A 60,948-nucleotide genomic window follows, 5' to 3' on the forward strand; every position below is an offset into this window, starting at 1 on the left:
TGGGAGCGAAGAGACAAGGCTAAACTTCTGGACTGACCCCTGGATACGTCCCTTGATGGCTGATCAGTTAGGCTTATCGGCGGGGGCTCGGCGTCGTAAGTATGAATGTGTTTCGGGTTTCCTCCAGGGAAATGTTTGGGGAAATTTGCAGCAGTTACCTTACCCGTTGCAGGAGCGAGTAATGTCAATCAGTCGCGGCCTAGATAAAAAAGATGTATGTGTCTGGGAGCCGGACCCAAAAGGCGTGTTCTCGGTTCAGACGGCCTACAAACTTCTATCTAATAGCATGGACAGGGCTAATTGGAACATGAAGATTTGGGGTGCACATATCCCGCCGTCCCGCTCTTTCACTTGCTGGCAGGTAATTCACGGGAAAATTGCAACGCATGATGCACTTAAAGCCCGGGGCTTACAACTTGCCTCGCGTTGTGCACTTTACGCTGGAGACAGCGAAACACTGAGCCACCTTTTCATAAGCTGTCCAATTTCCAGGTCGCTGTGGACTAGCATTGGAGAAAGGTTCAACGTGCCAATGGCATTTACTACTGACTTCTATTCCTTTTTTGCAGGCCTTTGTGAGATTCGTTTTGGCGCACAAGTGGCTTACTTGTGGTACTCGGTAATTGTCGGATGCACTTGGCTCATCTGGAAAGCCAGAAATAAATCCATCTTTGATTCACAGCTCCCTTCAATCCAAACACTGCAGCACTCAATCAATACTCTCGTCAAGGAATCGAATGGCATAGGGCGAGGCTACTATAATAACAGGCATGACCGTGACATTCTCCGTAATCTTCATTTGACGCCCCGTCCACCGCCGGAGCCTAATATAAGAATCGTCAAATGGATCAGACCACCTGCGGGGTGGATAAAAGCCAATACGGATGGCTCGGCTATAAGCGGGACTGGTGCAGCAGGAGCTGGCGGCATCTTCAGAAATCACCGCGGGTTCGCACATGGGAGCTTTGCCTTTGCAATTCCTACTGCGAATGCTTTTTTGGCGGAGATTAGAGCAGTAATTTTTGCCGTGGACATCGCTTGGGAAAAGGGATGGACCAACCTTTGGATCGAATCCGACTCACTTGTCGTGGTAACGCTGCTAAAGACCCGCTCTGATTTGGTCCCATGGTCAGTTCGCCAGCAATGGCTCAACTGTCTTCGACAAACCTCACAAATGGAACTCATCGTCACCCACATCTTTCGCGAAGGAAACAGGGCTGCGGACGCCCTTGCACGCTTCGGTGTCGGCGCCACCGACATCAATTGGTGGAGCACGGCTCCAGACTTCTGTCGGCCAATGGTTTTTGATGATTTATGTAACATCTGTCACTTGCGTTTGTCTTAACTTTTTTCTCCCTTCTTCCCACTATTGTACTTTTTTCATTTTTTATCTAATATATTCGGGTTTTGCTGAGCCTGCGGCTGGGGTACCAACATAGTTGGGATGTCAGTCTCAGACCTAGTATCGTCCCAGCTTTCATCAAAAAATAATAATAGAATTGGAAATTAATATTTAACATTATAAAATTTACAACATAAAAATTTAAACTAAATTAAATTAAACAAAATAAAATTTGCAACATACAAATTTAACAAAAATAAAAATTATAATCAAATTAATAAAATAAAAATAAAAATAATAAAAATATAAACAAAATTAAATTTAATTAAAAAAAATAAGTTCTGAAAAGGGGACGGACGTGAGGCTATCACACCCTCACATGGGTGAGGGAGTGAGGCTATCACGTCCGCACCTATGGTGCGACGTGATATTCATACGTCGCACCATAGGTGCGGACGTGATAGCCTCACGCCCCACCCCCCGATTTCGGATTCCCTAAATTCTCAAACATATTCAAAAATCAACCAAAAATCAATAAAAACTGAACCGAACCAAAATAACCAACAGAACCGATGAATTTCAGTTTTTTCGGTTCGGTTTTCGGTCTATTAGGTTCGGTTTCGGTTTTAAATATTAAAAAATATCGGTAATATTGGTAGGTTCAGCTTTTATGATAAAATAACCGAATTAGATTAATTAGGTTTATAATTTAGGTAGAGACTTTATATGACTGAGACTTTGCATTTTCCTCCGACCATCCAAAAAACGTAACTATTTATAAACTTTTTTTGTCAATGTTAAATCTAATACATTAATATTGTTCTGCTAAGAAAAATACATTAACACTGTTCAAACCTTGCACTAATACTGATCAAAACAATAATATTAGTGCAAATTATGGTTGTAATGCGAATTATGATCGTAGATGATTGGAATTCAACTATTTATATCTTTAAAATTCGAATCACACAAGATCACAAGTCACGGAAATAATTATATAGAACACATTAACTTATGTTGTCATGATTTGTCATTTTTTTTATAATTACATTTTAATAAAGTTTAATTTTTAATTTTCAAACTTTGCATAAATTTTATGTTGTATGCTACTCAACTTGCGTAATTATTTTTAAAATTTTAGATTAAACTAAATTAATTAAAATTTATAAAATTATATATATTAATTTATTTTTTATTTTAACTAGTTAGTATGTGTTAAAACGAAAACCGAACCGAACCGAAATAATCAATTCGGTTCGGTTCGGTTTACTAATATTATTCGGTTAGGTTCAGTTCGTATTTTAGGTGTTATTCGGTTTTCAAACCAAACCGACCGATAAACACCCATATTTCGTACCATTAGTGCTTTTCCTTTGCCGTCCCTCCCCCGATCCATGTTTTTGTTTATAAATTAGTCTAGATTTAATCGAAGAGACTTTTGGGTGTTTGAAAGGTTTTGAGATTTTTCAAATTTGTATAAAAGGTATTTCGATCTATTCACAAAATAAAGTTTATTTTGTAAAAAACAAAGTAAGCATAGAATACACCGCTAATTTAATAAGAGCTGCCTATGAATATGGAGGCGGCCAAGTTGACTTGTGCTTGACTTTTTGAAAACTTATGACGTCGTGAAAAGCAGCATAACATCTGCCCGAAACCGCCATTGTTCTAATTGAAAATCCGTGTGTTTTCGGGTTGAGGTTTTGTGTGTATGTGTATAATCAAGCTCCTAAACAGGGTTGATTAGAGCTACAAAACCCTTCTGTCAACTCTCATCACTCACTTTTCTCTTTGTCCTCAATTCTACTAAACAATATGCCCCACGGTGAAGTCACACGCGAAGCTGATATTCCTCTCGGAGACGCCACCAACGCCTCTACTGCGTTTGGAGTTCTTGATGATGGAGAGAAATCAGTCTTTAGGCCTCAGCAACCTGAGAAAGATCCGAGAAAAATAGCTAGAAAGTACGGCATTCTGCTCTTTTAATGTTTTTAGTTTTTGGGTTTTCACTCTATTTGTTTTTTTCAGAGATTTTTTTTTTTAATGAAGTGATGAGAAAGGCTTTTCTCCTTTTCAATTACTAGAAGAATGTATCTTTCTGGGGCAGCTATATTTTAATTTTCTGAACAAAGATCAAAGGAGTGCTCTGTTTAGTTGGTTCTGAACATGAATGGTTTATAATGTAGCTATTCCTCTTGTTTGTGTTTTAGGTATCAGTTGGAGCTATGCAAGAAAGCTTTGGAGGAGAATATAATTGTGTACTTGGGTACTGGTTGTGGCAAGACCCACATTGCTGTGTTGCTTATGTACGAGTTGGGTCACCTAATAAGGAGCCCACAGAAGAGTATATGTGTTTTTCTTGCGCCTACCACTGCGCTCGTTCATCAGGTGGACTTCTTTTGACTTGTCATCTTATATCCAATTTGCTATTTGATTTGAATCGAATATCACATTATTTCATTAGATTTTATATACTTTTCATGCATTGAAGACATTACGCTGTGGCCCTTAGCTTTGATGGTTGAGAGTAGTGGTAGTGGTCTTATGCATAGCATGATGATAGATGAAATAATAAGAGATAAACAAATCTAGCAGTCCAGAGTTAATTTTTTATTTTCTTTTCATGCCTATCAATTATAGTGCCGATCTGTTTTTTGTTTGAAGTGTTTCATAGCCATAAGTTGGTTGGTGTATTGAGGGAATGAATTGCTTATTTGGGTGGGGGTTGGGGGAAGGAAATTGTTTCCAAGTTTATGAAATGAATCCAAACTAGACTTTTGTATAGTTTCTAGACTTACATTTTACCATCTCAAGAATTCAAGTCTGGGTGAACTACAAAATCTCCAAAGTTCTACTGTGGACAGGGAACAAACCTGACCAGTAAAAACAGGGCATGCATACCACTTTTTGGATTGAATGGTGTTGAGAAATATTAGGTGTACATTGGTACCTTGTTAGTGGTAGGCTCTAATGGAGCCGGATCATTGTTGAATTTCCCCCTAGTTGAAGGGTTTAAATAGAAAGTTGTTGGTCATTGATGGTACATATTGGATTCAAGTATATTATCACTTCGAGTACACAGGTAACTTCCATGTTGTAAATTCTTGCAAAGTAGCTTAGAAGATGGTTCAACAATGATGAAAGTCTGTTTCACAGAGTGGAAGAGAAAATATATAAGAATTGGAGGACAAGAATTTGGTTTTAAAACATTCTGAATATACTAAGAAGTCAAGGGAGCATGGTTGCAAGTCAATCCTTGCACACCAGATAATGGATAATGTCATTGTGTTTGCTTCTTTTGGTTCTAAATAATGTTTTCATTTGCGTTGTCAAGAGTTCGAAACATTTTATACGTGATGATACTATTTCCTACAATAGTGTGTTTGTGACAATTTATTTGTCTGTTCTATCTGAACCTTCCTTCTGTTGCTGTGTGAAGTATGATTAGCTAAATGTTGCTGAAAATGCTTATCCTAATAATTGAATTGTCTGGTAAAGCTTGGATATTTTTTTTTTTTATTTGAATTCTTTTATTATTGTTGTCAACTTCAAAGCTTCATTTTGTGTCTTGACTTGGATTATGTTAAGGCTAAACATCAACAATAGCCTCTCAAGATTTGCATGCTCTGAGTCAGGTAGGCTTATTTTGCAGCAAGCCCAGGTTATTGAAGAATCTATCAATTTCAAGGTTGGGATCTGTTGTGGGAACTCCAAGCACTTGAAGAGCCATGATGACTGGGAAAGGGAGATCAAACAATATGAGGTGATCAAGCTATTCCACAGATAAAGAATTTCTTCCTTTTTTCAAGATGTAATCTTGTTTTTTCATGTTAGAGTCTGTGAGATTATATTAGTACATTCTGTGGTCAACTTTCCAGATTTCAATAACTTTTATTGCTTTCATTCACCTCTACTTTTGTCAAATCTTCCCCAACCTCACTCTTTTGCACCCAATGTCCTGCCTAATCAAAGGACAATATCAATTTTAGAAAAATTGAGCATGCTTGCTATATGGCCATCAGGTTACTGTCATTTTCTGTTGTTTTTGGTGCTTTAAAGAAAATGGATCTAAACTTAACTGTTTTTTTCCCACATTCTTGGTATCTTAACTATTAGAGGAATTGTGTTTGTGAGATTATGTGTGTTGGTCAATGTATATGATTTTTTCTTGTTACTGGGGTAAGATAATGACAAAGAAGAAAAGAGGTACTTGGGACTGGTAGGATCATGGAGAAAATATTGAACTTCTTGCATATGAGCAAATTGATTCGAAGACAGTGTAGTAGGTCACTAAGGAATCATTTAAAGTTTCATGAGGGTACTTTGCTGGATTGAAACTTAAAGTAACTACACGGTGGAAATGTCTACTCTAACTTGCTCTTAAATATTTGATATACAACAAATGTAATATGATATTTAAGGATATTTGACATAGTTTAATATGCAGGAATTTTTGTTGCTTACCTTTGAATTTTTGGATGTGTAGTTGCAAAAATTGGATATTTATCCCAGCTTCCTACATAAAACAGGACCAGAGTTTTATTATTCAGATATAATAATTTGTCAAATGAAATACTGGAAACTTCTTCTAACTGCTAATGCAAAGTTTTGTTGGAAAATAATTGTCATTTATATTTTATCATTCTCTCCTGTAACCTCTTGTTGTATTCGAATTAAACACATCCCAAATTTTCTTTTCGATGCTACCCTTACTAGCACTGGCAGAACTACCAGGTCAATGGCTGAATATCACTTTACTTCCACCACCAGTCCTGCCATTGTTATAAGCACCATTAAAAAAGGGCGGCCCGGTCGCATTACGCGTCCCCGCTGAGCGAGGGTCCGGGGAGGGGTCCCACCACAAGGGTGTATTGGGGGCAAGCCTTCCCTTGCCAATTTAATTGGCAAGAGGCCGCTCCTAAGACTCGAACCCGTGACCTCTGGTCACACGGCAACAACGTTTTACCGTTGCGCCAAGGCATAAATTAGAGTAGTAGAACGAAGGAGAAAATAATGGGAAAGAGGACATATGAAACTGGAAAAAAAAGCAAAAAGCAAAAAATCTACTTTCTGCTACTAAACAAGCCTATTGTCTAATGTTTGTAATTGTCTATGGACGTCTGAATGTTTTCTGCAGGTTCTTGTCATGACTCCTCAGAAACTACTCCTTTGCTTAAGTCACAGCTTCATCAAGATGGAGTTCATATCTCTTTTGATTTTTGATGAGTGTCATCATGCTCAATTCAAAAGCAATCATCCTTATGCACAAATCATGAAAGTAAGTTTATGTCTGTACTTACAGTCAAGGGCTTGTTGAAACCAAAACTAGTCAAAGCTTATCAGAACCGTGTGAAGGCAGTTCGGTTCAGATTCATTTCTAATGAATTAGAACCTATTGTTCATAGATTATTTATTAAGCAAAATAAAAAACTATAACTACGAAATTTTGTATTAGTATTAAGACTATTTAAAACGTAAATGGTTGAAAATAATTTTGTGTTGGTTGAATAATTATTTTAAATGAAGACTATTTTTAAAATAAATTTGTAATCCTAGACATATTTTTTCATATAAATTGATTTTTTAAATAAAAAATAAATCAATAAATTTAGAAACATAAAATTACATGTTCTATTGTTTTGAAGAAATAGAATAAATACTAATTTATTAGTTTAATTATGTTTATCATGGTCAATCAGTTAGACCATATTTCTCATATTAGTTGATCTCTAAGTAGATGGACTAGAATTACTTTTCATGAGTGGCTCAACTTTTGAATATATTGATTGAGAGGCGAGAGGGTTATAAAATAAAGTTAAAAGAACTTGGGTTTTGCTTCCTCTAAACCTATAGGCAACTTATTTTTTCTAAGACCTATTTAAAGTGAACAATTATTTATTGTTAAATTAAAACTATTCAAATAAAACATGTTTCCATTTTACTTTGTAATTTCAAAGTTCAATAACAAGTTCTTTTTTTTTTTTTTTTTTCAAACCAAATCTTATTAAAAATTAAATTTTTAATTAAAAATGGCAAACAGGTTCATTGAGCTGTACCTCAACCATTCTTTATGGTAGTTTGGTTCAAGTTCCATTTTTTTTTTTTTTTTTGAAATGGAGTCAATGATTCACAAATCGTGACTCTAGTTGTTAAAGGCGTGTCTCACTCAAGGCTCAAGGTCTTGAGCCTTGAGTGCAGAAAGTGAGGCGCTGTACAAAAGGTTCTTGCCTTGTGCGCCTGGCTTGTGCCTCATAGCCTGGATCAAGGCACGCCTTACAGTTTTCACTAGGTTTTTATTTTTTTATTTTTTACTGTTTATGTAAAATAAATGTTTGATTAGTCTCAACCAATAATTTAATTTAAATAAGATCAATCTTAACCTTTGATCTAAATAAGAATATCAAGAGTCATAACTAAATATAGAAAGAATAGAGAAGGATTAAGAGCTTTCATGTAAAGAAAGAAGAGCAGTCACGTAAAGAACTAAATGTATGATGATGATTATTATTTTTTCGTGTGTTCTTTTTGATCGACAATGAATGGTTACTAGTTTAGTAGCATTAGTTATAGTTAGGTACTTAGGTTAAAACGTTAAGTATATGTTAATGTCTCTATGAAGTATGACTTAACTTGATGTTTTTGACATTTATGATTTAGTATTATGTTTTTATGTGGTTTTGTTTTGTTTGTATGGTCCGAGATGTGTTTTTTTGGTTGATGCTTAACTAGTAAAAGAGTATATATTTATTTTATTTTATGCGCCCCTTGTTCCTAAGGCGCCTCGCATTGAGCCTAGGCTCCAGGACCCCTTAGCGCCTTAGCGCGCCTTGCGCCTTTAACAACTATGTCGTGACCAGACCTTTGTGCATGCACACAGAATAGCTTATGCATATAATATTTCCCACTCTTATTTTTATGCAAGTCTGATTGAATATCTTGATGAATGTAGGTCTTCTACAAATCAAATGATGGAAAATTACCCCGTATATTTGGCATGACTGCATCTCCAATTGTGGGGAAAGGTAAAAACCTCTATCTCTTTTACAACGTTAATTGATTTCTTTTACATATCAAGGTGTGTAGATTTTCATTCTTCTATTGTTGCATGTCTCTTTAGCTGGGAGCTAGGTGTGTCCAAGAAGTCATAAAACTGAAAGAAAAAATTAAGTTAATGGATCTGGTGGGTTTAGTTAGTCTATAAGTATACAGATAGATGTTTATTGTTCAACCTCATGCTAAAAAGAGAAATCCTAAATGTTCTCTAATGCTAAAAAGAGAAATCCTAAATGTTCTATTGCTACAAGAAAAATTAATAATGAGATCCCTCGTGTACAAATTCTTTGTTGAGCTTGTACTATTTATTTATAAAATGAAATTATTTGGAATGCATATGGTCTTCAATTAAATAAATTCTTTGAGTTTGAAGGAGAAATACAAATAACGATATAATAGAATTCAATGTATCATGTAACCTATATAATCCATCTAGCTGTTTCTTTATATATGAATTGTAACTGTCATCCCATAAGTAGAAGTGATATTTTCATACTGTAAATTATGTAAAATTTGTTAAAAATATTGTTCTGAGAATAATATTTTTAATGGTTGAAAACTGAAAAATAGCTAATATAACCATTACAATGAGGTAACGTTTTACTGCTGAAAACTTATTTTCTTATTGAACCTGTTATAAAGGCTGCTGGTGTTGGTCAAAATAATCCTTCTTATTGAACCAATTATAATGGTTTGGTTCAAAAGATTGACTATGGCTAGTGAATAAGGTAGCCATTAATCTCAGCAAAACCCAAATAATAATGACTAAACAATAACAAAAGTCAGAATTTTATTCCTTGTTTGCTTCATTTCCCTTATTTGGCAGAGTGTCAGCTCAAGTTTGGAAATGGTGAAGTTGCAAAAGACATGAATCCTTGAATTTCTTACATTCATGCGTTGGAAATAAATACTATTTCTTGATTTGTGCTAAGTGCTTTGTTTACTATAAGTAGCCATGTTAATTTTTGGAGTCTACCTTTTGTTCTTATTAAATGATACTCCGGAATAACTATGTCGGATTCTTGTTGTAACACCCTGGTCCAATACCATGTAGATATTGTCCGCTCTGGCCCAATTCCAACACATTGGGCCTCACGGCTTTAAAACGCGTCTGCATGTATTGGATTCACATCTTACTAATAAGCCCCAATCACTCCCTCTCCATTTCCGATGTGGGATTCAGTTCATTCCTGCCCCCATCGCCATCCCTTAGGGCCGCTCCTTGCTCAGGCCTTCTACCCTGGCGCCACCCACTCCGGACCGGCCACTCCGGACCGGGTCGTTACACTTGTACTCCACCTAGAAAAGCAGTTCTATGTTAGATGCAATACAATCATTTATGTTGAATTCCTTCCATAATATAGAGGATGATTCTGTTTGACCTTCAATTTTACTTTTGGGTTAGATTTAGCCTGATATAATTTTTTGGAAACTCACATTGAGAAGTTTTGCAATAAGGTGCTAGATATTAAAGAATTTTTATGGTCCAGTGTCTTGTTTGTAAATAACATAAATCTTCAGCTGTTCGACAAATTCTTTGGTTGTGGTTGAGGTCTCTCATGTTCACATTTATGCCGTCTTTCAGGTGCTTCCGATCAAGCTAATTTATCAAAAAGCATCAACAGTTTAGAAAATTTACTCGATGCTAAGGTAGGTTTTCTATGCTTGTTCTGATATTAACTGGTTTTATGAACTGTTCTTTTTTTTCTGTTTTTTCTGCAGACATTTTTCTTGGAATTCTACTCATTTTAATTTGAACTCTGGCCTCAAAGAATGCTATATACTACTTACAAATTCAATTTCCCTATTTAATGGAATTATGTCTGTAATGAGAATATTCCTTAAGTACTAGCTAGATTCTGTCCTTAGAAAGCAATGCATAATTTTATTTATTTATTGATTTATTTTTTATGGATATTTCATAGAGAAGCATGCTCAGAATTCTGATATTTTCTAATATCTGAGATATTGAATAAGTTTCTTTGTATGTCTCGAATTAACAAAACCCTGAGTTGTTTAACATCATGAAAATGACATTTGAGATTGAATTTCTTTAGATTGGATCCTATTTTGAATTCTCCAATAAATTTAGTGGAAAGCGAAATAAGCAAAGTAAAATCTGAGTTCCCTATGTCTACTAGTTCTCTACTGCAGTTTGGCTCAACATGTTACTGTACTGATGTTGTTCCAAAATACAACTATCTCACATATGTTTTGCCTCCAATTTTGTAGGTGTACTCTGTTGAAGATAATGCAGAGCTGGAATATTTTGTAGCATCTCCTGTAGTTAAAATATATACATATAGTCCTGCTACAAATGGCACATCCAGTTCTTATATGACTTGTTGTAATAAACTGACAGGGATAAAACACATGGTATGCTATTATATCCATAATTTCATTATATATATATTTCCATTTGATGACCTCATTCAACACTTAAAAGTTAAAAGTAATAAATTAAGCACTTATTAGTTTTTAGCTTGTTTATAATATAACCTAAAAGTTCCTATTATGTAAAAAAGCTTGTAATCTGATTAATCAATATATTTAATTTTAAATTTTAAACTGAACTTATCAACAATAATGTTTTACAGTTTATATGAAAACTATTTATGTTCTCTTCAAATAAATTTATATTACCATTTACATAAATTTTGCATAAAAATAATTTTTGTACTACAGACAACATTGATGCCCCTTAAATATAATACTGTATTTATATTACTGAATAATTCTGTCATTCAATTGTTTCTGGATTTATAATTTTTATTACTTAAATTCAGTACTTGTCCTTTTCAGTACTTAATTTTCAATTTTACTAAAAAGCACCTTAGTTTACTTGCTGTTTTGTTGTCATAAGGACAGTGCATATCAGAAGTTCACAAGAAGATAGATGATTGTCAAAGTCTTCGAAATACCAAAAAAGTACTGAATAGAATCCATGCCAATGTGATATTTTGTTTGGAAAATCTTGGCATTTGGGGAGGATTACAAGTAAGTTGCAGTTTTTAATCCAGCCTTGTATATGTTGTATCTAAGCCTTAGCTTCTTCTATATATAATATTCGTGCATTTGAGATCCACTTTATTTGTGGTTTCTGAAATGGTAATTATCAAGGTTAAGAATGGGTTTTGGTTAATTTACGTGTCAAGTACTTGCTTATGCCCAATAATTTGAACTTTCTGGAATACTGCTAATGACTTAATTTTTTGTAGTCAATCAGATTCAGCACACATTTAAATTTATGCAAGCACACCAATGCTTAATTATGTGTTAAAAGGGTATGTTATGAGTGTTTAAAATGTGATCTTTGTGAAGGAAGTTCTTTTATGCTTTGGAAGATTCTCTTGGTAGAGGTACACCAACTAGCTTGTTGGAAAGAGAGGTTTCTATAACTGAAGCTCATTGGTCAATTATATATACTGTAATTTTTGTAATTGGTATTTCTACAAAGTCTGTATTACATGCACATACATTTATATACACAACTAGCTTGTGGTATTACCCCTAATGACAAGAAGACATCTTTACCCTACAAGCAACCTAGACATCTTATCCTACAACAGCCTAAGTAGCCCTTGAGCAGCCCTGGGCATGCTCTACATTAATTGCAATGCCTTACATTAATTCAGGATAGTTGGCGATATAGATAGCTGCTTCATTGTCACACTATAACTTCATAACTTTCGTCTGAGCAAACCCAATCTCACCAAGAAGATTGCGTAGCCATACAAGTTCACACACAGTTTGTGCCATAGCTCTGCTTTTTACTCTTGTCCCCTTTAGGTATTTTAGAATATGACTTACACCATCCCATCCGAATGTGAAGTTCTAGTAGATGACATGAATTGGCTTACAACACTTACTACAGAGGAAATATCAGGATGAGTGATTGTGAGATAGGTTCAATTTTCCAACGATTCGTCTATATTTTTCTGGATTCGGAAGTAAATCCCCATCGCCAGTCTTCCACTTCCCATTTGGTATCATAGGTGCATCACAAGTCTTTGCTTCAATCAATTTGAACGAGATAAACTCCTTTATGGCTCAGAAAAACTTCAATCCCCAAGAAATATTTCAATTGTCCTATGTCCTTTATTTGAAAACAAGTACCGAGGAATTTTTTCAGTTTTGTAATGTAGTCTCATTATTTCCATTAATTACAATATCAACATACATTACTAGTAAATGCACCCAGAACTGATCATAGGCACTTCGACGAAGACCAAATTCGATGACGGCAACATGAATCACCCAAACCAGGCATGTGGAGATTGCTTCAATCCATACTAGGACCTACGTAACCTGCAAAATTTACGAGACTACCCTTGAGCCACAAACCCAGGTGGTTGCTCCATTAAATCACAATTCAGAAAGGAATTCTTGATATCGAGTTGGTAAAGCGGCCAATTGTAAGTGGTAGCCAAAGAAACAAACAATCGAATAGAAGAAAGTTTGGCAACAAGGGAAAATGTCTCTAAATAGTCGATGCATAAGTCTGAGCATAACCTTTTGCAACCAAGCGAGCTTTCAGCTGTGCAACAAAACCATCTGATTGAATTTGACAGTGAACACCCATTTGCAATTGATAACACGCTTCTGAGGCGGACGAGACACAAGATCCCAAGTATGATTCTGTTCAAGAGCATGCATTTCCTCTTGCATTGCTTTAAGCCATCGGTGAGAGAGGGAGGAAGGAACATCAACAGAATCTAAAGCTGTTACAAAAGACTTGGAGGAAGGTGATAACGCATCATAGCATACAAATGAAGAAACTGGGCAAGTGCATTGGCGGGTACCTTTTTGTAGGTGGATAGAAAGGTCAAGGTTAGGATTTGAAGATGGGGAAGGATTTGGAGACGAAACAGGAGGGGAAACACTGGTAATCGGAGCACAAACTTGATGGAGAACCGGTCGGAAGGAACATAAATGTCTTATGCACTTATAGTATAAACAAATAATCATCATCAAAAGGACTTGACGCATGAACAGAAGGAGTTGAGCCAAGACCATAGAAAAAGGAGTGTTTTCAAAAAAGGTATCATCAGCAGACACCAAATAACGACCCAAAGGAGAGTGTGAACGATATACCCTTTTTTAGTCCGAGTATAACCCACAAAGATACACTTGAGTGATTTGGGATCAAGTTTGGAGACTTGGGGTCACATGTCTTGAACAAAACAAGTACACCAAAAAACACGAGGTGCGAGAGGGAATAAAGAAGACGATGGAAAAACAAGGATGTATGAAATCTGGCCGTTAAGGACCGAGGAGGGCATACGGTTGATGAGAAAACATGTAGTGGAAACCGCATTTGTCCAAAAGGCTTTGGGAACTGCATATAAAACAACGTTGTTCGAGCAACTTCTAGTAAGTGACGATTCTTAGGTTCAGCAACACCGTTTTGCTGAGGAGTAATGATGCAAGAAGTCTGATGAATAATACCATGTAGGGAAAGATATGATTGGAAGGTGCTAGAAACATATCCTTTAGCATTGTCACCTAGCAAAATACAAATAGATTTGTTAATTGAGTGCGAATCTCAGCATGAAAGGCACAAAAGATAGTAAATAATTCTGAACGATATTTCATAGGATAAAGCCAAGTAATACAAGAATAGTTATCAACAAAGGTTACAAAAATAATGAAAACCAAGTTTGGACACAACAAGACACAGGCCCCATACATCAGTGCACCAAATAAAATGAAGACTCGACACGTTTTTTTATTCGCCGAGTATACGAAACGCTACGATGCTTAGCAAATTGACAAACTTCACACTCCAGAGTACAATCATGCGGAAGACTAGGACATAACTTTAGCAAAACGGGAAAAGAACGGATGACCAAATTGAGAGTGAAGTTGTAAAAGAGACGAGCTTGTCTAGGCAATGGATCTTGGCACCTGACGATATGTTGAATCAATAGCATAAATCCATTTACCAGGTTCCCTCTACCAATAATTTGCTTCGTCCTAAGACCCTGAAAATGACAATGGGTAGGATAGAAAATAACACAATAGTTAAAGAGTCTTTGGTAAGCTGGCCGATAAATAATAAGTTTAGAGGAAAATTTGGTAAGCATAAAACAGATGATAAAAGGAATAGTAGATGTTGGGTGAGTTGTCCCTTGTCCAATTACATAAAGAATACTTGTGTTGCCGGTCATATGGTCTGTAGTACGAGAGTCAATAACCTAACTACAAGAGGAGGTGGATAGACATGCATCATGATTACCTATATGGGCCATATCATACGACCTAAGCCCGCTAAAAAGAACTCAACAACTGCATCTGTTTCACATCAGACACAATGGGAACATACATACTGCACGATAAATCCTTAACACTAACATACGAAGATGAGACATATCCTTTTTGTTAGCATAAAGAAACTCCAGATATTCCCATAATTCCTTGATAGTCTCACAATGAGTTACAACATCATCAACAATGGGATCGAGAGTGTTTTGAATTTGATTAAACAATTTATAATCCTACATTAACCGTTTCTTATGAACATCAACATTTGCTTTAGGTGGGGGATTACCATTTAAATGGTCTTCTAAGCTAGCACTGTTGCCACTAAGTATACTTCTGACTCCCAATTAATTTTCTATCCGAGGCTAAAGTGAATTCTGTGACAATTTTCTTTTCACTTCCCTCTGCCATTGAACTGATTCAAGATGAAAAAGGTAATTTTTGTTGTCCTTTTTTTTAATGACAGATGTTCCCTCGGCAGGCTTTTTTTCTCAGACTTGGACTTCTGTACCACAGGAACCTACTGACCAACTGGTGGCACATGTACTACTTGAATCATCTTCGGTTTATGTGGGAAGTTTGGCACCTTCCCGTACATGGCCAATTGGTTGAGTTGTAGCCTTGTGCTTTGGAAGCGCATCCGCTGCCTCAAAGTTATTTTCTTTTCCTATTGGCATTCTATAGATAATTAACTATACTATTCTATTGGACTGTCCCCTAAGTGCAAGAGCTACTGGCCTCGGGATCAGTTCTTCTTAAACTGATAGGGAAAGCTCCTTGTCCCACTCCCTTTGTGGATCAAACCAGCGCTGGCCTACTCAACGTCCCCCTCTGGGGACTAGGCCTGGAACTTAGCCCAATGTCCAACTTCCAGCTCATTTTCTCCCTCCTGCCATTTGACCTGACCTCGTGCTACTAAAGTCAAGGGCTATTTCTATTCCTTGTTGGCCTGCCCTTTCTAATGTGTAAGTACTAGCTATATCTCTTTTATTTCCCTAAGCCTTTAGTTGCTTAGTCTTTGCTAAGCCTATACTTAAGTGATTGATTGAATGAAGTCTGATTTGTTCCCGAGGGATTCTAATAGACTTTCAGGACTCCTCCTTTTTAGCGAGTGTAGTATTTATGTTACAGGTCTGGGATTTCCGTTATCACTAGTCTTTTTGCCCCTAGCTTTCTTATGCATGATTCTCACCTTTCTTTTCCTTCTTTCTAAACCCTTTCTCTAAACCCTTTCTTTTCCATTATGCTATTACAAAAATAAGTTCAAGTAGCTACTTCATTGCACGTGACTCTCCGTTCCTTCTTCCGCAAGCCCAGTCAGTTACCCTTATTCTTCGTAAACTCTCACTTCTACTTCCATGTGTTTTCACCTCCAATCCAATCAATCAACTTGTCTACTTGCTTATCGGCATTCGTTGCCACTTGGCCAGAGCTTTTTACCTCTTTTTCTCCACTCCCATGGCCCTTCCGCGTGGCGACATGGGGGCGAAAAAAGGAAAGAGAGGGATGAGGTTTCTCTCGCTTTTGGCATAGCGGGCCCCCGATGGGAGGCCCACATATAAGAAAGAAGTCTTTCAATCATTCAGCCGATTTCTTATCCTTCATTTCAAGTAAGCTGAACTTCAAGTTAAGTATAAAGTAAAGCAAAGGGGCCCGCTTACCCACTCCCCTTTCCCCTCATTGCTAGGGGCCTCGTCCTCTTCCTTTTCCTCAATCAAGTAGGTTGAACTCTTTCTAAGGCAAAAGGTGAGAGCAGACAGATCTTCTATTTAACTTAACATAAAGCTAGGAATGCTTACTTGACTCTCGGGCTTTATTGCCCATTTGCAGTTGATGATTTCCAAGCATTGCGCTTAAGGTTTTTTTTCTCAATCCATCTTCACTCACGGAAAGCACACTTTTCACTTGTACCTGCCTTCGACTTAAAAGTGGAAAGTTCGATCCACGCACTCTTTCATTACACGAGGAAAACGCAAAGACAGACTGGCTCAATGCCTTTACTGCTCGAATCAAGGACTTTCCCATCGGGCCACCACTTGGGATGGGAATGGCTCAGCCCATATGCATCAATTGATGAAAGCAGTCCAGTCGCTTCCTGCCTGTCAACCACGCTTTCCCTCCCTAAAAAAAATGCTCCTTACCAAATGCCCTTCCTTGGGTTGGGGCAACGGAGAACTATGACTTTCAGACCCTGCTCGGGTCTGCCAGGGTCTGCCCAGGCATGGAAAGAGTTCGCTCCTGGACTCCACTCCCTCGAGAGCAGGATGCCGGCCGAGATGTCCTTCTACGGCCGATCTAGGGTTGACTGGACCTAGCATAGCAGTTCAATAAGCTAGATCATAGAGAGGTAAGCTCCGTTTTAACCAGCAAGATAACATAACAAGCGAGAGACCCCATTCAAAAGGTTTGGCGATTTCCCACCGTCATTTAAAGGGAAATGGCGCTAGTTTACAAAGCAATCTAATAGGGGAAACTTCAAGAAAAGAAGAAAAAGCAATTATTTACTGGAAGAATCTGTACTGTACTGTACAGTCTTTCGTTACTAACTTCGCTCAAGGTAAGGAACTGTAGCTCAAGGGAGGGGTTGGGGTGTAGGGGGGTTGGACCCGTCCTCGTCACAAAAGTGGATAAGCCCCAGAGGAAGAAAGTGCAGTTAGGGATTCCGAGTCGGATCCTACTAATGAGGAGGACGAACTTTCTCACCCGGTTAGGAAAAAATTAGCACCGTGATTGCACAAAAGTGTTAAGGAGATTGGCAGAATCTCTAAGGTCCTTACAAAACAAAGAAAAGAGCTCGCCGGAGGGAGTAATCTCCCTAGTCTGAACGAACCGTTCGACTATGACCTGGTGACTCAATTGGCCACTATTCTTTCCAGAATTTCGATTCTCGACCTCCTACGTCTTTCTCCTGAAACCAGAACAGAAAGGCAGTAGTCAAAGCTCTCTCGCAAGCCCAGAAGACACCTACGTAAATAGGGTTGAAGTAAAGGGAAAAAGCCTAAAGTGAGGAATGTATGGCAACCAGAGAGTTCCGGGCCGCCAACATAGTCTTTTCAAAGGACGACCTACCCCTGGGTGACATGAAAGATAACAGGCCGCTCTACCCTTCCAGGTACATTGGGGAGGCCAAGTGACCATGAGTGCAGATAGACCCGGGGTCCGCCATAAATAGAATGCCTCTTCGTTGTCTAGCTCACCAGGGAATCGCTACCAGTAAATTAAGTCACACTAAGATGACCATCCAAGGATACAATGCGGACTCCCTAAGGGCGATTGGTAAGATTCGCCTTAAGTGTCAGTTGGCAGACTTGAAGTCTGAAATCACGTGTTATGTGATTGATAACGAACGAGTGTGTTAAGCAAAGACTTAGTACACAGCTTACCCTAGGATGCATGATAGCTAGATATACTGACTATGCTCGTCGAAAGAGGGAAGATAAAGATCTTTTTTTTGAGAAGTGATCGATACAAAAATAAAAGCAGGTGGGGTCAAAGCGTAATCCGATCTTGTGTCTGCTATTCCCACGCCCTCCTGGCCTTTCATCATGAGGACTAGTCTTGCTTTTGTGCCCTAGTTTGACTCGCATTCGACTGGATAGCTACTGGCTTTTAACCCGGTACCCTTTATCCCCCCCCTTCCGCTCTGGCTTGCTTGAATGGGCAGACAGACCAAAACTTCTGACCCTGACGTGGGCTAAGGCTAATGGTTATGACACGACAAAAAAAGGCGAAAACAGAGCTTAAAATGGCCTAGAGAAGCTACCTTAATCCACTTGCTCGGCTCTTTCGGGTATGACGCTTAGGGAAAGCCTGGACCAAGGATTGATCTTGCCGCTCTATAGAGGAACTAGCATAACAGACATGACTTAGACAAGCAAGACAACTCTTAATCACTCGTCTTCCTTTTGACTACAAAGCTGCTGTCGCTCTTACATGGCTATCCTGACGTGACGGGAATCATCGGCTGATGAAGAAAAGGTTGGCTTACCTGTGCTCTTCCTCTTAAGAAAGCGTAATCTGACCTGACTAGAGTATGGGTGCGGGAGGAAGAAACCTACAGACGATCTTTCGTACCGGTTCCCCAAGGTGTGATTCTGGTTCCGGGCGCTGACAGTATTACAATCAAATCCCAAAACACAGTAACTCAAATCCCACAACCAGATACAGTAGAAAGAAAAGGCTAGAAGAGAGTCAGATTCAAAGGAGGACTTTCTTGACAAAGGTAGCACACAGGGTGGCTGGAAATGAAGTTCCGACGCTGTAAAGGTAAGGCCGAGCCGAGGAGGAGGCACCATGGGCCGGCACGTGAAGACGGAGGAGAAGCTCATTGGAGGCGTGTGAGGCCCACGCGCTGGTCAGATGGGGGCCGGATTCTGGGTAAATGCTGATCGGAGGAGGAGGAGAGGAATGGGAGGGTGGTGAGATAAGGTGACAGCCGAAACTATAAGAACTCAAGAGACCCAAGCTCTTGACAGATACTGAACTCTCTTGGGGAATACTACCCAGAAAACAAAACAAATTTTTTTTCTCAGAACCTTAAGCTCTGATACCATGTAATTTGTGTATTGGTACTTCTACGAAGTCTGTATTACATGCACATACATTTATATACACAACTAACTAGTGATATTACCTAATGACAAGGAGACATCTTTACCCTACAAGACATCTTATCCTACAGCAACCTAGACATACAGCAGCCTAAGTAGCCCTTGAGCAGCCTTGGGCACGCTCTACATTAATTACGATGCTTTACATTAATTACATATACAATATACCAAGTATGGTGCCTGTGCACTGAGCCTATGAGAAATTTGTTTGAAAGTAATTGAGTTTAACCTTCTCTTGTAAAATCATGTCTCTTCTCGGTAGCTATGGTGTCGAAAATCGCCCCTCTAACTTTAATTTGGTTAAACAAGAATAAGAAATTTTTGTTAAGAAGGACTAGGATAATAGCAAGCTGAGAAAATTCGATGATTTCATGTTTTGGCGACCAGGAATAAGTTGTTGACAAACACATTCAAATATTGTTGTCTATTTCATTTGTTTCATCTCTTTTATTCTGAGAATTTAATTAAATAATATCATAGCCCTTAAACAGTCTGTCATGGAAAATAACTACTTACAAGACTTAAAAGAAAGTTTATGGAGGACTGACCCCTTCACCAACAGTTCTGTAGAACTGATGGGAGAGAAAAAGTATTAGTGTTGCTGTGGAAAAAGAATACAAGTATATACAGCTTAGAGATATATTACCGAGTGTTATTAAAAGCACCAGAGGCGCTCGTCTAGGTGAGCTACTAGCACCTCAGACCTCCCTGAGAGAGGCGCAGTGAGGCGAGCGCCTCGGCCAGGCACAGGGTATGGAGAAAGTATGCTTCTACAATTTTCTGGAAATTCACGGAGCTATTTTTTGAAGGGGAGTAGAAAACATTAATACTTGGAAGAATATTGGAAATAGGATACGTAATTTAAATAAATGGTATCATAAGTATTGATTTGGTTTCCAGATATTAATTATAGTTTCTATAACATTAATTGGGTAAATAAAGTATTGTTGTTTCTTTCTTTAATTAAGATGGGAAAGACGAATATAGAAGGAAAATACACCAAAGACCAAAGACTTCTGCAATATTACTGCCAGAATAGAGGAGCATTACAAGAAACAGTAATATAAGGAATGGAGAAAACAGAACTATGTTTATAATAAATAAGAAAGATTGATTGGAAAAGAGTTCTTGGAAAAGATCAAATGCAACAAGTTTAAGCTCTTATTTCTTAGATTATTTTAGCTCCGTTTTAAAATAAAATAAAATAAAAGCATATATTATTGAAGGAAAAAATACAGCAGAAAGACAGAGGAATAGAACCCCGTACAAATCCACATATTGAATGAAATATCAATACTTCCCACCCACAAATTCAGAGCCATAAAAAGACAACTGCAATTCAAATTTCGTCATTGGAGTCCTTCCAGATAAACGAATTTGTATTGTTCCTATTGAAATCACGTAATCTACGTTGCATTGACCATGAGTTGTCTAGATAAACCACTTCTGTTCGTGTTGAACTCGAAAAGGAACAAATGGATTTTTTTTTTATGGATGACGAAAATCATATGGAAAAAAAAATCCGATGAGAGATATGGCTTCCAAACAAAGTGAAAATGGACAATAATACGAAAACACAACATAAAGTATGAGGGCAATATAATAGATGGGAGTAGGAAGGAGGAAGACAAACTTTCTTTCTTCCTCCTCAAAAATAAAGAGCGGCTACCACTTTTTTTAGAGAGAAGATAGAATGTTTCCAGAGAGAGGGGAAATAAAAAAGAGTTCATTCTAATGGATTAGCAGTCTGTTTGGACCTTGGTTTCCTAGTTAATCTAAGATTAGGTTATAAGAGTTGGACAAGGATTTGTCTCATTGAGATAGTCAGCCACTTGATGTATATATATGGGGGATTCCTTAATGTTAAGATTGTGTGTGTGAATATTTCCAATATATTATTCTTATACATTCATTTATGTTTTTCCTGTTCTTTTTATTTCTATTGCTTATATTTTGTTTTTCTTTGGGATTTTTCAGAATTAAAAATGATCATTATAACTTGTGCAGTTCAATCTTTATTTCCTAAAACATCAATGTTGTTATTATTTGTGTTTTAACTCTTTATTTTTCAAGTAGTGCCTCACTTCAGTAAGTTGAGCACCTAGGGCGATTTGATATCTCATCGCTTCAAGGGTGCCCCAAATAAAACATTTTCAGTTATTGTTAGTTCCAAGTAGAATGCTCACTTGAAACTATTAGAACATGGTATAATCTCCGGATGATCTATATATTGCATGGTGATTCTATGATGAAACCAAATAATACAAAGCTAAACCTAAAATTAACTTCAAACTACTTATATAATTGACTTTCTGAACATTGAATGGCTAGTTTTTGTTAATATATAATGTTTAAAAATAAGTGCTGAATATAAAAATATTTTTTTTTTTGGTAGAACTGAATATAAAAATATTAGTTGTTATTATTTAACATAAAATTTTAAGTTAAATGTTTTGACTCATTAAAATAAGTGATAGGTAGCTTGATTGAATAATTTAAACAAATAACCATTATCAACACTGATCTTTCCATTTCTGATTCTTAAGTAAACTAACACCAACCTGATGCCCTCTTATAGTCGTCAGTCAGGTGTTAATTGTGATTATAATATGTAAAAAACATATTTAATTTGAGAGTGGTGTTGAGTTTGGAACTAACTTACCCCCAAAAGACAATTTGGAGGGAGAGGATTACTTCACACTTGTGCACATTGCCTTTATAGCAAGCCAATATGAGATACTTAGCAACTCCTTCTCATGCCCATGAATGGACATCTGGAGAAGTTTGCAGGATTGGACATCTACTGATGATCTTACATTGAACTAGATCGCTCTGATAACTTGTTGAGTTTGAGCCTATCTCACCCTCAAAAGTCACCATGAAGGTGGAGGATTGCCTCACACTTATAAATGGCACATTGTCTTTATAGCTAGCCAATGTACAGGTGGGAAGTTTTGTTATTGACACAATGAAGTACCAAGTTCTTTATTTCTTAATTCTTAGTACTGTTGTCAGGAAATAATCCTTGGAAACAATATTAGAGATGGAGTTGTGGAGAAAATATAATCATTCCTATATGTTGATCCTATTTTTATGGTTCTAATCTCATTTTTGACAATTTTATTTGTCTGTTGGTCGAGATGACTGCTGCTGGTCTTTCTTTGCTTTATATCACTGTTTATTATTTTTTTGTGTGTGTGTGGAAACTTGACTAAGCACCGAAGTCTAAACTTTTTATTTTAGATATGAATTTGGGTGTTCATGCTTATTTAAACATGTTTGTATTTAAATTCGTGACGCTAAACAGTCTAAGAGAAAATTTTAATGCTGTTCCAAAACAAAAATATTAATGTATTGAGAGTTTATCCTCATATGAACGCACATATATGTTGATTGGAGCTTGGCACTGAAAGATCGATTGGGAAGAGAAGGCACATATATCTATTTGTTTTACTCAAGTTTTCAGTTTCTGTTATATATCTAGTTTTAAATGGCAAGTTGGTGGTTCGTTTCATTTAAAACTTTTCCTTTTCATGTTTTCTATTTGTGAAGGCTTGTCAAATTCTCTTGAATCGTGATCAGTCTGAATGGAGTGCGCTTGTAGAAGCAGAAGGAAATATTAGTGATGACTCTATATGTGACAAATATCTTTCTCGAGCTGCAAATGTCTTTGCTACTCTTTGCATGACAGGTATTTTAATGTTTGAATAGAATCTTTTGATTATTTCCTAGTCTATGATCATCATCTATTATGATTTTTTCTTGAAAACTTGCCGGTGGATTGGGTGCAGTTTGATGGCTGGTCTAGGTTTTCAACCTGATTGTTCTTAAACCATACAAAATTTCATGGATTTATTACATAAGATTTTCTCCTTATACAACATTTATTGGGAAAATGTATTCAATATATTAATTACAACAGAAACTAATTTGGGAGAAAATTATTCTTGTGTATTTTCTTATCAAGTATATGAGGTTTTATATGCAGCCTCGCCGCTTACCATTCCTATACAGGGTGGAAAATCCATAGAAAACGTATTTAATGCACAGAATACTCCCCCTCAAGGTGGAGTAGTGCTTATGCCTAGCTTGTTACAGACGTAATGTCCTTGATTCCTTGGTAAGGCTTTTGTAAACACATGAGGTTGATTGACTTTCAGTTTTAACGAGTTCAGTGGAGATCAATCACTGTTGTATTTTTTCCATGCAAAGTAGCAGTCTAATTCGATATGGTTGGTTCTTCAATGAAACTAAGGATTAGTGACAATATAAACAGATGCTTGGTTGTCATCAAAAGTTCATTGGTTGAGACTAACCAAATCCAATTTCAACAATTAAATGGTGTAGGCATGTAAGTTCATAAGTAGTTTGTGCCCTAGCTTTAGATTCAAATTTTGCACTTGATCTTGCTCTATTTTGATTTTTACTTTTCTAGCGTAAAAAAAAAAAATAGGAATCGAATGGTTGACGACGTTCTTCAACAAAATTTGGAGAAACAATAAGATGCCATCAGAATGGAGGAAAAGTACCTTAATCCCTTTGTATAAGAACAAAGGCGATGTCCAAGATTGTGCCAACTATCGGGGAATCAAATTAATGAGTCACACTATGAAACTTTGGGAGCGAGTGATTGAACAAAGGCTAAGGAGGACGGTGAAGATCTCGGAAAACCAGTTTGGCTTTATGCCGGGAAGATCAACTATGGAAGCCATCCATCTAATGAGACAATTAATGGAGCACTATCGAAATAAGAAGAAAGACTTGCATATGGTTTTCATTGACTTGGAGAAAGCATATGATAAGGTACCAAGGGAAGTACTTTGGTGGGCCTTGACAAGGAAAGGCATTTCGCGGAAATATATTGACATCATAAAGGACATGTATGAGGGAGTATGCACGAGTGTACGTACTAGTGTTGGGAAGACTGAAGAGTTTCCTATTACGATTGGAGTGCATCAAGGTTCCGCACTAAGCCCATTTCTTTTTGCCATCGTTATGGATGAACTAACAAGTTCACTTCAAGATGGTATACCATGGTGCATGCTGTTTGCAGATGATATTGTGTTGGTTGATGAGACGAAAGAAGGAGTGGAGATGAAGTTGGAACTATGGAGGCAAACTCTAGAATCTAGAGGCTTTAAGTTGAGTCGAAGTAAGACAGAATATTTGGAGTGTAAGTTTAGCGGCCGTAGGAGTAGGGAGGTAGGGACAATCACCCTAGATGGGAGAGTTGTTCAGGCCTCGGATTGCTTCCGGTATTTAGGATCTATTATCCAAACGGATGGAGAAGTAGATGGAGATGTTGCTCATAGGATTAAAGCTGGTTGGTCGAAGTGGAAGAGTGCTACGGGTTTCCTTTGTGATCCCGGCATGCCTAATAGATTGAAGGGAAAATTCTACCGGACGGCAATTAGACCAGCATTGTTATATGGTACGGAGTGTTGGGCAGTGAAACACTGCCACATCCATAAGATGTCGGTGGCGGAGATGCGTATGTTGAGATGGATGTGTGGTCACACGAGAAAGGACCGGGTGCGTAATGAAATAATTAGGACAAAAGTAGGGGTCACATCTATTGAGAATAAAATGAGAGAAAACCGACTAAGGTGGTTTGGCCATGTGAGACGTAGAGCGCTTGATGCGCCGGTTAGGAGAACCGAAGAGTGGCAAAGGGATGTAGTGGTGAGGGGTAGGGGAAGACCTAAGCAAACTTGGAGGAGGGTGATCGAGAGTGATATGAGTTTATTGGGAATTGAGGAAAATATGGTAGTGGATAGGACGGAGTGGAGGGAGCGAATCTGTGTCGCTGACACGACTTGATTTTCACAGTTTTATATGATGGTTCATGTTAGCCGACCCCGAATCATTTCGGGACTAAGGCTTTGTTGTTGTTGTTGTTGTTGTTGTAGCGTAAAAAAAATACACTTGTAATACAATGTCTGTATGTAAGAGCTACAATCTTAATCAATATATGCGAGTCTTCATTTTTATGGTGTCCATGATTTTGATATAAGATCCAACGTCTTATACCTTTTAGACTTTTAGGATATGACTACCAGCATCCTAATGTGAGGCTCTAGGAGATGGCATGAACTAACTTATAATACCCATTAGGAAGGCAATGTAAAAGATGAGTTAATATTAAGGTAGTTTAACTTGCCAACAATCTACTTGTGTTTTCCTCAATAATCATGATCTATATTTTCAACTTTTAACTTCACATTTGGTATTATAGGGTCATCATATGGGTTTGCTTCAATCAGATCGACTTCATACAATAAATGGATGGCATATTTGTTTTGAAATAGGCATATTCCCTTATTATTGGGAGAAACTTCAATCCCTACAAAGTGTTTCAATTGAAATAACTTCTTTGTCTGAAAGCAAATGGCAAGGAATGGTTTCAACCTACTTATCCTGGCTACATCACTCCTAAGTTGCTAATAATTACATCATCTACATATGCAACTAATAAAATGCACCCAACACTAGATGATGTAAAGAACACCTAGTGTTCTTATGCACTTGGCAAAGGAAACTCAATCACAATGTCACTGAATCTCCCATGCTAGGGACGAGGAGATTGCTCCAAGTCATGCCTTTATAACTTGCACACTTTCCCTAGCTCTCTTGAGCAACAAATCTTGGAGGTTGCTCCATGCGTACTGATTTCGAGTTAATTAAGAGACCAACTATAAGTAGCAGTAAAAAAAACAGTACGACAGATGTAAGTTTTACAACCGGAGAAAGTAGTAGAATAGCCTACTCTATACTTTTGAGCATAATCCTTAGCAATCAAGTTAGCTTCCAATTGAGAAACAATACCATCATGATCATTTTAACAGCGCCACCCGATTTAGCTAATATCTTGTGTTTGTGGAGGAAATGGCATGAGATCCCAAGTATGATTATACTTGAATTGAAAGTCATGATTTCCTTTTTCATGGCAGTTTGCCAACCACTATGAGCAAGTGCTTTTGAAACCAGAAGTGGGAAAATCTATAGAGTCTAAGGAAGCTACAAAAGACTTGGAGGAAGATGATAAACCATGGTAAGACACGAAGGAATAAATTGAGTACGTACATGTTCTTTTGTCTTTACAAATAGGAATAGCATAGCAGGAATGAAGACTAAGATCAATAGGTTGAAAGCAAAATTACTTATATTAGTCAAAGTTAATATCAAGGAAGATGACTACTATCAATCATCAGTAGACAGCAACAGACATAGCAAGCTTTTAGCATTATAGCCTTGAGTTAATGAGCCTACTTATCGATTGAAATAGTGAGAGAAGGTAGAGATGGTGGAGATCGCTATGGAAGTGGTAGTAATCCATCTTGAGCAGCAACAATTGGTAAACTTCTTGTTGTCATTATTGCTAGAGAACTTCGTAGGTTCCCCATATAACTTCTAGCAAATTTTGTATGCCCTTTTCCTCTATAATTATTACAAATATGAGGGCTTTCATTATTCTCCCTACAGACTGCTACAACTTGTTACAGCCATAACAATATGGCAGTATGGGTTTCCATAAGTAACATGGATTCCTCTACCTTGTCTCCTTATCAGTAGTATAGGTTTCTCTATCTTGTCTCCATAGTATATGTGTATAAAAAGGATGTGAACTCTAATTATCAATACGTGAGATTTATCTTTCTTTCTGTAATTTCATGGTATCAGAGCCTAGGGCTCTTAAGACTTTGGATATCTGTTTTCTTGGTTGAGTTTCTCAATGGAGTGACTATCAGAGAGCTTGGGTCTCTTGAGTGACTTGTTTAGGGTGTCAGTTACCTCACCGCCCCTGCCTTTCTTCTTCTCTGGTCCCGATCGATGATTCCTCCAATTGGGAGTCGCATTTGAGCTACACGTGCCGCCCTTACCTTCACCGACGTGTGGAGGGTCTTTTCCGGTCTGGCTTATCTTTCCAGTGTTGTCTCCTTCTGCAGTCCCTGCTTGCCCGGGCAATTTCCTCTGGTTCCCATTCTTGTAGTTTGGGTTGGTTGGCAGTAGAACAGTCGCATTATGTTTTGGCATAGATTTTTTTGTTCTGTGCATTTGGCTCTCTAAATTTAGCAGGTGATCGGGCTTTGTTTTCTAAAATTAGTGGGCTGGTTTAATTGGATTATTGTGGTTAATTAGTTTGAATTGAGTTGCAAATGGCAGAAGGAAATGATCAGAAAAATGTTACTGAATTTACATTTGGTACTACTAAAATTACGGATAGAGAATTGACGGGTAGCAATGATTACGGGCAATGGAAACACATTATTAATAGGTTTGTTATAGTGCTGATTTGGGGGTTCATTTAACTGATAATCCCTGTACTAATCCCTATAATTACTTCTTTGATTGCTCTTTAAAAGTTCTCTATACTAATTCCTATAATTACTTCTTTGATTGCTCTTTAAAAGTCTTCTATTACAGCTAGCTATGTTCACATATGTTCATAGATAACACATTGAAAGCTATTTTATATAGTGAAATGTCATATTTACAATTCATACATGTTTCAACATTATGGATTGATAATAGAGACAACTGTCAAATCTTAATCCAAACTTAGCTGGTTAGTTATATGGATTCTTCTTTCCTAATCAATCTGGTTTCCTGATCAATCACTTTAGAATATGATCCTTTGGGGGATCTAGCGATTGTGGGTCATTTCTAATAAGCATTATCCAAATCAGTCTTGTCGTCCCCTTTCCTGATTGTAGTTAACTTTTTCACCTTGTATCTATGCGTGGAATATCTTTGACTTGGTGTTAAAGGGTTAATTACATCCATGGTCCTCCAACCATAATAAATGGAACAAAACTGCCATAACCCTTTAATTCTTAACAAGAAACTAATCACTGTTTAACGTATGTTTCTTCTATTATCTTTTGACCTAAATTCAACAAACCTTTAGCATGGAGATTCCACATGGGTGACAAGTAGACACTTTTCTGACACTTGGGCGTGTGAGGTTTATGGGGTTAGACAAAATGATTTTTTTTACTGTTTATTTGTCACTAGTCAAAAAAGTGCTACTTGTCTCTCACATGCTATCTTCGGCCCAAAAGTTTGCTGGATTCAGTTCAAAAGGACAATAGAAGAAACAAAAGTTAAATGGTGATGGGTTTCTCATTAAGAATTAATGTGTTATGGTCAATTCTTTTCCATTTCCGATAATTGGAGGACCATAGGTGTAATTAACTCTAGTGTCAAACGTATGGGAAGCACCTTAGGCATCCTTATTTTATTTTACCTTCAGAGCCACACCTAGCAACATTATGGAACATACTTGATCAAATGAGCGCACTAGTTTGTGTGGCACAAGACTCTCTAGCTTGTTTCGAATTTGATTTGAATTATTTTTTATTCGAATGGTGTTGATATTAACATTTTGCTCTAAAATTTTTCATTGGAGTCAATTAATATGAGATTTAATTCAGATCCTTTTCTTTTGATGATCATGTAGATGGCATTTCATTTGATCTATCATGCCTAGAAGTTTTAAACGAGCCATTTTTCTCGAGAAAGCTTTTATGCCTTATTCGAATCCTTTCTTCTTTCAGGTTGGTTATTAAGTTTCAATGCTTTATTTTTGCAGAATCATGTCAAACACTTCTTTTAGGGGCTTTACAAAATTATTGTCATGGTTATTTTCCATTCTCATATATGCTGATTGGGAGTCTAGGACAATGGCTTATGCTCGTGCATTCACATTTCATAATACTTAATAATTCATACTTTTTTGTATTATTATATGCTTGCACTGTGCTTGATTACTATGTATATGCATGTCAATGGGCTAGGTATTTATCTGAACATGTATGTAGTGTGATTTGATGGAAAGAGCAAGAAAGATTCTGGCAATGATTTCTGGCCTAGGTCTTCCTTTAATATTTTCTTATCCTAATAATAATTAAACAATGATTGTCAGAAAGATTGGTCTCTAATGTTTTGATCCTGGGCATCATGGGTAGCATAAAAATCTCACTTCATCTTGTTTCACTTTATTCTGGGGGTTGCTTTCATATAAACTAATGAAGCACTAGCATTAATTGGTAGCTTCTTTTTTTTTTTCAATAAGATTTTTGTTTTTCTTTTTTCAGGTTACAACCAAATAGGAAGTGTATAATTTTTGTGAACAGAATAGTCACTGCAAGATGCCTTTCGTACGTATTGCAAAATCTTAAGTTTTTAACGTCTTGGAAGTGTGATTTTCTTGTTGGGGTACATTCTGGAGGGAAGAGTATGTCGCGAAAGAACGTGAACAAAATAGTTGAGAAATTCCGAACTGGAACGGTAATTCTTTAATAATAATACAATGTTGGCCTTGTTCGTTTCTGTACAATGACATCTTCATTTTAATTGGCTATGGCAATTCAAAGAAAACTGCAACTTTACTTTATAGGAGATCCCAGTGTCGGAGATTAATATAAGATATATGATTGAGCCTTAACTATCAGCTTGAGCTTTTAGTTCAATCGGTTCCATGACATGGTATCAGAGCCGCTTGGACCAAACGGTCGAGGGTTCGAGTCCTGGCAACCTCATTAATCTGTGGAATTAAAAAACACATGGTAGGATGGTTTGCACAAGGAGAAACATACGTCTTAGTTAGATCATGTTCAATGAGCACTTGGGATGCATGAAGCACTCATCCTGACCCCTGAGGCCCCTTGCTGGCCCGTGTAACATTGGGGAATGCATAGAAATCATTTGGCTTTAAAAGTTCAAACTTGTGTTGATTTGTTGGAGCTAGGGGCTAGGATCCAGTAAATAATGTGTCTTACTTTTGTCCCATTGTTGTTTTTCTCTTGGGTTGTCACAGTGCAGCCAGGACCCTCCACCCCTAAATCGTGCAGATGATTCTGAAAATGGGGTTAAACCATTTTATTAAAAAAATTCAAAAATATGTGGCATATTATTGTCCTACCTAATCTGTTGGAGTTTCGAAAACTTAGTAAGTCACTTTTGCACAACGTTGTCTTCAATTGCTATGGACTCCATATTATTTTATCAGCAGCTTATACAAATTCTTTTTTTTTTTTCCCAACGGCAACAACTGCATAATGACTTTTTTTTTTCTTCTTTAAATACTGGCAGCATTCTTCAAGAACAATAACTTTTTTGCAAGATTATACATTGTTGAGAGCAACTGAAGGTGGCCATGTTGGAAGAAGTTGGCTCTAATACCAACTTATTGTAAAATCCCGAGTTCCAACACCCAAAATACTTTGAACCAAATATGCATTAGAGGCTGTAATATTATTGTAGAGAAATAAATTGCTAAAGAGTCCTACAACTGCAGAACATATTAAGAATCTGAATGAAATATCCTAAGTAGTCCTATTGAAATAAATTACTTTCTGGTTTCATTCTATCAAAAGAAAAATAAGTCATTTAGGTTTCACTTAAAATTGGACAAGTGTGAGGATTAGAATTTGGGCTATGTTTAATTTATGGAACGTAATCTAGATCAGTATGTTTCATTGAAATAATTTTATTTTTTTCTTTATAAAATTCAAAACCTAAGTAGGAACTAAGGTTTTAATTAGACTTCAGCTATTGAACAGTGTTTTAAATGTCCATAAAGGAAAAGGAATTGGAGGGAAGTGAAGCTTTTACATGTATAGGGAATAATTGGGACAACAAATGGTATTTTTTGGAGATGAACTTGTCAGTTAACTGTCATACTCGTCTTGCTACTACTGCTTTAACTTGAAATTCTTTAGCTCTTAGAATCAATGTCTCATAGTGACATGTGCACTTAAAAGCTGGTGAAAACTGTAACAGTTTGAATTGCTCAGTGATTGTTATTGATGTGTAAATCAAATATATACAGAGTATAGTTTACATAGTAGTCAATGACTGAACCTATATTCTAGGCTAGAGAATAGGGAACTCAGTTGAGTGATAACTATACAGATAAATACTATACTTTAATCAATAATATACTCTAATACTCCCCCGTAGTCGATATGTTCGGAGGCCGAACATTGAGACTAGTGCGAAAATCTTCAAAAAGAGGAGAGGGCAGTCCTTTGGTGAAGATGTCAGCGATTTGATATCTAGAGGAAACATGGAGAACTCGGACTTCGCCTTTGGCAACCTCTGAAGCACGGACACGCCATAGACCCAACGTATCGCGTGTCGGATACGTATCCGATACGGAAACGGCCGGAAACGCCTGGGACACGGTGTCGGGGCCGTTTCCGTAATACTGGAAAGTTGGACACGCGTATCAGTGAAGGATACGCGTGTCCCCAAATAAAAAAAAAAAGTGATTCTTCAAATTTGAAAAAACAGCCGTTCAACTTCAATCATCGATCGTCGTTATTCCAAATAGATTTGGAGAGCCAGAAACTCCTAATTAATACAAAAACTCTCAAACTTCTCCATCCATCTATATAAATAGGGCTCCTATAAGGAGGAAAGCTTTTATTATGTTTAGTTAAGAGTTTTATAATTTCGTTTATATGTATTTATTTAGTTATATTACAAAAAATCATATATAAAAATATATTTTTAATATTTATAAATGTGCCCCAATATTTTTAATATTTACACGTGTCCCCCACGTATCCGTGTCCTGTGTTTTATAGAAATGACGTTTCCCGTATCCGTGTCCGTGTCGGATACCGTATCCGTATCCGTGTCCGGGCAACATAGTTGGCAACCCTTTCCCGAACAAAGTGAATGTCCATCTCTACATGTTTAGTTCTGTGATGTTGAACTGGATTACCTGTGAGGTAAACCGCGCTGACATTGTCGCAGTAGACTACGGTAGATTTTTGAATGGGGCAGCCGAGCTCAAGCAGAAGGTTTCGGATCCAACAAGTTTCAGATACCACATTTGTAACCCCACGATATTCTGCTTCTGCACTTGAGCGAGATAGCGTGGGCTGTCGTTTGGCTGACCAAGAGATGAGATTATCTCCAAGAAAGACACAGTAGCCTGATGTGGATGGACGAGTGTCGGGACAACCCGCCCAATCCGCATCGGTGTAAGATGTTAACTGACTCGGAGAGGATGCAATTAGATTGAGGCCGAGATCAAGAGAACCTTGAATATACCGAAGGATGCATTTAAGTGTAGCCATGTGTGATGTCTTGGGATCATGCATGAACAAGCAGACCTGTTGAACTGCATAAGATATGTCAGGTCTGCTGAGGGTAAGATACTGGAGAGCACCTGCCAATTTTTGGTATTTTGTCGGATCATGGTAGGCTGAGCCTGAAGAGATACTGAGCTTCTGTTTGGTGTCGACAGGAGTGGCGACTGGATTGCAAGATTCAAGACCAGCTTTTGCAATTATTTCTGATGCATATTTACGTTGAGACAGAAATAGGGAACCTGGTGAGTGAGTGACAGAAATACCCAAGAAGTAGTGTAGTTGGCCCAAATCTTTCATTGCAAATTCTGATTTCAATTTGGAGAAAATTGAGGATTGAAGTTTGTCAGAGGAGGTAACCAGGACGATGTCATCAACATACAGGAGAATGTAAGCCATGTCCGTGCCGTGGTGGTAGACAAATAATGAGTGATCTGATATGCTGTGGACGAAGCCCATGGAAGTGACATATGTGGCGAAGCGTTGGTACCAAGCCCCAAGGCAGTATAGTGATTTCTGAAGTAAACAGACATGGTCAGGATGCTTTGAATCACGAAAACCCAACGGTTGGTGCATGTAAACGGTTTCACTGAGGTTGCCATGCAAGAAAGCATTTTTACATCTAATTGGCGAAGATTCCAATTTTTGGAAAGAGCAATACTGAGAACAGCTCGAATGGTAGCTGGTTTAACCACAGGGCTAAATGTTTCACCACAGTCTATTCCAGCCAATTGTCCTGACCCATTTCCCACGAGCCGTGCTTTGTACCTTTCAAAGGAGCCATCAGATTTGGTTTTGTGCCTGAAAATCCACCAACTACAAATAACATTAGCATTTTTTGGACGGGGTACTAGTACCCACGTCTTATTTTCAATAAGAGCCTCAAACTCATCAGTCATGGCTTGTGACCAATTTGGATCATGCAATGCAAGGGCTGGTGTTTTAGGAATGGGAGAGATGGCAGGCGACACAGAAGTAGATAAATTAAGCATGCGACGTGGTTTGTGAATGTCGTGTTGTGCACGTGTTGTCATTTTATGAGTGTTTGGATGGGGAATGGTGGTGATGGAGGGCTCGACAGCAGTGGCTGTGCGAGGAGGGGAATTGGAGGAGCGGCTGGTGGAGTGTGGGGATTGTGGCGATAATAGTGGAGTGTCGGAGTTGGGGATAGAGGATGAATGGGACGACACGGAAGGGACAGAAGAGGGCGACGAGACGGAAGAGGACGACGCAGGACTAGCAGGAGACGAGACGGAAGGAGACGATGCAGGGGTAAGGGAATTCGGTGCGATAGGCGAGAGGCAAGAACAGGCTGACTGAGAAGGGAAATTGACGGGGGTGAGGGTGACTGGGGACGCCCGTCGGACGGGTCCGAAACCGCAGATGCCGAAGTGCGATCGGCTGGTGTTTGTGAGAAGGGAAATTTAGTTTCGTCGAACACTACATGTCGGGAAACGATGATTCGGTTTTTGGAGAGGTCAAAACATTTATATCCTCTGTGATTTGACGGGTAACCGAGGAAGACGCACGGGTAAGAACGTGCCTCTAACTTATGACGTGACGGAGAGGGAATAAGAGGGAAGCACAACCACCCGAAGATACGTAAGTGTGAATAAGAGGGATCCCGTTGATATAGAATTTTGGTGGGGGAATGGTAACCTAAGACTTTGTGAGGATATATGTTGAGTAGGTAAGTAGCGATTTCTAGACCATGGTGCCATAAATGAAACGGGACAGAAGCATGATTCATGACTGTGCGAATTACATTGTTTATGGTTCGAATTGTACGTTCCGATTTCCCATTTTGAGGTGAAGTATATGGACATGAAAAACGAAATTGAATACCATTATTTTGACAGAACTGACGGAAGGAGTTATTGTTAAATTCGCCCCCATTGTCGCACTGAAAAACTTTAATGTCACGTTCAAATTGTGTGCGGACAAGGGATCGAAAGTGAAGAAATACAGAAAAAACTTGTGATTTTTGAGCTAATGGAAAAGTCCATAGAAAGTTTGTATACTTATCTAGAAAAATCACATAGTAACGATGACCACTAGAGCTTAAGATAGGAGACGTCCAAATATCATTGTGAATTAAATCAAAGGGCATGCAAGCAGAATTATAAGAGGACTGAAAAGGTAATTTTACTTGTTTTCCATTAACACAAGAAGAGCAAACAGAAACATTTTTAATCCTATTACATGAAATCAAATTTTTATTCATCAAGGTGTGCAAAATCGGTGGTCCAGGATGTCCCAAACGATTGTGCCAAATATCAGAAGACAAAAGCAGAATGAAATTTTGGTGAGGCGGACGTGGACATGACTGGGTAGAGATCTCCCGTACTATTACATCTCATGACAAGTGTCCCCGTCTGTAAATCCTTCACAGAGAAACCCAATGGATCAAATTCCACAGAAACTTGATTATCAGCAGTAAATTGACGGACGGAAATAAGATTTTTAATAAGCTTGGGGGCATGCAAAACATTGTTCAATTTTAAGGGATGATGTTTAGTGTTTAGAGTTGCATTACCAGAACTACAAATAGGAACATAATGACCATTACCAACAATAATATTACCATTGAGGCTCGAATTAAAATAAGAAGTGAGCGTACCTTTGTGAGCCGTCATGTGAGATGTAGCTCCTGTGTCCATGTGCCATTGATCAGGAGGTGGTGTGATGGACATGGTGTGCATAGCAGCTACAATATCAGTTGGAGCATAGGGCGGAGTTGCGACATTGAGATGTGCTTGAGGCATATTAGGTCGCGGTCCAAGGATCCCGGGTTGAGATGGATGGCCGGAGGGCGGTTGGGGAGCCCAAGTGCTCGTAGGATAGGGACAGGGCGGGGTGGCCCAGGGTTGCTACGGTGGCCATGGCGAGTAGGGAGTCTAGGAAGGACTGTACGGGTATCGATATCCTGTGCCAGAATGACGCGATGGATAGCGCCCGCCATTTCTGCCTCGGCCAGACCGGCCGTGATTTCTGCCTCCGCGATAGGAATGAGTGGGGCGGTAGTGCGCTGGCCGCGCGGGCGGATAGGACGATGGCGGGTGCTGGGAACCGGACGTCGTGGCAGTGAGAGCGACGGAGTCCGTAGGTGGGGCAAATTTCCTGGCTCGGGCTGTTTCTTCGAGTATAAGCATGGAGCGATCCTTGGGAAAAGGACGAAAGAGGATCTCCGTGGCGGATTTATGTTCCAACAGTATCGTATGCATCAGTCAACCCAGAAATAAGTTGTAGAACCATCTGATCATTAGTAACAGGGCAATCGACATTGGACAATTGATCAGAAATAGACTTGAGGTGCTGACAGTAGGAGGAGATGTCGGAGAAATCGTCCAACTTAATTTTGGAAAACTCTTGTTGAAGAAATAGAGCACGAGAGTGCTTATTGTCAGAGAAGATATCCTGTAAACGGGTCCAGGCTTTGGCTGCGGTGGAGTCGGGTTCGATGATGGTGTGAAGCAAATCAAGAGAAATAGTGTTGTATATCCATTGTAAGACAACAGCATCGATGCGAGACCATAGTTCAGGGTTTGTGTTGAACAGAGATTCAGCGGAAGTGGAGGGGATGATGTGATCAAGGACTTGGAAGGCCTTGGCATGAAGCTTAAACAGGGCAGCCCAGGTAGGGTAGGGTCCTTTTTCATTGTGAGTGTGATTTTAATAAATGTGGAGATATTTGAGACTGTGAGGGAGGGATGGGTTGTATTTAATTTTTCCGGGTTTGTTGTGTTGGTGTTTGAATTTTCGGAGTGTGGTGTTTCGGTGTTGGAGTTGGCTGATGTTATGTGCCCGCGAATAGGATCTCGTCACAGGTCTGTTCACCGGAAAATTCCTTCGAATTCCCTTGTTGCTCCTGTTCTTCGTAGAACCTATTTTGAAAACTCGATAGCGATTTTTGAGAGATCGCTAAAACTCCCTGTATCAATTTCTGATTTAAAATTCTCGATACGTTTATTCGATGAAAATCCCCCTTTTATAGAGGTACAATGATTCCTGATCAATAAGGTATCCTATCCCAACTAGGATTCTACCCAAAGTAGGATTCTAACCGATAAATACTAAAGACATTCCTAAATAATAAAACTCCTAAATAACAAAAGACTTTTAAATAATAATAAAAACAAGTAAATCTGCCTAATTAATAAAAGACTCCTAAATAATAAAGACTCTTAAGTAATAAAAATCACTAAATAATAGAAAATAAAACAAACGATCACAACAGCTGAGGTGTTTGTCATGGTGGCTGCGGTGAAGAAAGGGCAGCAGCAGCGGTTGAAGTAGGGCAGAGGCGATCGGTGGCAGCCGATGAAAGAGGGAGGTTAGGGTTGCGGTTTGGGGAGAGAGAGAAGGAGAGAGAGGTAGGTTAGGGTTTGGGCTCTGATACCATGTAACAGTTTGAATTGCTCAGTGATTGTTATTGATGTGTAAATCAAATATATACAGAGTATAGTTTACATAGTAGTCAATGACTGTACCTATATTCTAGGCTAGAGAATAGGAAACTCAGTTGAGTGATAACTATACAGATAAATACTATACTTTAATAAATAATATACTCTAATAAAAACAGCAGTATTTAACTGTACAAGGAGCAAATTATTTGTTGTTATTCAACCATGAAGGCCTATGCTATAAAAGAGGGGTTCTAATAAGCATATAAGATACTTTTACAAGATAACCTTTTCACATCTTTGTTGGTGCTTCGTCCATGCAATTGAAGTACTGAGTTTCTAAACAAGAAAGTTGGTATCGCTAACCTGTGATGTTAAATTTGCAGTTGAATTTATTGATTGCTACCAAAGTGGGTGAAGAAGGACTTGATATTCAGACGTGCTGCCTTGTGATACGATTTGATCTTCCAGAAACTGTTGCTAGCTTTATACAATCAAGGGGTCGTGCAAGAATGCCTCAGTCTGAATATGCATTTTTGGTGGACAGGTATTTTCTTCTGTGGCTATTGCTTAATCTATCTGTTATGCTTTTAACCCCTACCAAACCATTTACCTGTTCTTAATATTGCAGTGGCAACCAGAAGGAGCTAGGTTTTATAGAAAATTTCAGAAAAGATGAAGCTAGAATGAATGTGGAAATTTCTTCGAGAACATCCGATGAGGGATTTGTTGATCTTGAGGAAAAAGTATATAAAGTGGATATATCGGGTGCCTCTGTCTCTTCTGCATATAGCGTCTCACTATTGCATCATTATTGCTCAAAGCTTCCTCATGATGAGTATGATCTGATTACAATTTTTTTATTTAAACCATTTTCTTTGCTGAAAATTCAGTACTTTTTATAAGGTTATTCAGAATAGTTCATTGTTTTTGCAGGTATTTTGATCCCAAGCCTTTTTACTTTTATCAGGATGATTTAAGGGGGACTATCTGCCGCATAGTTTTGCCGGCCAATGCTCCATTACATGTGATTGTCAGTACACCACAGTCTTCCTTGGAAGCTGCTAAAAAAGATGCTTGTCTGAAGGCCATTGAACAATTGCATAAAACAGGTGCATTGAGCAATTTCCTTTTGCCGACTAAAGAAGATGCAGATGAAGAACCAGAGTCAGATCCTTGTGATTCTGAGGATTCTGAAGGTTGAATTGCAGCAACTAACTATTAAAACGTTGTTTTCAACTTTTCTTTATCTGACGATTGGATATATCCTTATTTATTGGCAGCTGAGGGTTCCCGTGGTGAACTGCATGAGATGCTAGTTCCTGCTATATTGAAGGAATCATTTACTATCTGGAAGAACTCAGTCTGCCTGAACTCGTACTATATACAATTTAGTCCTGTGCCTGAGGACAGGATCTATAAGAAATTTGGCCTTTTTGTCAAAGCACCACTACCCCTCGAGGCTGAGCAAATGGAACTTGAGCTTCACTTGGCACATGGCAGATATGTGAAAACAAAGCTTTTCCAATCAGGACCCTTGGAATTTACTGCAGACGAGGTAAACTTTAGTTTTTCAGTTAATTCTTGCTGCACAAGATACTTCCAAGAATTTACCAGCTACCTATGGACAGATCATCCAAGCAAGGAAGTTTCAAGAGATGTTCCTGAAGGTCATTCTGGACCGATCAGAAATGGTTCCTGAGTATGTTCCTTTGGGGAAGAACTGTTCTTATAAATCAAGCCCTACTCTCTATCTATTGCTTCCTATCCTCCATGATTCTGGGAATAAAGTCACAGTCAATTGGGAGATTGTCAGAAGATGCATATCATCTCCAGTTTTCACAAGGATGGAAAACGGATGCATTCCTTCAGGTCCTCATTTGCAGCTTGCTAACGGTTGTAGAAGTACAAGTGACATCGAGAATAGTTTAGTGTATGTTCCACACAAGAAACAGTTTTACTTTATTGTTAATATTGTTCACGGGAAGGATGCTAACCTCCCACATAAAGATTCAGGTGGCCCAAGCCATGTGCAGCACTTACTTGAAGCGTAAGTAACATGTTTGTTTTTGAAAATTTGGTACTTTTTCAGTGTTAGGATCCTTATTTTTTATGAGGCTAGGGGATAGGGAAGTTTGTTTACTATCAGCACAATCCCTTCCACAATATTGACTGTAGAAGCGATGCACTGCAATGCAATGTCAATGTGGTCGGGAAGATTTGAGCTTGACTACTCCCACGTACTCCATAGATACCAATTAGGCCAGGCCTCGATCACGATGACTAATTTTGCTGCTTCCCCAACTGATATATGCTGTCTTTGTACCTGGACTTGTAGGACAAGTTGTTAGTGTCAGAATCTAAACATCATTAGTTGCACAGTTATTTATTTTTGTTTTTTATGTGGTCTGATTATACTGATGGATATTAGGTTTGGAATTGAACTTAAGTATCCAGAACAATGTCTTCTTCATGCAAAACCACTTTTCCATATGCGCAACTTGCTTCACGACAGGAGGAAAGAGAATATTGGTAAAATCTTGATTCTTTTCTCTTTCAGTCCCATGCAATTCCCATTTATTGAGGATTATAGGTTTCTGCTTAGTGTTTTTTTTTTTTTTTGTAACTTAGTAATTTGATGCTGTGCTGTGCCTCTATTTAAGTAGAGAAGAAATTTAATTTGGTACTTCTTAACTGAGCTTAACCTTTGGGGTTATTGTAAAAATGCTATTAATCCGATACGTAAAGGGGTTCATTTATTATTATTATTTGTAATTTATTATGCAATTACAATGAGAGTAAAATACTAAACTTGAACTTGTAATATTGATGCTTTGTCTTTTGGCAGCTCAATTATATGATTATGAAGCATGGTAGGACTGGCGACCTTTTGAAATTAAGGGAAACAAGGAGAGAACTAGGATATGTGATAAAAAGATTCTGGGAAACCCAAGTAGTTCATAATGAGCGAAAACATGTAGTGCAACACTGATATAGTCCGGTAAAACATACAAACAAGTAGTGCAACAAATGTAAACTGGGACTTCTAGATGATAAAACATACAAACAAGTAGTGCAACAAATGTAAACTGGTAAAACATACAAACAAGTAGTGCAACAAACATACAAACAAGTGGTCTGGTAAAACATAAAAAATTATAAGGGTTAATATATATTTTAAGGTAACAGAATCCTATATAATTATTTGCTCTTTAGAAAAACAAATATCTAGTTTTTGTACTAAATTCAAACTTGTCAAGAAACTAATTGACCTAAAAGTTTTAGCTCATAGGTAAGTCCAGAAAGACTATTTATATTATCACTTACACACACCCCACATGCAAATGTACAAAACAAAGCTGCTCTACCATCTGTGGAGATTTCAACAATAAAGTATTGCCAAGATTTTCTACCTCTTGGTCTAAGATGCTTGAGCATATGTCAATGAACCAATTGACCTAAAAGCTTAAGCTTATAGGTAAGTTCCAGAAAGACTATTTATATCATATTTGACAAACCTATTTAAGAGAAGACGAGGAATAAGAAGAGCCAGCATAAGATTAATTGGGGAAAGAAAAAAGCAGCACTTGTCTTGTTAGGAAAAATGAGACGGAAGAGTGCGGAGAACTCTGACTTTATGTTTGACTGCCAGTGAAAGGTTTAAGAAATACAAAGTAAAAAGAAAACTACAACCAGAGAAATGAGAGTAAAATACTAAACTTGAACTTGTAATATTGATGCTTTGTCTTTTGGCAGCTCAATTATATAATTATGAAGCATGGTAGGACTGGCGACCTTTTGAAATTAAGGGAAACAAGGAGAGCATTAGGATATGTGATAAAAAGATTCTGGGAAACCCAACTAGTTCATATTGAGCGAAAACATGTAGTGCAAATGCTGACATCTTTCCAAAGAAAGACGCTCCTGACATCTCTCTGCTAGTGCTTTTTTACACTTATTATTAGGGTTCCTGCTCTGAAGTATCAAGGTGACTGTAAATGAGTGTCTTGGCTGTTGTGTGGTTCATCGGCTCTTGTGTTCCTGAAAGTTTATTGATAGCTGTCATGGAACCGTTTTAACTAAAAGCTCAAGCTGATAGTTAAAGGTCCACTTCATATTAATAGCTGACACACCCCCACACGTGAATGCCCACTGGGCTCGAAGCGTGCACAACACAGGCCCATATTACCATGTCCTGCAATTAAATCAACAAATGGGGCTGCCAGGAATCGAACCCTGGACCACTTGGTCAAACGGGCTCTGATACCATGTCATGGAACCGTTTTAACTAAAAGCTCAAGCTGATAGTTAAAGGTCCACTTCATATTAATAGCTGACAATAGCTTAATACATTTTTTCCCCATTTCCTTTAGGCATGAAATTTGTTAGATAACAATTTTTTTGTTGTTATTTTATTTTAGCTTATGATTTGTTAATGTCTTTGGACAGTGACAGAAGAGCTTGATGAGTACTTCATTGATTTGCCTCCTGAACTTTGTGAGCTGAAAATAATAGGCTTCTCTAAAGATATTGGGAGTTCAATTTCCCTGCTGCCATCAGTCATGCATCGCTTGGAAAACTTGCTTGTGGCAATTGAACTGAAGAGCACATTATCTGTATCATTTCCAGAGGGAGTTGAAGTGACTGCCTACGGAGTAAGGCCAATCTGCAGAAGTTTCAGATATAAAACCTTGCTTTCATGGGCAAGGAACCAAATTTAGTTGGTTATTGCTCTAGTTATTCGTAATTATCATGCATGGACCTTTTTTTACTGCTAATATACCTTTTAATTGACATTAGGTACTTGAAGCACTCACAACAGAGAGATGTCAGGAGCGTCTTTCTTTGGAAAGACTTGAAATTTTGGGTGATGCATTTCTCAAATATTCAGTTGGTCGTCGTCTCTTTCTTTTGCATGATACCCTTGATGAAGGGGAGCTTACTAGGAGACGATCTAATGTTGTAAACAATTCCAACTTGTTTAAGCTAGCAAGTACAAAAAAATTGCAGGTACATTGAAATCTCTGAAAATAATGTTTGTTTTCCAAATAATAATGACGCTTACATATATATATATACTTGGTATGTATAAGGTTTTGTTTTCTTATGGAGTTGTGCATAATTTTATATTGATAAAAGACTATCTTGTTAAAGGATAAGCAATATTGGAGAATAATGAGGGATACAGTCTGAACAAATTAAAAAAACGAAGATAAAACTGAAGCAATACCCTCTTGTCTTGAACTTCGTTTAAATATTTGAAATATGTAATGAATAAAGAGCAAAAATTCTTTAAGAGAAGATAAAAAGATTAGAAAATAAACTGCATTACCTTCTTAACAATATTGTTAAAAGCATTGGGGCTCTTAAGGCGATGAAACCTTAAATTGCTGAAGGAGCTAGGTGCCACCCTACATAAATAAAGGGTAAAACAAAAACTGTAATGAATTTTCATAAACATGAAACCGTATTTAGTCATTATTTATTTTCATGTTCATGTCCCAAGACCCCAAAAAAGCCAAAAAAAAAAAACATGTTTTCTATATTAATTCATTTTATATTATTATTTTTAGATAGTATAATACATGTTTTCATTGAATTTATATAACGATTTGTTTATTTACAAATAAAAAATACAAAAATACAAACCCTATTAATCCTCGAGGGCCCGGTCCGCCCGACTAGCGCCTAGTGTCTTTTACAACCTTGAAATTATGGGTTAAATGCATTGACGCAGCGGCTTCTCAAATTTGCTTAATGTTTCAATATGATACCTGGATTTCAATTTATGCCGACAAAATAACTAAGGTGTTATCTTTGTTTCAATAAAGTCACTTTGAGAAAAGAATTGGCAATTTGGATGCTGGAATACTGACTCTGATGGTAGATCCCATTGGCACAATATTTTTTACACTTGGCACTGATGTAGCATTATGTTTGTGTCGTAAACCTCTGAGTCAGCATTATGGCAATGAACTCGCCTGAAATGCCAAAATTGAAACAAAGATAAAACTTCATTATTTTATTGGCCTAAATTGAAGTTCAGTTACCACAATGAAATATTAGACAAAGTTGTGTGGCTGGTTGTACTTTTATTCCTTCAATTGTAGATTCTGTTACCAAAATCCCTTTTTAGTACCTTACATTATGCATACTTTGTCCAAAATCCCTTTAATTATTTATGTTTCCTATTTAAACTTTTAAAAGAAGTCGAAATATACTAGAGGCATGTCTTTTCTTTGTTTAGCACCTAGAGCTTGCCTAGGCAGCACCTTATTGAAGGTGCCCCTTCTGAGGGAATTCTGAGTGCTACTGCCTCACATCACTTGAGCTCTTAGGGTTGACAAGTGTTATAGAAAGTCAATGTAATAAATGTATAGCATGCTTAGGCTGCTGTGACAGCTATAGGCTGCTAGTAGGGCCACTATGTTTTCTTTATTATAGGGAAAACCTTGTATAAATATGTGTATTCATCTTAAGTTTAATATATCAATGTAGCATCTTACTCTACATGGTATCCCTTGGATTTCTCTGTATTTTCATGGTCTGTTACATGGTATCAGAGCCTAAGGTCTAAGGTTTCTGAATTCTTTTTTCTGGTAGTATTTCCAGAGTTGTGAAGTATTTCCAGAGTTGTGTTTCTGCAAGGTTCAATATTTTCTGGGTAGTATTTCCCAGGGTTCAATATTTTCTGGGTAGTATTTCCCAGGGTTCCATTTCTGTCAAGAGCTTGGGTCTCTTGAATACTCACTGTTGGGACGTCATTTTATCTCACCACCCCTCTGGTTCATCCTCTCCGCCTCTGATCGGCATTTCCTCACATTCCGGCCACCCTGTATCGTCGTCGATGTAAGAAAAGTCCTCCTGACATGGGATTAGAGCCTTGTTTGGTCTCTGTTTTGGGTTTCTGGATTGAGATTCCAGAATTTGTCTTCGGCTTTATGAGCAGAATTTCTGGGTTTACATTTCTGGGCTGTTTCTTTCAGCATTGTTGTCTGCCTTGTGAGCAGACTGTTTGGACCTAGGGTTCCAAGTCTCGGTTCTTCTTCCGCCGTCGTCGATTCTCTGTTTCCGATTTTTCTGTCCCGTTAGTTTTCCGGTGAATCTTCTTTTGTGCACTGATGTTGCTGGCAGCCTCTTGCATGTGGCTACAACTGAGTTTTGCTTCTCTGTTTCGGAACAAAGCTTGATGTTCTTACGCTGATTTGTTCTTCTAGGCCGCGTGCCCCGGATTATATTTTATATTCTAAAGTATCTTGAGTGTATTGTTTTTAGGACTATGTTATCTGTATTTGTAGCAAGCTGATCATGATTAAAATCCATGCTTCAGCTTGAGGGGGAGTGTTATAGAAAGTCAATATAATAAATGTATAGCATGCTTAGGCTGCTGTGACAGCTATAGGCTGCTAGTAGGGCCACTATGTTTTCTTTATTGTAGGGAAAACCTTGTATAAATATGTGTATTCATCTTAAGTTTAATATATCAATGTAGCATCTTACTCTACATGGTATCCCTTGGATTTCTCTGTATTTTCATGGTCTGTTACAACAAGATTTACTTTCTAGAGAGACGAAAGGGAAAAGGTTGACATCGTAGGCATGGAATGATGACCTTGATTATGACACTCTTGTTTTTTTTCCTCATCGTCTTCAACCAAACCCAAGACTTCTTAGGGGTTCAAAAAACAAAAAAGGCTACTATGTCGTCCTTAGTTCTTTTATCAGATTTGCATATGAAACTTAGCCAGCATAGAAAATATTTAAATAATAATATTTGCTTACCTTTTTATCATTAAGCTTTAGTATCCAACCAAAATTTAACTTATTCTGTTCCTCAGGTATATATACGTGATCAACCATTTGATCCCGCCCAGTTCTTTGCTTTGGGTCGTCCTTGCCCTAAGATTTGTACCAAGGAATCAGAATGGAGTGTTCATTATCAAAATGGAAGCCATGCAGCAGGTCAAGGAAATGCTAATGAAGTTAGATGCAGTAGAGGCCACCATTGGTTACACAAGAAAACAATTGCTGATGTTGTTGAAGCTCTCATTGGAGCATTCATAGTTGACAGTGGCTTTAAAGCTGCAGCTGCATTTCTTAAGTGGCTGGGCATCAGTGTGGACTTTGAATCTTCAGAAGTTATGAATATATACCTGGCAAGTAGTAGGTTCACTTCACGTGCTCCATCAATGGACATTTCTTCCCTTGAAAGTTCGTTGGGTCATCAATTTCTTAACAAAGGTCTGCTTCTTCAAGCATTTGTGCATCCTTCCTATAATAAGCACGAAGGAGGCTGCTATCAGGTATGTGTGATCTTTCTGATTAGTCATTAAGCTGCAAGAAATGCTCTGTTCATATGAATACTTTCCAGACTAGGGCCTTGGGAGGATTTCTATTGATACTGCAAGCTTCTAACCACTTTGATTTTCTCAATCAGAGACTTGAGTTTCTTGGAGATGCTGTCTTGGATTACTTGATCACGTCATATCTATTTTCAGTTTATCCGAAGTTAAAGCCTGGTCATTTGACTGATCTGAGATCAGCTTTGGTGAACAACAGGGCCTTTGCCAGTGTTTCAATTGATCGATCTTTTCATAAGTTTATTATATGTGATTCAAGCAAGCTCTCAGAAGCCATAAAAAATTATGAAAATTCTTTTAAAGGACTTGCATCAGATAGGGGTTTGCTTGAAGGACCAAAGTGTCCAAAGGTAAGAACCCAAAACTTCATGTAATTCAGGCTTTTTTTTTCAAATCTTTATCTACTTATTTTTTTTTTATTCAGGTGCTTGGAGATTTGGTCGAGTCTTGTCTGGGAGCTACTCTTCTAGACACAGGATTCAATCTAAATTATATCTGGAAATTAATGATATCATTCCTTGGTCCACTTTTGAATTCTCCGAATGTGCAGTTGAGTCCGTTTAGAGAACTACGTGAACTTTGCCAATCTCGCAATTGGGATTTGCAGTATCCTACACTTCTGAAGGAAAGAATTTTTTTGGTTGAAGCAAAAGTAAATGGTGAAGATGTATGTCTTTCTGCTTCTGCAAGCAACCCAAATAAAAAAGAGGCTATCAGAAATGCTTCAGAGCAAATATTTGTGAAGTTGAAGGTGAAAATTTGTTTCTTGATCTAATACCATACGTTTTCTCTTTAAAACTTAGATTTAAATATGAGTTTGCCTAGTTTGTGTTTTTTACTTCTACAATCCAAAAAGTTTCTATTATTTGTATATTTCAAGAATGCTTTGGAAGGCATATTGAAAACGACATAAAGACAAAGGTCCAAATGGAACTTGTCAGCAACTTGAAATTTTAGCTTATATTTCTGCCTGCATGGGGATAGGATTTTCCCTTGTGATTGCATAAATACCTGCATTGATCAATGAGTAAGTTAAAAATTCTTATATCAAATCTATGCATGGAATTTTAACATAAATATGAATTGGAAATTATGATGACATACAAAAAGTTCAATAATACGTGTGCTAGAATCCCAAAGTTTCCAAGCACAAACAAATGAGCTCGAATTGGAACTTGGAAATTAGCATTGTTGTCTTCCAAAATTTAGCAGAAACTTGGTGTCAAGGAACCAGTTGACCTAAAAGGTTAAGCTAATAGATAAAGCAGACGAATAGATTTTATTATTATATCTGACACACCCGTATGCAAATGCCTTTTAGGTTTGAAATGTACACAAGGCAGGTCTATCTTACCATGTGTTGAAATTTCATTAAAAAATGGAATTTTCAGGAATTAAACCCTCAACTACTTAGTCTAAGAGGCTTTTATATCATGTGAACTGTTATAGACCATGAAAATAGAGAGAAATCCATGGGATACCATGTAAGCCTACATGAATATATTTTACTTAAGAGCAATACAAGGTTCTCCTTCAATCAAGGAGACATTGTAGGCCCACAGCAGCCTACAGCAGTCCTATAGCAGCCTAAGCATGCTTTAGTTGACTAAGGCATGCTTAAATTACATTTATTACATTCAATTGTTATGGAACACTCCCCCTCAAGCTGAAGCATGGATTTTAATCATGCTCAACTTGCTATAGATACAAATAACATAATCTTAAAGACAGTGTCCTCAAGATACTTTAGAACATAAAATATAATCCGGGAGACGCAACCTAGAAGAGCAAATTGGACAGGAGAGACAATGGCGGAACATCAAGCTTTGTCGGAAACAGAGAAGCAAAACTCAGTTGAAGCAACATACAAGAGGCTGCCAGCAACGTCAATGCACGCAAGGAGATTCACCGAAAAACTAACCGGACAGACAGGCCAGAAACAGTGAGGTGACGACAGCGGAAGAAGAACTGAGACTTGGAACCCTAGGTCCAAACAGACTGTTTACAAGGCAGATAGTAATGCTGAAAGAAACAGCCCAAAAATATAAACCCAGAAATTCTGCTCACAAAGCAGAATTTTTTTTAATGGAATCTCAATCTAGAAACCCAAAACAGAAGCTAAAAGAAGGCTCCGATACCATGTTATATAGACCATGAAAATAGAGAGAAATCCATGGGATATAGCTTACATGAATCTATTTTACTTAAGAGCAATGCACATATATATATATGCAAGGTTCTCCTTCAATCAAGGAGACATGTACGCCCACAGAAGCCTAAGCATGCTTTAGTTGACTTAGGCATGCTTACATTTATTACATTCAATTATTATGCAACATAAACAAACACCCAGCTCACCACAGAAGGTACTCTAAAGGAGGAGGATTGTCTCACATATATAAGGAGCCATATAGCTTCCTAATTAAGCAATGTGGAATATCTAACACACCCCTCATGCCCAGAACCATTTGGAGCGTAAAGCATATATCCATATGTGACTCTACTTTGAATATAAGGCTCTAATACCATGTCAAGGAATTAGTTGACTTAAAAGCTTATGCTAATAGGTAAAGTCCAAGAATAGCTTTTATTATTATATTTGACACTTGGAACTAGAAACAGGGATTCCAGCTTTCTGTTTGGTGGATACATATGAAGTAAAATTCCTATTTTTCCTTGTCTGTCTGAAAAAGTTTATTTTCCACGAAGTGTTCTATTTTAAATCTCTGCAGGTCCATCTCAATTTCTAAACCCTTGTTTATTTTGCAGCCTTTTTCTCTTCTTGTTTGACCTTGTAGTTTTTATGCTTAAAGAATTTGTGTATAAGGTGCATTCTTTTATTTACATGTAAAACGTCAAAATACTGTTCACCAATCTTCTATTCGTTATTGTGAATTTATATGCTTACTATGAAACTGTGCCTCCCGTAGTAATTGATATCAAACTCGTTAATATAATGTAACTCATTGGCATTATGCACCTTAGATTGTGACATCCATTTTTTTATTTATCCATTTATAATTTTGTGAATTTCTTTTCAGAATAATCTACACGAATGGTATTCATATCTTCATAAATACTGTAAAATTTGTCAATATGATGTATTAACCCCTGTGCTTATTCCTAATTCAATTATGTTCCTCCATGATTGGCTCATGCGTGTTTCAAGATGTAAAAGCGACTTGCATGTATTCTCTTGGCCTAATGACCAGAAAGATCCAAAATGTACCAAAAATATTAAATTTTTATTCAATTCGTCTGATGTTATTAATTCCTTCCTGAACTTTATTCTCGTACCAATTTCAGCCAATTGGTATAAAAGTAAGCTAACTGAAGTTTGATAATTTTTTCAGTCTTAATGGATTCTTTAAAATCAATATAAATTCAGAGAAGTTGTTCATATTAGATGACATTTGTCTGCTTCATAGTTAATGCTTTTGTTGTTAGGTGGGTAGATACTAGATGACATTTATGTGACAGTTAAAGTCCTACATGCATAAAGCTAGATGAGTCTGTGGTATGAAGATATGCTATTCCACTTGGCTCTCAAAGTTTTGGCTTTATTGGCAGATTAATTAACTACTATGGGAGAAAAGTTCATATGGGAACTATTTTTTCATAGCAACAGTAGCATTAGGATGATCTTATAATAAGATCTCTACAAATTAAATATGTATTGAAATTTACATGGCTTATTTGGTGCCTTTTTTTAAGATTGAAGTGATTAAGATTGTACCAATTCAAATGCATGTTTGTATTTCTAATAAACGTCTTGACCAGGGATATAATTTTTTTAATTCAGGCAGCTGCTACTTTGGACTTCTGAAGTATTATCTTAGTGTAACTATGATGTCAAATCTTTTTATTGCTTACCTCTATTTGGAGATACATCTGAGGTTTGCTGAAAGAGTAAATTGGTTTTTGTCAAATCTTGATAAAGAAAATGATAGGGTAGATACATTGTTTTCATATGCCCATGACTGTTTCCAAGGCATTCGTTTTAACAGAAAGCAATTTGCTTTTTTGATTTGATTGGTATTGCAGGATAAAGGCTATATTCCCAAGTCTAACTATCTGGAAAAAGTTTTAAAGACTACCCAAAAGATGGAACCCAAATTGATTGGATATGATGAGACCCCTGTAGACTTTTCTGCTTCTCTTGCCACCGAACTTGAAAGGTTGAAGATAAAAGAGCCTGGCTGCAGCAACATCAACCCTATTATTAGTAAACTAAAAGAGACTGAATTCAGCTACTTGAACCCCAAAATTACTAGATTAAGTGTTGCAGTTGCAAGTAAGCAGCCCCATTCTCCCTCACAAGTTGTTGGCCAGTCTAGTGAAACCACTTCATCTTCTAAATCTGAGACACTGACCACAGGTTTGTCATGATTGCATTACATTTAAATGTAAAAATATTTTAACATATACTCATGCTTGCTTGGATTTCCAGATGGATCGTATCAGAGATCAGCAAAATCACGTTTATACGAAGCGTGTGCTGCTAACTGTTGGAAACCTCCATCATTCGAGTGCTGTTCTGAAGAAGGACCAGGCCACTTGAAGAAGTATGATTCTGATCTAATTTGGTGGTTCTCAAATATCTGTTTTCGAATGGCATCTTTATCTAGAAATTATATCAACTCAATTAGAGTTGGGACTTGAGTAATTAGGAACTTTTAAACTAAAAGTAATGGTGGGTCTACCGTTATTTGAGGCTTGTCTTCCTTAACCATCAAGTGTGATAGCAAAAAGGAAACTGAAGTCAGATTCATTTAGTATTTTTTGCAATGGTCCCTCATCATGAAAAGACTGGTGGTTGCCTTTGAAATTGTTGGTGGAAAACTGTGTTGTGAACTAACCAAGGTGTATTAATATCTGAATTTGCAGTTTCACATTTAAGGTTGTTATGGAGATAGAAGCACCTGAAATGATTATTGAGTGTTATGGGGAAGCCAGGTCTAAGAAGAAAAGCGCTGCGGATCATGCAGCTGAAGGGGCACTTTGGTACCTCAGACATCAGGGCTACTTGAATTGATATTGGCATAGTCAGCTTGCAAATCCTAACCCATATTGTTTGCTGAAGGGGCACTTTGGTACCTCAGACATCAGAGCTACTTGAATTGATATTGGCCTCGTCTTTAGCTTGCAAATCCTAACCCATATTGTTGAAGATGGCAGATGAGTTTTAACATACTATGGAATTGGAAGCTAAGCTTCAAACCATGTTTGTCTAATAGTTGCCATCTTTTGTGATGTCATTTTTTGAAAAAAAAAAACAGTATATTTGATGTATATAAATATGGGACATTTACTGAATACATAAATTGGATATTCGACATAGTTTTAATATGCAGGATATGAATTTTGGGATGTGTAGTTGAAAAAATTGGATATTATCCCAGCTTCCTACATAAAACAGGACCAGAGTTTTATTATTCAGATATAATAATTTGTCAAATGCAATGTTTGTTGGAAAATAACTGTCATTTTATATTTTTATCATTCTTTCCGGTAACCTCTAGTTGTATTCGAATTAAAGTGCACATCCCAAATTTTCTTTTCAATGCTACCAGTTCAATGGCCACCACCAGTCCTGCCATTGTTATAAGCACCATTATTGATATATAAATTAGAGTACTAAAACGAAGGAGAAAATAATGGGAAAAAGGACATGAAACTGAAAAAAATGAAGAAGCTTGCTACTAAACAAGCGTATTATCTAATGTTTGTAATTGTCTATAGACCACTGAATGTTTTATTTGTCAGATCTTAATGTAAGATATACGATTGGGTCTTAATTATTAGTTTGAGTTTTTAGTTGAGTTGGTTTCATGACATGATATCGAGTCCTGGCAACCTCATTAATTTGTGGAATTAAAAATACATGGTGGGATGGATCTGTGTTGTGCACGCGGCTAGCCTAAAAGGCATTTATGTGTGGGTGTGTGTCATGTGGGTTGGACCTGTGTTATACACGCTGCAAGTCCAATGAGCATTGGCGTGTGGGTGCGTGTCAGATCTTAATATAAGATATATCTGTAGGATAAAACTGATGCCATTGAACTTCTTAATATGTCTTATGGTACTGTACTTGCAGGTATCCGGTACTATCCGATTCTAATGAGACTACTCGTACTCTGTATAAAAGGGTATGAGATAAAAAAAAAAAAAAACATCACCTGTGACAGGTATTGGAATACTCCCAGTGTATTCGGTACCCGTTACCCTTCATAAATATTTTATATATTAAAAAATATTATTATTTTTTAGATGTAAAATGTGGAATTCAAATCTCAACCTTTTGTTCTTCAATCAATGGGTGATACTAATAAGGTTTGTGGAGTGGTGAAGGCCACGATGGGATTGACGGTGGCGGTGGCATTGCAAATGACCATCCTTAGCAAGAGTTTTTTTTTTTAAAGGAGGAGGAGGCAAAAGTTAAGGATATACTATATTTTAAGCAACAAAATTACATAACATAAATTATAAAATTATAGGTGTTCAACTGTCGGTTGGGTTCGGTTATCGGTTTAAACACGTACTAAGAAGATGCTTGGTTGGGTAAAAAAGCATTAAACAATAGGCATTAAACAATAGGAATGAGAATATGTTATTTCTATTTAATTATGACATGGAATGTAATATACTTTGATAAAGTTTAAACTAATTAGTTTAATATTCTTAAAAAAACTAATTAGTTTAATATAAGGTATTTATTTTATAGTTAGTGATATAATAAATTATAAGACAAGCATAAAATTTGATTTCAGAAAAAAGATACGCAGAAAATTTAATAAATTAGATTACATACATAAAATTTAATGGAATAAAATTTTAAAATCTAAAAATTATAACATCAGGTCAGATAAGAAAAAGGTAGTTTTCTCAAAGCGCATATAGAGAAAAAGACAATGGTTTAGGTTCTAAAATGTTTTCCAACATTAATTTCTATTATAATAAATCTATTAAACTTTTATTTCGGTCGGTTCGGTTAATTTGGTACTTTTTTCATAAAAACCGAACCGGCTGATATTACCGATATATTTTACGAACGAAGATGAAAACTGAACCAAATAAACCGAAATTTATCGGTTCGGTCGGTTATTTCGATTCGGTTGAGTTTTTTTAACACCCCTAACATAAACTTCGTTTTTCTATAGTTGTTTGGTTTTCCGATCTGAGACTCATCAGATAATCTTTAAGTGAATTTCGTTTTTTTATTCAGCTAGTATATGCTCTATTTTTGTTATATTAAAGATATTATTTGTTATAAAATTTGAATATTAAATAAATAATATTAATATAAGTTGGAGGTGTGAAATTAATATCAAAGATATTTTATGTCACCGGTAGAAAAATATGTCATACTATGGAAGGATTATTATGTAATTGCATGTCATGCTATGTAAGGACTATTATGTAATTTTATTATTTTATAAAATATTTTCTTACTTTTTTTTAAGTAAAGGTGGGTTACAGGTTAAGATCGGAATGCAAAAATCCTAACTAGGTTGCCACTTCTACAAAACCAATCAAAAACCCAAACCCAAATTTTATTAAAAGGAGGAAAAAAATACAAGAAAAAACTAAGAGAAACGAAATTGTTCTAAACAATACATATCATAAATCTATTTCAAAAAGCTGGTGTAGAATTCCACCAAATAATATGATCCGTTGCGACTCCAAATTTAGCCAATACATCAGTCGTTCTATTTCCTTCACGAAAAATATGAGTAACATTTAGATCCATAGAAGAACAATACCGAAAACAAGCAATACAATCCTGTCGCAGTGCCCATGGAATAACTAGAGAGCGCTTCCTAAGCAAATTTACTATATAAACATAATCGTATTCCACCCAAAGTTTGTGCCATCCTTTTTCCCAAGCAATCTGAATAGCAAAAATAACGGCTTTCAATTCGGAAATATGCGCAGAGGGGGGTATCCACTCGAAATGCAAAACAACCCAGAGCAAATCCTTGAGTAGTGCGAAACACTCCCCATGTGCCCCCATTCCTGTATTAACGTTTGTAGGACCATCTGCGTTAATATTGAGCCATCTCGGTGGAGGACGGATCTAAATAACACTAACTGTATTAGGAGCTCTAGGGGGTCTAAAGGGAATACGTAACCGTCTAAGAACACGAAGCTCATCAACGTTGTTTTTCATATGACCTTTATTACAAATACCGCCTTCATGAATCATAATCCAAAGCTTACGAAGTAGAAGATGAATTGATGGTGTTTCATTCTTAAAAATCGCAATATTTTTAGTGTGCCACATAATCCAAACCAAACTAACTCCAACTGCCCATAACAAACCAACTTGAGAACTGAAGCTATGATTTAAACAATTCAAAATAAGAGTAACTAGAGAATCTATCAATATGATATGTTTACCAAAAAGAGAGCCCAATGCTCTCCAAGCAACCTAAGAAAAAGAACAGTGAACTAGAATATGTTCATCTGAGGCTGCTTTGCATAAAATATAATGGGAAACAGTAGGCATGCCACGCTTCTGCAATTGGTCATGCGTGGGCAAGTAACCCAATAAAGCCCTCCAGCAAACGATCAAACGAGAAGAAAGAATGACTTCAGACCAAATAAACTTGCATCATTGAACCATTGCTGCATTATTATCCAATAAAAATAAAAATCATTGACAGTAAAAGTACTTGAAGAAGAACCTGTCCAGACGCAGAACTCCTCATCATCACCGCCACGCCTAATCTCCATAATATGTTGCTGCAAAACTTCTCCTTCTTCATAAATCGCGATAGTTGTGCATCTATTGTTCACGGTTCAAAAATAACATATAGTGGGATCACATTGCTTGGATTTATTCGGCAATACTCTATGAAGCATTTAACATCACTAGAATCAACAATAAGAATTAATAAGCTAAGAACTTTGTTTGGACCGTACATTGTTTGCATGGCCATATGCATGTCAAATGATGTTGAATTAACACGTGGAAAAGTGTAGAATCTCTCTTGTAAAATATCGCAGTTTATTTTTGTTGAAAGTCGAAGAAACTTTGATTCACCACCCATATATGTCATGTCCCTCTGTTCTACATTGGTCGTTCCACGTGATTAGGGGTGTGCATCGGTTCGGTTTAAATCGCATACCGAACAAAACCAATTCAATTCGGTTTTTCGGTTCGGTTTTTTTAATATTTTTCAATTCGGCATCGATTTTAATTTTAATTGTATTTCCGTATTCGGTTCGATTCGATTTAATAAAAAATGTAAAAAACCGAACCGCACCGAATTACGTATATATATATATATATTTGATTTTACAAGTTTAATTTATTATTATTGTTGTTGAGATAATAATTAAAATATATATATTTTGAAATATTTCAATTCTTGTTGTTGTTGAGGTAAATTTAGACCCTGTTTGTTTGGGGAAAAATATTCTCCATAAAAATATTTTTCCAATTTTCCAGTGTTTGTTTTGGCAAAAAAATAAGTAAGTCAAAGGAAAATAAGTGGTAAGTCAATGGAAAAGGAATGAAGAAATAAGGGAAAATATTTCACCATTTTCAAAAGGGTAAAACATTTTCCCCAAAACATACGTGTTTAGAGAAAAATTGGAAAATCTGTTTTTTTTTTTTTTTGTTCCAAATCACTTATTAATGGTTGTTTCTCAATTTTATCACAACATTTTAATTTTACTGCTCCGGATGAAAAAGTTAAAAAAATAAATAAATAAAGGAGAATAAAACGATGTCGTAATATACCAAGGTTGGAGCGAATATGAAACACGAAAAACATGAATAACGTGAAAACGTTACAAAACACGAGAATATGAAAAAAAAACCCGCAAAAAACATGAAAAGGTGAACAAACGCAAAAAACACAGAAACACAAAAAAAGCAAATCTGAAAACGCACAAAATATGAACGTGAAAGTGACAAAACACGAAATGTACAAAAACATGAAAAATACAAAAAACACGAAAACGTGAAAAATTCGAAAAACACGAAAACGCAAAAAATGTTAAAACACAAAAACATGACAATACGTGAAAAACATGAAAAGACGAAAAATGCAAACAAAACACGAAAATGTGGAAAATACGAAAAATATGAAAAAAAAAATGTGAAAACACGAAAAAGTAATAAAATGCGAAAAGTGAAAAACGCGAAAAAAAATGGTGAAAAACCAAAAAATTAAACGTGAAAACACACAAAAAAAAGCAAAAAAAAAACAAAATAATGTTAATAACACGTGAAAACGTACAATTTATAATAATAGATTTGAGGGTAATGTTATCTTTTGAATGAAAAATTATACTCCCTCTCCATTCTCAAATAAGTGTCGTTTTAGATAATTGTTTTTGTTCTTTTTTAAGTGTCGTTTTCGCTTTTCAATAAAATTTAGTATAGTTTTTTGGTCTAATCATTTAAATTTTGTCTTGATTTATGTGTTTTTTTAACTTTCAAAGTTTCTTCTCCAATCATTATAGGAGAGATAATTTTTGGGTGTTGTTAAACCCAGCCCCAAATTCCCACCCCTAGCCCCGTGAAAGGATGAAAATACCCTTTCATGGGTTTTGGGGAGGAAAAAGCTATTTTTTTTTCTCTCCCGACACGCGGGCGTGTGCCTATCACGCCTCACCGTGTGGTCGGGCGTGATCGCTACACGCCCGACCACACGGTGAGACGTGGGGCTATCACGCCCGACCACAAGGTGAGGCGTGATAGGCACACGCCCGCGTGTCGGGAGAGCAAAAAAAATAGCTAGTCCGCTATTGAATTAAATCCGTAAATACCTGTTACGTAAAAAAAATTAGTCCGCTGTTGAATTAAACCCGTAAAAAAATTAGTCCGGTATTGAATTTAACCCGTAAATACCTGAATTAACAAAATAAAAATTTAACTAAAATTAACAAAATAAAGATTTAGTTAAATTAAACAAAATAAAATTTACAACAACTAAAATTTACAACATAAAAATTTAGTTAAACTAAATTAAACAAACTAAAAATTACAAAAAATTAATTAAATTAATTAAAACCCCTCGGGCGTATGAACATCACGCCCGAATCATAGGTCGGGCGTATGAACATCACGCCCGAACCATAGGTCGGGCGTATGAACATCACGCCCGACCTATGGTGCGGGCGTATGAACATCATGCCCGAACCATAGGTCGGGCGTGATAGCCTCACGCCCGAACCACAGGTCGGGCGTGATATTCATACGCCGGAACCGTAGGTCGGGCGTGATGTTCATACGCCCGACTGCGATTCCGGCGTTTTTAAAAAATCACCCACAGATTCAATTTTTAAGCTTAAATCAAAAAACAAAAACGGTAAATCTTATTATTTTCGCTTTCCCTTTACGGTTGTTGTTACACTCCATGTTTTGGTTCATAAATTAGTCCGGATTTGATCAAAGAGTGTGTAGGGTATTTGAGAGGTTTTGTGTTTTTTCAAATTTTGGGTAAAGGGTAGTTTGGTCTTTTCATGGGGTTAGGGGTGGAAATTCATGGCTGGGTTTAGTAATCCACTAATTTTTATTTAGTTAATCCATATAAATTTATTAATTTAAGTGCATATTAATTTGTTTCTTAATTTGTATGAAAATTCTAAAATGACACTTATTTGAGAATGGAGGGAGTATATTTTTTTCAATCTTATTCTACTAACCAAACATATAAATAGTTATTCTTAAAGAATTTCTATTCCATTCCTTTGGAATAATAATTCTATTCCATTCCATTTCATTCCGCGAACCAAACGATACCTTATAGTTTATATGTGTTTTTTATGCTTAATTTGTGCTTAATAAATGTCAACCTCTTTTTTGTGTTTTATATACACAATGGAAAATAAAAAAAAAATATAGAAAATCTATATTTAGTGGTTGAAAAATATTTTTCAGTGTTGTAGCCAAACACCGAAAAATATTTTTTTTTCATGCACAATATTTTTCCTTTATAAAATTTTCCAAAACACAATATTTTCCCCCAAACAAACAGGGCCTTAATAAGTAAATATAGTGGTTTTTATTTGTTATTTGTTATTTTTAAATTAATTAGTTTGAACCGAACCGAACCGCATATTTCGATTCGGTTTTACCTATTATTCGGTTCGGTATCGGTGTCAATTATTTTAATTATTTTTGTACTCATTTTTTCGATTCGGTTCGGTTATATATAGACCTCGCCATGGGCCGATGAGCCCACCCGGCCCGAGCCCAGGCCCATTTAGCCGGGCCTAGACACATAAAATTAGTGTCAGGCCCGGCCCGGCCCGGCTCAAGCCCGAATAAGCCCGTCTAGAAAATGGGCGGGCTTGGGCTATATAAATACCTGTCGGGCCTGGTCCGGCCCGGCCCGTTATCTATATATACATTTATAAATTTAATATTTATTTAAATGCCTCATATATATACTCTCTAACTCTATCTATTTTTTATTGTTATATTGTAATTTTATTTTGAATTTAACTATTAGTTTATTATAATTTTCTAAGACTTATTAACTATTATGTTTATTATTTTTTATTAAAAAAAGTGAGTAATTTATTTTAATTGAATTTTTTTTAATATAGATATGGGCTTGGGCGGGCGGGCTTGGGATTCCTTTTTTAGGCCCAGACCCGTCGGAGCCCGAGCCCGACTCTAATTAGTGTGGGCTTGGGTTGGGCTTGGTCTTATCAGATTTTATCACAAGCCCGACAGGCCCGGCCCAGCCCGGCCCATGCCGGCCCATGCCGAGGTCTAGTTATATACCACTGCACACCCCTGCACGCGATCACACCCAAAACATGGTCGGTTGACATGCTGTAACTATTGAGAAACAAACACATTGCCAAAACAAAATTGAGGAGAAAAACAGTAAAAAAAAATTCGTAGTTCAAACAATTGCGGAACAAGCAACAAATTGCGAAAGAAATTTGCTTCAGAGTTCAAACAACTGCGGAAACAGGACAACAAACTGCGAAAAAAATTTGTTTCATAGTACTTCACATTTAATGTAACTGTGAAGTCCATTTATTTTGCAGTAAATCGCAGTTAAACTAACTACGAACCTTATTCTCATAAACTATAAATCCAAATGCTTCGCAGTTTACGATTATGCGGAGCAAAATCGTGAACCCATCAGACTGGATAAACCCTTCAAATTTTAGTTTCCAAAATGTAAATTAATTTAAAATACACAAAACCAAACTATATAAATGAATTTATGTATGTAACATCTATAAAATACTTATATGAAAAGTATAGATCTTGGATTGGTTTATGAAATTGAAGTTGGATTGCAAAAAATGAGAAGTGAAATATGCAGTGTTTAAATAAGTATAAATATGTATACGGACCTCTTAGGCAAAATAATAAAGGGAGGAGGAGGAGCTAGGGATGCAACTGGGCGGGGGCCCCGCCCCGTTTTGGGCAGGTTCGGGAAATGGTATCCCTATCCTGCACGGATCCCCGTACTAAATGTAGAAATGGAGGATTGTATCTCTAACCAGTTGAACCATCATCAAACATCCTAACCATCTCAACTTATTCTATTTCTTGTTAATCATTCACTAAGTAAGTGACAAATATTAAGATGTTTAAATATTAGAATTTCTGAACAATTGATAAAATTTAATTTTTCTTTTGTTAACCACATCATTCACTAATCGTAACCACTCCGGACTAGCCATTCGGAGGCCCTCGTAGTCACCATTAACATCGCCGGCTTTAAGATGCACCGGGTGCTAGTGGACACGGGGAGCTCGGTGAACCTGCTCACCTGGAGAGCGCTCCGTGCTATGAAGAATACTCATACGGCCCTCCGTGCCAGAACTTTTCCCCTGGTTGGCTTGTCAGAAATAGAAGTCCCCGTGAAGGGAGTCATCTCTCTGCCAATGATCCTCGCCGAAAGCGACGAACAAGTAGAGGACACCGCTGAATAGGTGGTGGTGGACATCCCCTTGGCCTATAACGCTATTATCGGAAGACCTCTCCTGGCTAGCCTCAAAGATACAATTGATATCTCCGACCTATGCTTGACTTTGCCGCGTCGAGGCGGCAAAATCACCGTCCAAGGAGACCGCATCTTGGCCAAGAAACTGCAATGGGAGGCGACTCAACCTCGGACGACACTCTATCTTGAAGACGGTCTGATGGATATGAGGGGGTACAATCCCACGCCGATTGAACCAGTCAGCGACTGCCCCATCGGGGAGAACAAGACACTGAAGATTGGGACCAAGCTCCCACCTCCTCTAGCCAGTGAGATAAAGGCCGTCCCGGCTGAGCATTCGGACGTATTCGCTTGGTGCACCGAAGATATCACAGGTGTCTCACCCGAGCAAGCGACCCACAGATTGAACATCGACCCTTCCGTCAAACCTCTAAAGCAGAAGAAATGGGTACAGGCGAAGGACAAGCAAGCAGCTGTCAAGGCAGAGATCGAGAAGCTGTTAGCTGTAAAATTTATTCGTGAGGTCCACTATCCTGATTGGCTTTCTAATGTTGTACTTGTAAAGAAAGCCAGCGGAAAGTACCGCATGTGTGTAGACTTTACGAATGTTAATAAAGCATGCCCCAAGGATTCCTACCTGTTGCCTAACATAGATCAGCTTCTAGACCAGACAGCCGATCGCAAAATCCTGTCCCAGTTTGATGCCATCGCTGGTTTTCAGCAAATCCCTCTGGACCCGGCCGATGCCGAAAAGACCTCCTTCATAACGCATGAAGGCGCGTATTGCTACAACGTAATGCCCTTCGGTTTGAAGAATGCAGGAGCCATATATCAGCGACTAATAGACAAAATGTTCGCTCACCTCATCGGCAAGACGGTACAAGTATACATAGACGACATGGTCGTCCTAAGCACTAATGAGAGCGACCACCCACGTGACTTAGCGGAGGTGTTTAAAATTTTCCGAGATTACAACCTCAAGCTAAACCCGGAGAAATGTTTCTTCGGCATTCGCAGCGGCAAGTTCCTTGGTTGCGTGGTCTCGGAGAAGGGTATCGAGCCCAATCCCGCAAAGATCGAGGCAATTTTAGAAATGAAAGCTCCACGCAACCTGCAGGGGGTTCAAAGACTCAACGGAAGGGTAATCGCCTTGGGATGATTCATCTCCTGTTTGGCACAGCGTTGTCTCCCCTTTTACAAGGCAATAAAAAAGGATCATCCCTTCAAATGGTCTACGGACTGTCAGGCGGCATTCAATGCCATCAAAACTTTCCTCGCCATGCCGCCCCTACTATCAGTACCGAAGCAGGGACGAGACATACAACTATACTTCACCATTGCCGACGAAACTGTGGCAGTGGTTCTCACTCAGGACGAAGGCACGGAAATGTATCCAATTTACTTCTTGAGCAAGGTACTCAAAGGGGCAGAGATCCGGTACTCCGAGGTCGAAAAGGCTCTTTTCGCCATCACACAAGCATCCGAGCGCCTGCGGCCATATTTCCAGGCACACACTGTTATCATCAGAACTAACTATCCTCTCAAGAAGGCAGTCCAGAGACCAGAGGTCTCCGGTCGCATCACCAACTGGTCAGTTTGACGTACGTTTTGAGCCTCGCACAGCAATCAAGGCTCAAGTGCTGTCTGATTTCATCACCAAATTCACCGGGTCATCGACCAATGAGCTCACCCGGGCAGAAAATGTCAACGGAAATCTATGGACCATAAGCGTAGATGGCTCTTGCTGCCCGGGCTGAGCAGGCGCGGGGATCGCCATTCAGGGACCCGACAACCTCCGCTTACGTTACGCCATCTGACTGAATTTCCCAACCATGAACAATCAAGTGGAGTATGAGGCTCTGATCGCGACCCTCCGGCTAGC

The 60,948-nt window shown here is 37.5% G+C and overlaps 1 protein-coding gene across 2 annotated transcripts; it reads left to right on the top strand.

Annotated features, from left to right (window-relative positions):
* Positions 1 to 2,991: 2,991 nt before the first annotated feature.
* LOC136202338 (dicer-like protein 4) lies at positions 2,992 to 50,421 on the top strand. Of its 2 annotated transcripts, XM_065992896.1 has the most exons (25): positions 2,992 to 3,306; positions 3,553 to 3,730; positions 4,995 to 5,105; positions 6,480 to 6,620; positions 8,292 to 8,364; positions 9,981 to 10,045; positions 10,628 to 10,771; positions 11,264 to 11,392; positions 22,819 to 22,957; positions 28,727 to 28,823; positions 29,364 to 29,556; positions 37,162 to 37,322; positions 37,407 to 37,613; positions 37,712 to 37,974; positions 38,059 to 38,333; positions 38,407 to 38,825; positions 39,207 to 39,307; positions 41,225 to 41,430; positions 41,576 to 41,785; positions 44,614 to 45,078; positions 45,213 to 45,485; positions 45,560 to 45,886; positions 49,180 to 49,513; positions 49,586 to 49,700; positions 50,023 to 50,421. In XM_065992896.1, exons 1-25 carry the CDS (start codon positions 3,158 to 3,160, stop codon positions 50,168 to 50,170), a joined length of 4,923 nt encoding a protein of 1,640 aa, XP_065848968.1. In that variant the 5' UTR covers positions 2,992 to 3,157; the 3' UTR covers positions 50,171 to 50,421. The 2 variants fall into 2 exon arrangements, with proteins under 2 accessions (XP_065848968.1, XP_065848969.1); XM_065992897.1 differs by lacking the exon at positions 6,480 to 6,620.
* The last annotated feature ends 10,527 nt before the right edge of the window (positions 50,422 to 60,948 follow it).

Source organism: Euphorbia lathyris, chromosome 8, assembly GCF_963576675.1.
Source record: "Euphorbia lathyris chromosome 8, ddEupLath1.1, whole genome shotgun sequence".
Lineage (NCBI taxonomy): Eukaryota > Viridiplantae > Streptophyta > Magnoliopsida > Malpighiales > Euphorbiaceae > Euphorbia > Euphorbia lathyris.

Bases quoted from the DNA above. Each gene is read 5' to 3' on its own strand.
- LOC136202338 (XM_065992896.1), top strand. From the start codon at position 3,158: ATGCCCCACGGTGAAGTCACACGCGAAGCTGATATTCCTCTCGGAGAC. The intron at 3,307-3,552 runs GTACGGCATTCT...TTTGTGTTTTAG, and splicing joins CCGAGAAAAATAGCTAGAAA to GTATCAGTTGGAGCTATGCA. The intron at 45,887-49,179 runs GTGAAAATTTGT...TTGGTATTGCAG, and splicing joins AAATATTTGTGAAGTTGAAG to GATAAAGGCTATATTCCCAA.